A 55384-nucleotide genomic window follows, 5' to 3' on the forward strand; every position below is an offset into this window, starting at 1 on the left:
TAATCTATATACCAAAACCACAATGGTACTTCCAGAGTAAGCAAGTACCTTTCGTCATTTGTTTCCACCATTCTTCAATCTGTTTTCCTTTCTGAAGCTGATCACTGTTCAAATGTTCTCTAATCGAAGTGTTCAAAGACCAAATGCGCAGAGTCTGACTGCTGCTAATGAAATCAAGAAGAATACTTTGAGGGCCAATATTATTGGCGTCAAGGCTTTTGTCTTCTTTGTGGAATGAAATTATCTTTCTTGTGGTCTCAACCTGATAGCACAAGAAATGGCCAGAATGATGACGAGAAGGAAGCATGAAAGTACTGCAAAAAAAAAAAAAAAAAAAAAAAAAAAAAAAATCTCTATGCTTTTAGATTTTAATAGCTCTCGCCTCAGATGTGGGGTTAGCCTATCTGATTGAACGAGCATAGAGCTCAAGCTCCTTGAATGTTTCACAAGGAAATCGTCAATTGCATTGAATTACAAAAACACTAAAATTTAAAAAGAGCCATACAAATGTACATCACCTTCCTTGGGTCTGAACTAAGAGTGTTCATCACAATCTCAATGCGGATAATCTGTGCAAGCAACCAAGTGACATGATTACTCCGGAGAATCTGTTGATCACTATTTGTTACTCGAGAAGCAAGCTTGTCCACAAAATCAAGAAAGTCAATGCATCCACTTTTCATTAGGAAGAAAAAGATGTCAGCAAACAAAAGCCAATCTTGCCAGCATTGAGTTTCTGCAATAGTATGCAAAGATTTGTTGAGTAAAGACACACAGTAGGTAACAACTTTTTGTGAGGAAGCTAACAACATCGTTAATCCTTATCTCTAGCTCTTTATGTTTTGGGGAAAAAAGGTGCCTCACATAACTATTTGGAGAAAGGGGTGTACCCATGGAGAATTTTGTGGAAGGGGGTACCATGGATGAAACATATGATTCCTACCAGCTCCACATTGAATGGGCGAATGGTGAAGCTTCAGATACTAACCTGAGTTAGTGAGCCTCAGTAGTTCAATTGTCCTGTCAGCAACTGCCTCACCAATCATATCAGGTGAGAAAACAGCTCCAGGAGTTGATGATTGCTGAGACTGTGATCTGTAACAAGGGGCAACAAGAAGAACACGTCTCCACCAGTCTGGTGATGGGGTTGTGCGGAGAGCATGCCTCAAGCAACGAAGAGCACGTTCCCAGTCTAACCCACCCTTAGGAATGGAGTTTGCAAGATCCTAAACAATAAAATAATATCAGGTTTGATAGCTAACAGATGTGAATACTTCACATTTCACTTTTTCCATATAAACATTCATGCTGCTTGTATATTACCAGTAAGCATATACGTGTAACACACATGGAATCAACAATGTTGCAACAGGAGCCATAAATCCATATTCCATCGTGATGATGAATATTGTCTCCATAACATGAAATATGCCCTTTAACTAATAACTTTGTTATTATCTTAAGCAATTAAATAGTAACAACAGCACAGAATTTGCTGTATTTGTTTTTATATACATAAGTCCTTTTGTAGTTCTAGTTCATGCACATAAAGTGTTATAATTTTGACACCAATATAGGTCTCTAAAAGGAGCACATTACTTATCCTCCAAGATATCTCCATAAGATTGTATTATGAAAAACAAAGTATGGTCAAAGTTGCAGATGGCAGGCGATGAGAAGCAAATAAAGATTTTTAAATTTTAATCCATGCATGGCAAATAAAGTGCAAAAAAAATCAACATTCTTGAGAAATACAATATGCTCTAAATCCTAGTGGTGTGTGTTGGTGTGACTTTGTATGAGCTCTTTTCCCATTTTTTTCTTCTTAATATAATGATACGAAGCTCTCCTGTACGAGAAAAATATACAATAAGCTCAAAAAAATAACAATGCTATTCACAGTTTACCATAATCTATTTCCCTAACTAGACCTATACATTCCGACCACATAACTACTTCCTGGATTCTCCAAGGCATTTACACTGTCCTCATTCTTTTTCTTTTGTTTGATCTATGACCTTCAAAACATTATAGGGAACAGTGAATGATGATTACCACTGAAACTGTCCAGGAGTTTCCATGTTCATCAATGACAGACACATTGACACATGTACCAAAAAATACATGAGAAACATATTAGGGGAGAAGCCGCTAATTAAGATAAATGTAACATTACCTCTCCATGTAGTGGCTCCCCCAATACACTAGGGTAAGTAATGGGAGAATAACGCAGATTAGTAACAGATTCTCCAGCTATGCTTGGGTATGATTGTGATAAGAAACGATGAGTTCCAAATGTCGGACAATGAAGGTGTTGATCCAACATTTGCATGTGCATACACACCATGTCTCTCCTCCTATGAATCTCCATAATTATACTAACTAGTGCTTCATCATCAGGAATGTTTTCAAGAAACTGCAAGTTGCAGCGTACAAGCTCATAAAATGGAATGCGACATTTATCTTCATTAACTAAAATCCATATAACATCCAAGCATAGATGCATCCATTCATGCAAAGGTTTTTCTAGCCTGCAAGTTTGCATTGCATCAACTTCATCCATGCCATGGGGCCTCTGGTCCCAGTTAACTAGCCAATTTACCATATGCTGGAAAATCACAGCATGGGTAGCTGGCTTCAAATTGAACTCCAGCCCTGCTAGAATTATCCTGCAGGACAGATGATGCAGATAGCTAGCTTCTGCTCCCCTGCAAGACTGGTCACCTCTTGCTGCAGTACCAAGCTGCGCAGAGCTGGAGAATTCAGCTGCCTTAATTGGTGACACATTTGCACCTACAGGTTGGTCAATACCAGACTGAGTAGGAGATCCTATGGTGTTCATTACTGACAAAGGTGAGGCCGGATTTGACGGGTGAAAGTTTGGAGCATTTGGCATTGTAATAGCTGACGAAGAGGTTGCAGGACCACCACCAGCAACAGAAACTCCTTGAACCATAGGTGCCCCTATGGAGGAAACAGTATTAAGTAGAGATGGAAGGAGGCTATCCCATCTAAGGTGGCCTCGAGCACACAGGCACCGTGTAGCAAAGAGCAAGAACTCAGATTGCGGTGCGTGGCTACTGCACTGCAGCACAAAGGAGATGAGAACTGATTCTGTGACTGCCTGCAACTGCTCCACATCCTACAGAAAAAAATGAATTAAACTTCTGTAGATCTCCTAAGTAAGACAAATAAAATACTTATATAATTCTTCTGCTTACAGGGAATGGCATGCGCAACTGCTCATAATCTGAAATGAACTGCTCATCACGGGGAGGCAGGTCTGTGTTCAGAGCAGTCACTCTCTTCTGCAGCTTGTTCCTGAATAATTAAATTTTTACAGAGCATCAGAATTTTGAATAAACTTATTCAATTTGTGTGATTGAACAACAGGTCTACAGCATATGAATTTTAAATGACCAGGATGTGCAATCATCATTGCAGCCTTGTCCCTGAACTATATAGTAACCAAATTGCCAAAAAAAAATCTAACCAAATCTATTAACACCAACCTAAACTAGAGGATACTGCGTATTATAACCATGCAGTTCAGATATCAAGACAAATGTCACAATTTTTTTTTAAGTTAAAAAAAACAATTCGAAACTGAAGCAGCTTACGAGCTCTCTCTCAGTGGGTCTTCCGCACGCTGCTTCGAGTTCATCTGCAAGCCAACAACACCCAGGGTCAGTACTAGCAGAGACACGCCCACTCGACTGGAGATTAGGAATTTAGGGGCGAGGTATGCACGCACGCCGAGGTATAGAGTGAAGAGATCGGCGATTGCCGGCCGCGCCGGGTGGTGGTGGGGCTGCATCTGCCGCTGCTGCGGCAGCACAGCCGAGGCCGAGATCGCTGGAGACATCGGTTGCCTCGTCCCGTGTCCGCCGTTCATCGCCGCCGCCGCGCTGCGCTCGTCGCCGGCGAGCGATGTTGTCCGAATCCTATACCGGAGAGGGGAAAGGGTTTACAATACTAGTAAGAGCAGTGCCTTAGACTGGGCTGCCAGGTGGGCCAGCCAGAAGGAGGAGGGGGATACAGCGCGACAGCCGACAGGTCGCGAAAGAGGCGAGCGCGCGGCCCGTCCGCCCGACATCGCTGCGATCCACTCCCGTCGGCCGTCGGGCCGTTCCCCGCTCCTTGCTGCATGTGCCCGACAAACTGATGCAAAGCTGACGTAAGCAAATAAAATCAAAATATATTTTTAATTGCTATAAAAATATATTTTTAATTACTATAACTTTTAAATGATGTATCCATTTTTGATTTCGCACCTGTATATTTTATGTGACAAGTGAATAAAATTAGATCTCACTTGTATATATTTTGAAAAAATTTATTTTAGTAGTAATTTATACGTAAATATATGCTAAGAGATTTATCAAAAGAGTTAAAGTTGCTACTCCAGAAATATAAAGTTTTTGCCACATCCTTGTTATCATGGGAATACCGTGGCGGGATCTAGTTTTTACCGCGGCAGGCAGGATCAGCGCGGTCGCAACTGGAGTGACGAGTCCCTCGGCGTCGAGGGCCGACGCGATAATACTGCCGGCGCCTCTACCGGATTTCTCTCCCTCGCCGGCGAAGATCCACGGTAGTGGCCAGCCCTTCTCCGTCTCCTGCAGCATGGCGCGGGTGAGAGTGTGAGACTGAGGAGTCCGCCCGAGAAAGTCCTCTGCTCGGCTGTCTCGCGTGATGTGAGAAAAGCCCAAATCCCCAACGTGTTTCGCTTTGACTCAGTATAATTCATTGGATTTCGAAGGAACGGACACGATGAAGAGAAAGTTACGTCATGACTTGCCCAAGGCAGGTTACTGAATCCGGCGGGCCTAGGCCCAAAGCAGTGTCTCCCTTAAAAATATTTAAAATATGTTTATCTTTTTTGGGGAATAAATATGTTTATCTTAGTTATAGCCAAATATTATGATTAATTGATGCAAGATTATGTACAAGTAGGGGCACTTTGGATATTTAGTATTTTCATCAATTCTAGACAAACTGGAGGAACCTTTTGCCAAACCTTTTTCAAAATGGCTTCACCTCCTTAAGAGGAACCACTTCTTCAAAGGAGTCAAAGTCAGAGTTGTTTTTGAAAAAGCCGAGCCCTACCAAACAAGTCGTGTTGCGAAATCAAAGTCAAAAATTAATATAAATTTGACTTTGTATGGTGGCCAAATTAGAAATTAAATAGTAAAACTGGAGTATATTCTACTTCCCTCTATAAAAACGAATGTATGGTATAAATGGCTCGAAAAAAGGACACATCTGTATGCAAGTTTATATGCTAAAATCAATAGCTTTATTTCATACTTACATTTCTCAACCTTTGTTCTCTGTGTCTTTATACTTGTGTAGTGATAATAGGAAGAACTCGATTCCTAACACCAACCACACATCGTTGCTTTTTTTTAAAAAAAAAATGCATTCAAGTCTTATTGTGTTGTTTGATGTCGATGAAGGATTAGCTAAAAGCCTGAGGGCACATACAATGCGCGTTTAGCTGAGTCGTCTGTGTTACGAGGTATTTGCAAAAAGAGCTTCATAAATAGTAATTAGTGAGCTTTTTGTCACGCAAGACGACGACGGCTCATATCCCTAGTTCAACCGTCGTCCAAAGCTGCACTCTATGGCCTATGGGGTTGTCATCTCCAGCCAGCGAGACGTGGGATCTAGCAGCGCCACGCAGGAAAAGCCAAGCTACGCACCAAAATCCCTTCCCTCACCCACCATATATGCCTGCGACACGCGGGATTAGTCAAGAGCACACTCAAATGTCGCGTGTGGCGGCACTGATTTGGCCTGTTCGCTGGTCGATTTCTAGGTGGTTTAGATTGATTGGTGTTGATTTATTGTAAAAAGAAAACACTGTTGATTGGCTAGTTTGGGCTGACTAAAACTAACCAACGAACAGACTGATTGAGTCCAAGAGTGCGGTGGCGATTAGAAAGACCAAGACCACGGCTTAGCTAGGAAGACCACGGCCACGACTTTGACTAGGAAGCGCAAGGGCGCGTCGACTGCGATGGCAGCCATCATCTTTGGTCGTTGTGGCAACACCGAGATGGCAACCCCACACTGTTGAAAGCCCACCACCACCTGCAAAATCTTGCACTGTCGCCATCCCATTCAACAGCGTCGCAATAGCCATCACCACCCCCAATCCGGTGGGCCACCACACTAATCCAGTACGTGTCCGCCAGCGTACGGGAGGCACGTTAAACACTGTAGCATATTGTAGCGGAGAAAGTTGGTGAGAGAGAGAAAGAGGGGAATAAGATATAGAATAGTAGGTATAGAGTATGAGATAAAGATAATATGGGTATGGGAAAAATAGATATAGAGTAGAAAATTTCGATGAGTAAAATAGAATATTTCTTTTAAAAGATAGAAATAGAGATGAACAAGTGCGGATTGCCTAAAGACTGAAACCATTCCTCTATTCGTTTTTTTATTTATTTCCCGCAATGTTTACACACTTCTCCATGTCGTGTATGTCTCATACGATTCAATATATGATTATCTCCGTTTTCGTTTACTTATCATCGAATTTTTACTATAGCAATTTTAACTATATATTTTTTTCTACAAAAAATTTTTTTAGATACATCAAGTTTTCACATATATAATTCTTTATTAAATATACTTCATTAGTGTTATATACATTAAAGTATCTAAGATTTTTTAAAAAAAAACAGATGATCAAATTTACTATAGTAAAAAGTTACTGATAAATAAACACAAACAGAGAGAAGTATTTGAACAGATGACACGGCCATCGTAGGCGGCTGTTTAGTAAGCCTCTCCTAAAGTTTAATCAGCTAAATCTAGTCTCATTTAATCATTTTTTATCCAAACACTATGACTAAGACGGTGTTTGACTGTCCCTCCTAAATTTTAGTCGTTGTCCCATTGAATGTGTTAGACACATGCATAGAGTATTAAATATAGACTAATTACGAAACTAATTGCATAGTTTGCAACTAATTTGCGAGACGAATCTTTTAAGCCTGATTAATTCATGATTTGACAATATGGTTCTACAGTAAACATTTGTTAATGATGGATTAATTAGGCTTAAAAATTCATCTCGTGGAGTACTGACGGATTATGTAATTTATTTTTTTATGAGTATTCGAACACCCCATGCAACATCTTCTCGACACACCTCCTAAATTTTAGTCACTGGATTCAAACACCACCTAAATATGACTAAATGGACTTTAGCCAACTAGTCACCAAAATATACGCTTTTTTTTTATTTTTTAGCTCTTTTTTTAAAAGTTTCTCACAAATAGACCTCTGAAAAAAAGATTTCAGAATTTGAACCCTTAGTTCGACGTCATTAATACTGACGTCGAGCTAACACGTCTCGCCGCCAGTGTCTCTGGCACCGAGCTTTTGAGCTTGACGCTGACGTGGTACCAGCTCGACACCATACATACTAGCGCAAAGCTTGTCACCGGGGTGTATGGCGCCGAGCGTATGCGTGCACGCGTTGCACGGCTCGCCCAGCACGCTCAGCACGGCACCATGTGCTAGCAGAGACTTAGCAGTAGACGCAGCAAAGTCGTCGAACACATGGCCTGCTATATATATTAGTATAGTGTGGTGGCCGTATGCACGGCTGTGGTGCCCGGTGCCCCGTGCGTGGTGGCTGAGGGACATGTGGACACACCGGGTGCCAAGCGCGGAGTCGAGACGTGATGCCTGAGGTGACGTGTACCGTGTACGTGCGGCCGTGCTCTGCGCTCTGCCTGTCCCGTCTGCGCTCTGAACAGATAACGTTAAAAGAAGAGAAGGTTTGATAAGAACAAACAACAGTGAATGAGTTAAATATTTTTATGTGACACACCATAGAGTTTTCCATCTTTGACCAACAACAGATCCTACGCGCCAGAAACAATTAAAATGGTAAATTTGATTTGTAATCACATAAATGTTTTCAAACTATATGTTAGCAAATTAATCTGCCACACATTACTATTCTGTTTTAGTCCTATCTTGCTAATCACGGCTGCTGTCCGTGCTTGTTTATTCCTGTCTTGCTCCCGCCATGGAACAATCACATGTCTATTAATTATATTAAATTGTTACTATTTTTCTTTACTCCTTGCAAAAAAAAAACTTTACACATATATTTATTTATTAATTAAAATTTGATGTTGTAATGACAAATATTTTAATAATGAAATAGATATTCATCTCTTTTAATCGTACTTTTTTTTTTGTTCCGAACAGGCCCTCAGAAGAATCAAACATGATCTAAGAGTGAGGAGGAGACATATAGGGGGTGTTTGGATCCGGCTACTAAAATTTATGAGATATGTCGGGAGTATGTTGTATGGAGTGTTTAGATACTAATAAAAAAACAAATTACATAATCCGTCAGTACTCCACGAGACGAATTTTTTAAGCCTAATTAATCCATCATTAGCGCATGTTTACTGTAGCAAACATTGTCAAATCATGGACTAATTAGGCTCAAAAGATTCGTCTCACAAATTAGTCGCAAACTATGTAATTAATTTTGTAATTAATCTATATTTAATACTCCATACATAAATCCAAATATCCGATAAGACAATGACTAAAATTTAAGAAGGGCAACCAAACACCCTATTGACCCGATGGATGGAGGGACAGCAACGCCGAATTGAAGCAGCCACAGTGCCTTTACATAGAGGAGCAGGCCTAAGTTAGCCGGCCTAGGTGCATGCGTGGTAGCGGCGAGCGCGAGGGCGCAAGTGAATGCGCCAACAACCCAACAAAGAGGACGTTGGAGAATTGAAGTGCCACATTGAATTGAGGTCACGTTTAGTTCGCCCGAATCGGCGTAGCTAAAATAGCGTTTTGTTTTAATTTAGTAATAATTATTCAATCGTTGACTAACTATGCTCAAAATGTTTGTCTCACAAAGTACAACCAGACTGTGCAATTAGTTTTTGATTTCGTCAACATTTAGTACTCCATGCATGTACCACAAGTTTAATGTGATGAGGAATCTTCTTTTTACATAGTGTCAAAGTTAGAAATTTAGTGGAACTAAACATGGCCCGAACAGATTTGCGTGCTTATTGCAATGAACAAACGATTGCGTGATTACTGTGTTGCGTGATTATTGCGTCTCCTAGAAAATGTATACATTATTGCGTTGCGTGATTATTACTTCTACTACGTACATTCCAATGAACAAACGATTTGCGTGCTAGTAGTAGTGGCCACTCTTGTAGCTGACATTCTGACAACACATGGCAAAGTCAGGGCGTTAAGCTCGACGCCAGCGTCTACGGCGTCGAGCTAGCGCCACGTCAGCATCGAGCCCAAGAGCTCAGCACCAGGAACGCTGACGCCGAGACGTGTTAGCTCGGTGCCACAATCGATGGCGCCGAGCTAAGGGTTCATATTCTAAAATCTTTCCTTCAGGGGTTTATTTGTAAAAAACTTTTAAAAAAAAAGACTAAAAAGTAAAAAAAATCAGCCAAAATGTTGCTAAAATTGACTAAACCTCACATTTTAGTCACTTTAAAGTTCAACATCCTGACTAAAAGGGACTAAAAGGCATCTTTTAGTCACCCAAACCTAGCGTCCATTTAATCTCTTTTAGTTCCTGGTTTAGGTGACTAAATTTAGGATGAGAAATCAAACCAAGCCTAAATTGTTCATGTGATCACCCAACAAGGTGTGTGTTCTATTTTCTATTCTACTAAAACACTATCTTTTCTATGCTAAGTCTGAAAAACTCTCCCGCTGACATGGTCTCCCTCTATACACCCACAAAATATAAAAAAAAACCTAACAACATAAAAACCAAGCATCCACACTGTTTTTGAGTTTTCTCTTTACTCAGTCAAATCCAACAGGATGGTGTGTATGGTACTCCTCACTCCCATTTACCGCACCGACGCCTAGCCCCACGCTCGTGCCCCGCATCAGCCACTATTCGATGGGATATTTAACTTTTTACCATTATTACCAATGGCGACTCCTGAGATAACATCTTTAGGTTTGGCGCTACGTTTTTAGCATTAGAGAGAGAAAAATGATACATATTTGCCACTTTTGTTTACGTGGCACGCCAGGTCCGCTGTCCAGCTCGGATCCGAGTCAGCAGGCCGATGTAAAATGATCGCCCTGCCCCTATCGTCTGTATTACCCTGCGGCCCACTCTACTCTCTCCCATCCGCTCCTCTTTCTCATTTCTCTGGTCCACGCGTGACGCCCGCCAGCCACCGTCGCCGTCGCGCACAACGCCGCCCCCACCGCGAGACATGTCCCTGTCCCATTACGCCGAATCATCTGCAAGGGCGAGGAGTCGGGTCCAAGGTGCCCGAAGCTCCCGCATCGCCTCCGTCTGTGTGGATCCAGTAGGTGAGTTGAGCGGCTTCCCGTTGATCCCTTGCCCAGACTACGGGCTTGCTCGGGTGGTGGAGGGGTGAACCAAGAATGATGGTGATAACCACGGGCGTCTGTACTTCAAGTGTGTGAGGAACGGGGTGAGTTCTGTGTACTGCCCATCCCCCATTGTCACAGTTAGGGTTCTAACTTTGAGTTTTTTTGAAGTTTCCCAAGTTGTGTGGGTATTATAGATTTGAGATGCAGTACTTTAAGCAGCTGAAGGAGAAGGGCATCATCTAGGTTCGCCCCTCCAACTGGGCAGAGTTGGTAGATCATGAAGATGTTTCAGTTGACAGTCCAAATAGTCCCGACAACAATAGTAAAGACCTAGAGCACAAGATGGAGACATTGATTTGGAAGATGAACATGTTTATTGTGTGTGTTATATCTGTTGTTTTTGGATCTGTTGTGATGTATGTTGCAATGAAGTGACAATGTATGGAAAATGAAAGTTGTGTTTCAATGTGACAATGTATGGAAATGAAAATTGTGTTTCAATGTGACAATGTGTAAATTGTGTTTCAATGTGTCTTTTGGCAGTGCCTAACTCGGTAACAAACACAAGACAGATCAACTGAAACAGTTGTACATGCTAACAACAAACACAAGATAGATCAGGCACATGTTAACCATGACAGATTCAACATAACAGATCACACATAACAGATGGAACACATTAACCATAACCCAACCAGCAGTGCTACATTCAGGCCACATCAAACAGAGTTGTTGTTCAGAGGAGTTGCCACAAGTTTTGGCCACATATAATAGTTCTGGCCACTTACATAAGCATGTTTGGCTAAGGCAAGGCCTCAATTACACAAAAAAGTCATTTTGAGGGCCTTTTACAACCAAAATGAATGTCCTCCCTGCTGTTTTTTCCACTCCATTCACTCACTTCTTTCCCTTCTTGGTTGGACTCTTCTTGGTCTTGGTTGCTAGCTGCTTCTTCCTTAGAGTGAACTTCTTTAGAGGTGGGTCAACAGTTAGTGCTGCAGTTCATCTAGCCCAATCACAACTTGGAGTTCACAGCATAGGTTCCTATTTATGAAGAAATTACATCAGAATGGCCTCAATTACACAAGCTGTAATGTTTTCTAAGTATGGCATACCTCCTAGTGCTTGTAGAGGGTGGTGATGGCGATGGAGGCTCAACCTCAAGTGGTGGCACATCTAGGACATCCGTCTCAGCAGCAATTGTAGCTTTTGCTGCTATAGATGCCTTAGCTGCAACTTCTTGAGCCTCTTTTGCTGCCCTAGCTGCTGCTTCTCTAGCCACTGCTGCCCTTGTCCTAGGTGTGTTTGCTCCACTTGGTGTATGGTCTGTCTTGTTCTTCTTCCTCCCAGGTTTAGGTGCTGACTTCTTAGTTCTTTTCCTATAATGCTAGTGTTAGGTATCATGGTTTGAAGGCAACAATAATAGAAATCAGTTAGTGTGCAAATTACCTTTTCTTTATGCCAGTCAGATGATACCTCCAGCTTCCACTCCTGTGGCCATACTCACCACAGTTATGGCATTTCACTTGTCTTGTTGCTTTGCCACTTCTCTCACCTGGAGCAAGATGCCTTTTCTTCTTCTGCCTTCCTGGTGGTCTAGTCTTCTTCATAACTGGTGGGAACAACTTGAAACCCTTGTCCACCTCTGGCCATTGTCCTCTATCTATTATGCTCGGAATGATCCCACGATATGCAGCCTGTAACTTCTCAACTAAGTAGTACTTGTCCACATACTGATCCATACTAGGTTGCCTCATGGTTGTGATGATAGCCAATGCATGTGAGTAAGGCTTTCCAGTTAGCTGCCACTCTCTACATGTGCAGACATGTTGTGGCAGGTAGACAACATGCCTTCTAACCTTTTCATCCTTGTAAATCTCTGTCACTTCTGCTTTCTCTGGGTGCCCTTTAGTCATCTTGAGATGGCCTAAACCCCTAGAGCCTGCATTGAGCTAATGTATAACTACAGGCAGTATCCTAGGAGACAGTGCATTTGCTATCTTTCTCCTCTTAGCAAAAAGAGTGTGGGTATTCTCTCTAATAGCATCAGCCAAGTAGTGAACAGGCAGGTCCTTGTGCTCCTTGATCCAGGCATTTCAACTCTCAACTAGATTATTATTGATGTAGTCACACTTGATCTCTGTGGTAAACTTGCTCCTTGCCCACAGCAGGTTGTGATGTTCTTTGAGCCAATTAAGCACATCTAGACTAGCATCTACTACCTTGTCAAAAAAGTACTTAAATTTGTGGGGTGTATATGCCATTGCTGTAGGCCACATGTTCTTGGCATAAACATTTCTTGAGTAGTACTTCTTCATGTTGTCCATTAAATGCCTAAAGCACTCCCTCTATTCACTGTTAGGAAAAACCTTAGCCATTGCAGCTTTAAGGCCCTTACAAGCATCAGTGCAGACAACTAGGTTCTCGATAGGGCCTATGGACTTGCTAAGTTGCTCCATGAACCAGGTCCAGTTCTCCTTGGTCTCTGAGGAAAAAAATAAATGCCAAGGGGTACATCCAATTATGGCCATCCAAAGCTTGAGCTGTAGGCAGGTGGCTATTCCAAAGCCCATTCAGGGCTGTAGAGTCTATACTATGGCCTGCAGTCATTTCTAAAACCATCAATAGTAGCTTTGAAACAACAAAAAAATCTCTTTAAGTGAACATTATCATACACAGTCTCTATATCTATCTCTAATATACTACCTGGTGATCTCATCTCTACCTCTGCCTTGAATCTGTACAACCAATCAAATGAATCACCCTATTTTCTAAACTTGTTGGCTGCCCTTTGTCTGCCATAGACAATAGTCTGATATGGGATCTCTATTTTGTACTTTGTCATGAAGCTCTTCCTGCACTACCTTTGGACCCATACTTGGCTTCTTCTTTAGTAAGGGTATAGCCCTCTCTGCCACCCAAGCCTGTGATGCCATTTTCCCAAGAACTCTAGCTCTAGAAGCACAATTGTGTATTCCTTCATTTATTTGAACCTGCAAATTCACACCACACAACATCATAAGTAATCAATTGATAAAATAGTGAACAATTAGAGAATCAAACAGTGAATAACATAGCAAAAAATGTACCCTAACACTCCCATCATGTTGTGTCCTAGCTCTAATAATCCAAGGGTAGCCAAGAGACCCATAGTGACCCCTAAACCTCTGAGTGTCTGAATGAGTAGTAGCAAGTTCAAATTCCTTTACTATGGCATGCTGCCTCACTGCTAGCCTGAAATCATCCATACTAGGGTAACAAACACCAATAGACATGTTAGGATTGTCCCTGTTCCACTGAAACATTGGCTCCTCAAGCACATTGTCATCAACTAGAACAGAAGATTCACCCATATCATTTTGCATCTCAGCTATCATGGTAGGGATATGCACTACTTCCCTAGCTGCTTCTTCTATCCTCTCATCTGTAGTCTTAAATCCCATTGCCTCATACACTTTGTCCTTATCAGCAGCTGCATTGGCACAAACATCATCATTGTCATCTGGTAGTATGGTCAAATTGGCCCAATCAGTTGGCTCAGCTACATCAGCAGCCACAGAGGGAGGAGGAGGAGTACTACAGATATCACCAGTGCCCTCTACATTCTTAGGGGTAGCATTAGAAGCTCTGCCACCTCCATTACCATAAATTCCACTGCCCCCTTCACCAGTTGTCACACCAGAAACACACCTTCTACTAGAACTAGCATTAATAGACTCTCCATATTTGCTGACCACATCAACTACAAGAAAAGCAACCCTATCAGCCCATCTGTCCTTTATCAGTTGCTGAAAATGCTCATCCCTTCTAACTTTCCATTCAGAACCATTGTTAGTGTCAAGAACCCAGACTGCTAGAGTTTGTGATGGACCCCAAATGATCTTTGTGGCCATCTCCTCATAAAATTTCTCCAGACTATACTACAAGTTTCTATCCAGCTATAGTTCATGCTCTTAATCAGCCATTTCTACTAGCCCATACTCCCCATCGATGATAAACTTCGGAACATTAACAACTAATCTAAACATGTTGCCAGGATCAATCCTAACAGAATGCAGCCACAAAAAAATAAATCAACGAGTTAGACAACATCCTACATGCCATGATTTGTACACAACATCTATCATTTCGAATGCAGTGAGATGGAGTGATTGATCTTACCAAACAGGACAACCGGTCCTATCTATTTTTTGAGGAACTGGGGAATAGATCACCGACCTAAGCAGAGATGGATAAAAACCAAATCAAATCGATGAACCCTAACCCTAATCCCCAAATCAAGGCAATAATGCAGACCATGGATAGGGTTCCAAGCAGGCACGTGTCTCGTGGTGGGGGCAGCATTGTGCGCGGTGGCTGGCGGGCGTTGCGCGTGGACTAGAGAAAGGAGAAAGGGGAGCGGATGGGAGAGAGTGCAGTAGGTCGCGGGGTAATACAGATGCCAAGGTGAAAGGTCCTTGTGTGATTTTGGTAATTAAGTGACAACCTAGGTGGATTAATTGTGTTTATGTGAGATACATAAGTGATTAGTCCACAGGTACATGTGTGTGAGCAACATATACCATGAAGGTAAAAATGGCTTGAAGATGTTGCACAGCTCACACATGTGGTGATGAAGGAGCTTATTGCACATGAGACATGACATTGAGTCATGTGATCAAGGTGGAGAAGATCAAGATAAGACTTGGCTTGATGGACCGGTTGCAAACGTGAAGGGCAAGTCGAAGGCTTTGGAGTGATGGACCGCGTGGCGGTGAAGCTTGAACAAGACTTGGCGCCAATGGATGATGGCAACGGTGAAGAGCAAGTGAAGTCAAGATCGATGAACCAATATGATCACGTGATGATATGAAGTGGATCATATCATTGTTGATCATGTTGGTGCATGGGTTGCATCAACATTGGAGGAGATGGAATGGAATGCGCAAGGTAAAGGTATAACCTAGGGCATTTGTATTTCACCGATCATATGTATGTAGAGAAGTTTATGACCGGGTTTAGGATAGATGGCCGTACTATCAAGAGGGGCAAACTTATTTGCATATCGGTTATCTAGTGCCACTCGAGTGATCTAACTTTACATCATCGCTAGGATCGAGTGGCGTGACAAGTTGAGTGGCTAACCCTTTGGAAAATGATTATGAAAAGCTAACACACATACACATAGTGGTGTACACTTGTTGGTGTTGGTACATTTACAAAGAAGATAAAGTTGGAGTTGATGTGGACCAACTCGGTGAAGAAACAGAGATGAGAAAGGTCCCACAAAGTGGACCAGACTCAGGTCACACACTGACCGGACGCTGAGGCTCAACGTCCAGTTAGTAGTGGCAGTTAGCATGCAGCGTCGGTCTATCGACTGGATGCTGGCTCTAAAAGTGATCGGATGCTGGTGGTAGTGTCCGGTCCTGTTGTCGGACAGAGCAGTGTTGCTAGAGAGTGACCGGACGCTGGGGCTACGTCCGATCACGTTCGACCGGACGTGTCTGGTCGGGGTCGATACCTTACTGTAAACGACCAGACGCTGAGGGTCCAGCGTCCGATCAGTTGAAGCTGCTGCGTCCAATCAGAAGATGATCATTGAGATCGAAAGAATGCCGTTGAATGCAGGTGACACGTGGCTGTCATCGGGTGACCAGACGCTGAGGTCTAGCATTCGGTCAACACGACCGGAGCGTCCGGTCGACCCGATAGTTGCCCAGTGAAGAGGTAACGGCTAGTTTAGCCCTTGGGGCTATAAATAGAAGTGGCCTTTGGCCATGGCTGGTGCTGAGCACCTTGGAGGACTTTGTGTCCATGCTTGAGAGTGCTTAGGAGCCCTCCATCTCACACATACTTGATAGTGATCATCCGATTGTATGAGTGAGCGATTCTAGTGCGATTGCATTATGAGGTTGCATCGAGTGGCACTAGATGATCGAGTTACAAGCCGACGGTGCTTGTTACTCTTAGAGGTTGCCACCTCCTAGACGGCTTGGTGGTGGTCTCCGTTGAAGCCTGCAACAAGCTTGTGCGGCGCTCCGGAGAAGAGCTTGTGAGGGGCATTGTGCTCGCCCCGCGAGAGTCGCGAAGAGCAACTTTAGTAAAGTGTGTCATTGAGCTACCCTCACCTTTGTGGTAGGTTCTTGTGGCGCCCGACGTGCGGGCTTAGCGGGTGATGCTAATTAGCCGCCGAACCATCAAGTGAGCGGTCGACACAACGAGGACAAGCATGTTGGCAAACACATGAACCTCGGGAGAAAAATCATCGTGTCAACCTTGTTCTTCCCGTTGGTTTGCATCCCCATTACATAAGCTTGCAATTACTTTTATACATATTAAGCTTGTGTAGTTGCTCTTGTAATTAGTTAGCTTGCGTAGCTTACTAGTTACCTTCTTGCTTGTATAGCATAGAAGTAGCTCCCTTATATGGCTAATTTGGTTTGTGTAACCTTGTTAGTCACATTGCTTAGTTTATGTAGCTAAGTAATTACGCTCTCTAATTTAGCATTGGTTGCTTTGTTATTGAGCATTGCTAGTAAGTTTAATTGGCTTTGTGCTTTTGCTTACTAGCATGTGTAGGAGCTTCCTTGTCGCTTAAAGTACTAGTGGCATAGGTTTGTGTGACCTTGCTTCTATAATTGGTTAGGAGAGCTCTAGCTAGCCCGGCACCTTTGTTGCTAATTAGTATCTTTGAAATATGCTAGTGAATATAGATAGAAGGGCGTAGTCTTGGCTAGACCGATAGTTATAATTTCACACTTGTTTCGGTTAGCCGACGAGATTAAGTTTTAGAAAAGACTATTCACCCCCCTCTAGTCACCATCTCGACCCTTTCACAAGGGCAGGGCGGTCATTTTACATCGGCCCGCTGACTCGGATACGAGCTAGACAGCGGACCTGGCATGCCACATGAGTAAAAGTGGCAAATGTGTATCATTTTTCTCTCTCCAATACTTAAAAACGTAGCGTCAAACCTAAAGATGCTATCTCAGGCGTCGCCATAGGTAATGATGCTAAAAAGTTAAATATCCCCGGTTCGATCCCTCTCCCTCCTACAGGATGTTTTTTTTAAAAAAATTCACCTCGCCCGGACGCTCTCTCCACGCTGTGTCAACGGAGTGGATGAGGCCGGAGACACGGCGGCGGTGGAGTTGACCGCGTGGGAGTGCCATCAAGGGAGACGCGGCACCTGGTGATGTTGCCTTCCCTGTAGTTGCATCTCCTCCTCTTCTGCCATTGGTGTGTGCCCCTTCTCTCTCTGATCTAATCCAACGTGTGGATGAGGGTGGCGACGGCGGCGGCGGGGTTCGAGGAGCCGATGGTGGCGGCGATCGTCCTAGCGGATGTGGCCAAGGCGGACTTCCGCGTCATCACGTCAACATCGCCTTCGAGGCATCCCCCCTCCCCCCGCGGGTGACGCGCACCGACGCGGCGAAGCCCGACGGTGGCCGCCCCCGACGAGGCGACGCATCGGCCCATAGGCTGGCACCCACGGACACCACATGACCGAGGCAGACCTACGCTCGACATGTTTCGCATGGTCGCCGCCGTCGACGAGGCCACTGTCATCAAGGACAGGACCACCAATGTCTCCCGAGGTGCGGATCTACCTAGGCCCCGGATTTGGGCTCGCAACCCTGCCCCCCTGCGGCCACTCTCGCTCGATTTGCCACAATGCCTGCCACGTAGTTCCCTTGCTCGCGCCGTGAGCTCGACTTCTCGCTCCCGTGGACGGAGGCGCAGACGCAGTAGATGCGGCAACCTTGAGGCCATTGAATGCAGAGGATGCGTAGGCGCAACAAATGCGGCTACCTTGAGGCCGTTGAATGCAGAGGCGGAGGATGTCCATAGGAGCATCTGTGGAGGACTCTGAGTTGAGTTAAGTGTCGACTGACCCAGGCGGCGGCGGCGGCAGGTAGAGACCATCACTAGAAGCTACTGATTTTTAAATCATTTATTCTGTTTCAACTAATTTTCTTCCGTCCCAAATTGTACCATTGTTCTACTTGATTTTTGCATTGTTCTATAGGCTTTGTATTGCTCGTTCCACTATGGATATGATTTGTTCCCCTTTCTTGACTAAAATTGCCCCATCCAATCTTGGTGCTTCTCCAATTTGAAGTGTGGACATGCTATGCCCTGCCTAGGAGGAGACAACAGAGTGAGAACAAACACACACTTGATCCGTTCCGAGCGCCGGAGTACAAACTACACTGATGCTTATGTGTTCTATACATGGAGACATCCATGCTCCTAAGGTGTTTGATGGATTGCGGGCACCAGGAAGCCAGTAATTGAAGTATCACAACCACATAACTGTTGTTGTGAGTTGGAGAAGAATGCTCTCATCCATTCTCTGAACCTGGAACTTCTAATGCAGAGATGGGGTACTCCTAGAGGTACCTTCAATTCCCAGTGCTATTTTTTACTTATATATTATCCCTGTTAGCCCGTGTTTAATTGGTGGAAAGTTGCCTACTGTAGCACTTTCGTTTTTATTTGGCAATTAGTGTTCAATCATGGACTAATTAGGCTCAAAACGTTCGTCTCGCAATTTCCAACCAAACTGTGTAATTAGTTTTTTTTCGTCTACATTTAATGCTCCATACACGTATCGCAAGATTCTATGTGATAAGTACTATAGTACTTTTTGGGAAAACTTTTCATGAACTAAACAAGGACTTAGTTAGGCCATGAAGTGAACTCGTGGGATATCACATCTTGTAGTAGGACATGGTCCGCTAAATCTGTAAGCACTCATTGACTTATTTAATTTCTCTCTCATACTAATACAGAAGAAGAAGGACGAGCCTGGTGTAAGCGGTAGAGTCTTACCGCCTGTGACTGGAAGGTTCCAAGTTCGAGTCTCGGTCTCCTCGCATTGCACAGGCGAGAATAAGGCTTGCCACTGACACCATTCCCCAGATCCCGCACTGACCAGGGGTTCCCTGCACTGGGTACTAATATAGAACAAACCTTCAGCATTTATTAAATGGTTTTCTTTCTTTGTTTCATCTGAAGCTCCGAGCAAATAGACTGGTATATTCACTCGACCTTGGTTCACTGCTGGAACCTTCTTGTGCAAGGATGACCATCGTGAAATTGTGGGCTGCACAAATAATCTTCAGGTAATGTGAACTGATTCCTGTATCTCTTGCTATGGCAAGAAAAAACTCCCAACAGATTGAACATATTTTTTATCAAAAATAAATTATCATGTGCCTGAACTGCAAGGATGCTAATTTCTGCTTCTAAGATCACGTGTGTTGGTGAGAATGCACGGTATTTTTCAAATTGTGTATCTAATATGCCAGGCTAAGAACTTGACTTTTACTTTGTTACATTGCTGGTAGGTAAGGCCGCGTTTAGAAGCCAAAAAATTTTGGTTTTGGGTATTGTAGCCCGTTTGTTTGTATTTGTCAATTAGTGTCTAATTATGGACTAATTAGGTTCGAAAGTTTCGTCTCGCGATTTCTCACCCAACTGTGCAATTAGTTTTTTTTCGTCTATATTTAGTACTCCATGCATGTGCCGTAAGATTCGATGTGACGGGTACTGCGCAAAATTTTTTGGAACTAAACAGGGCCTAAGTATGATAACATATCACATCAAATGGAGTATGATTGCATGAGGTGGCAGTATTTGAAAATATCAAAGGATATGGAACTGTTAGAACGTGAGACAGATCTGTGCAGAGCCCTTGGGGTAGATATCTTCCGTGCAAAATATGATTGCATGATTGCTGGTAGAATGTGGTCAAGGGGTAGATATCTTCCGTGCAAAATCTATCCAACGTCATTTCATCATCCAGGTAGTTTTGCAAGCCCTTGGGATTAATTACAAGCCTTGGAATGTTCTTTTTGCTTATTTGTTCGTGAAGTGGAATTTTGATTGTCACGTGCAGAGTAAAATCTAAAGCACCATCGAGGTTACCGGTCAGTCAGGCTACACATGTAAATTCTCGATGTTTGCCAAACTATTTTTGTTGTTTGTAAAAAATGAAAGGTTGTGTATGGATCCTCAATATTATGATATCATTTTTGTCATGCAAGTAATCTTTATTTGGTATCAGGTTGTCATCGGAATCATATTTTTTAATTCTATCTAATATTATAATATGTGATCGATGATTTTTCAAAATCACTAAAGCATATACACCATTTTAGTTGTTTAACTGTGTTACCCTAAATGTTAATATACAAGTGCAACGCATAATAGACCTGTTCAACGACAGTTTAGCGTGGGTTGGTGTTCACCCAGTTGGTGCACGCCAGCGTGGACTCCATGGAGGCCGATGAGACGGCCACCGAGCCCTGGCAACGTGCGGGGTGCTCGGCAAGGAGGTGCCGATGAGGGAGTTCAAGAAGCTGTACAGGGATGATCAAGATCAGAAGCCTAGGAAGGGCATCGACGTTTCCTGGTTTTTAGCTGGTTTGGCGCCAAATCGTGAAAAGGCCCAACACACGAAGGTGTATACGAAATTACAAACACATAAATTTTCCATTCTTCCTCTAAAAAAGAATAACTTTTCCTTTCTCAAACTTATGTGTATGACACAACGCAAACACGCAACATGTATATATGCTCCTCTGTGAACACGTATAAGGTGAACTAAACATCTGCAGATCCGATTGCCAAAACGCTCTACGGGCGCTGGCAACACCGTGCATCGATCGGCACGGTCGGTTCCTCAGTAGTCCTCAGACGGGGACGGAGACGGCGCCGCGGCGGGGCTAGACGCGCCGACGCGCGGAGGAGCCGAAGCGCCCCCTTGCCCGGCGCTCATCATGTCGGCCCAGAGGCGGTCGGCGATCACCTTGTTGGCGGCGTCCGAGGTGTGGTAGGCGTCCCAGAACACGAACGCGCTGCGGTCGCTGCAGGGCCTCGTGTTGGGCAGGCACAGCCCTCCGACCTCCGTGTCCACGTTGCAGCACGACGTGTGCGCCGTCGTGAACCCTGCGTGCGTATATATATGCACCGTGAGAAAAGAAGAAGAAGAAGTGTACAGTGTACTATTCACGTACGCACGCCGCCGGCGGAGCGGGATCGCCGTGCACTCGGTCAGGACACGTTACCGTTCTTGTCGGGGTGTTGGATGAGCTCCATGACGACGGAGTAGCAGCCAGCGAGGCCCATCTGCGCGCCGGGCAGCTTGGCGTTCAAGCCGTCGAGCAGCTTCTTGGCGGCCGCGTTGAACTGCAGGGCGTAGTCGTTCACGTTTGACAGGCACTTGCCGTCCGTGGAGCGCACGCGCTGCGACGGGATGCAACCCAGCGGGGCCAGCCCGTTGAACGCGACCTTCCGTGCGCCGAGCCCGTACAGCCGCTGCAGAAGCAGAACAGATTAGACGAGCCCGCCTCTGCATGGGCAGTGCGTCAGTGCCGTGCGTGCGTGGACAGTGTCGGTTCGGGGTCTTGCCTTGAGCTGCCGGTCTAGGGTGGTGATGAGGAGGCGGATGAACTGGTCGTGCGTGTACGTGGTGCCGTCCGCCATGAATGGCTGCAGGAAGTTGTTGATGTAGTCGTTGCTCCCTGCCCAACGCCAAGACACATTTTATACGCCACGTCAGTGCTCTGCTGCTACTGGCTCAGTAGGAGTACAACCTCCACAAGGGTTAAGAATGGAGTATGTAAGATGAAGAAACCCTGGCCCTCACCGAGTCCAATTTGGAACAATGCCGCATTGACAGCGGCCTCCGCCGCCTCCTTGCCGATCTTGGCGATCATCGCCTTCTTGACGATTTCGAAGCTCGATATCTGCTCGTCGAATGAGAGGTACTGAACCTGCACCGCCGCATTCGTCGTACGTGTTACAGACACAGAAACAAATCACTAGTTCACTACTAGCATCAGAAGAGCAGCAACGCGTCTTACGAAGTAGATGCCCGTCTCGTTCAGAATGCCGGCGCCGCCGGAAGCGAAGTTGACGCCGCCGAGCACGTCCTTGCCTGTCATTCTCAGCGACAGAAACGGCGGCGGGGGTGGGACGCCGAACTTCTCGGCTGCACATCATAACACGTATATACGTCAGGTCATGCTTGCTGCTTGATCGATCGCGCCAGCGCCACATTGATTCAACTAGCAGTAACAGCTCGCAGAAACTTACCCATGTAGTCTCCGATGGTCTTTCCATTGGTGAACCTCCCGGTGGCCTCGCGGTTGGGGTAGTCGATGCCGTACCAGGGGTAGTTGGACTTGGCGAGGGACATGGGGAAGTAATTGTTGTTGCCCACGTCGGACATCGAGTCGCCGAACACGTATGTCACCGGACCAGTGGTCGTCGGAGAGGGAGGAGAAGCTATCGTGAAATTTCTAGCGGCCGTAGAAGTTTCATCGTCGGTCGCCGCCACCACGGCGCTGACGGCTGAATGCGCGAGAACGGCGGCAATGGCGAAGACAACGGCGAGGGCGGCTGCCATTGTTGCTTTGGTCTCTGAATACTGTGGACGTCTTTTCTGTATATGTTGGTATTCAATTGCTGCTGCTAGCTGATGGCTTTGGGTTGCTTGATGGGGGCTGGCGACTGGCGAGGTGTTGTTTTTATAGCTAGGCGTGGTTGCATCGAGTCGTGTCATTCTTTTGCAAGTTTGGGTTAATTCAGATTAACGGATTAAGTTTCCGGCTTGAGTGTAGTGACGATCTGTTGTTACAGCTATCCGTGTGAGGTGCGGTGTACGAAATGGAGAGACAAATTGTCAATTGGCATGTAAACATGCCTGGTAGCTGAGGGTAGTTGAAGAACTTGTGGCATTCTTGCTTGAACAGCTTTCATTGTTTAATTTGGTAGTAGAAATGATACCAGTGCTTCAGCGGTTGGTTATGGGTATATGGGAAATCTGCAATTTGGAGAACCAGCCCAAGAAACCATTTTCATTTCCAAGAAGCTACCACTTAGAATGACTACCATATGTGTGTCAGCTCTAGAAGAGAAAATTAGCAGGCGCGGCACGCTCCTAGCTGGTTGCTAATAAGGGGCTATTTCGTTCTAAGGCCCCCAACACCAATTGTTGGTTATGCCAATGAAAGTTGGCCTCTGTTTGTTTACAGGTCAAAATTTTAGTCACCAGGGACAGCCAGAGAAAACATCGACTATCTATAAGAGGTAACGGGATAGCGAATAAGCACCAAAAAAAAAAGTTTATCAAAATTCAAACAATTCCAAGCTATCCACCATAAGATAGAGCATGGTTTTAGAAAAGATAAAATTAGTTTTGTAATTTTCAAAGGTAAAACAAATTTTCTATGAACTTTCCAAGATTGAACCAGATTTTATAATTTTTAATTGCAATTATTTTTCCATGTAAAAATATTTGGATAAATTTTTTGAAAAATTATTTCTATGATTTTTAGGATATTTTTTAGAAAATACATCGGATCCGGGTGCTGCCCGCACAGCAGCGAACGAGCACCCAACACGTCGGGACCAGTAGTGGTCCCGCACCGCCCCGGTTGTCGGCCGCGCCACCCGGATATCGTCCGTGCTGCCGGCCGCTTCCCACGCGTATCCCATGTGCCACACCCAGTCTACTTTTAAAACATCTAGATACAGTAGTTACAACATACAAAAGAAGACACATGAAACAATTGAAACAAGCGTTTGAAACATTTGCGAAAACGCCTGAAAAATATTTAAAAACCATTGCAAACATATGCAATATCCAGATGAAACACTTGTAAACATATGTATAAAACACGTGAAAACACTCGAAACATATGCTTGCAACGTGCATGTATATGCAACATCTATATCTACTTTTGCATCATCCAAACAAAACACTTACAACATTCGTCTGGAGCAGATAAAAAAATTAGAACATACACTTGAAACATACGTGTATATCCATTACAACTATGCAACATCCCAATCTACTTTTACAACATCGATATATAACATTTGCAACATACCTCAGAAATATATGAAACACTCGAAATATACTATTGCAACATATGTTTTTAGCGTAGTATCTGCTTGCTGCTTGACGAATAGAGGCTCATCGACGTGGAGCTTGACACCAGCACGGAGCAAGAAGCTGCAGAGTGGTGTGAAAGTCGTCAGTGTGGAGATCGCTGGTGACACAGACCTCGACAGGGGCAGGCGGATGGAGCACGGCCGTGACTGGAGACGCGAGTCCGAGAGCGAGCTAGGCGCAGGCGAGAACGGGTCTGTCCCGCGGTCCGTCCAGACGGATGCGCTAGAAGGAGCGTTTTCGTATTTTTTTCCACCGGAAAACTATTTTTTTTATTAGTGGATTCCACAAGAAAACTGGACCGCGAACTATCCATAGTCACGGCAGGCCACCTTAAGTCGGCCCAACAATCGCCGGCTCATAAGAGAGCAGCGAAAAAAATCCCATGTCCCAACCGGAGTTTGGGTTCCCGACCTCCAGCCTCCAGGATAGGGAGTTAGGGACAGAGACGGAGGCACCGGGCACGGTCGCACGGAGCAGTCTTCGCTCCGGCCACGGCCACGGGAGAAGCTCTGGCCATGCGGACCTCAACGGCTCCCTCTGCTATCCTCCCTCCGCCTACCTGCTCCTCCCGTCTTTTTCCGCTACGCAGCTTCATCGGTCTCCGGTGGTCCGCCCCCCGTTTCCAGGTACCTCCCACTCTCAGCCCCGTGTTTCCAGAATTCGTGTGATTCATGCCAGTTGCTCAGCTGCAGTGCCTGTTTACCGCAGGTTAGGGAGCGAGCCGGTGCGTCCGTAGCTGTTGTCAATGGCAAGCGGGGATGCAGCTTCAGACTCGGGTTAGTCCTATTCTTGCTGGCTCTGAGTTCTTTTTGCTCGATAATCTTGCTAATCTCCGGAACTGCCATAAACAAATCGAAAGTGCTGCTATAATGAGGCCCTGAAAGATGCTTGAGCACTGAGCAAATCAAGGGAAGTTTTTTTAATACTTCTGCAGCTGTCGGAACTTTTTTTTTACGGAGGTAAACCCTGCTTTTATAAAGTAACAAGAAACAGATACAATGTGGCTGGGGATACCAGGTGGCTGTCAGAACTATTAGCGACTAGTGGGCGGCAAACTGTTTGTGGCTTCGTGCCATATAATTATGTCAGGTTTACATGACGGTTTCAGACAGCAAGTTGGCATGTATGTATTTTAATTTTGTTGTCTGAAACATCATGTAAAAGTAACTGGAGGGTGGAGCTGCCCAGTGTATTGATGAATAAGCTATCCTCATTACGCTGGGAATCATAGTACTTCAGTGGTTATCGAATATTCAATATATGTCGATGTATGCTCGTTCATCCTGGAAATTTATCAGTTACCCAACCCCTTTTTTCTGCTAATATGCAGGACAGTCACATGTCGTTTCATTAAGAAGAAAGAAATGAGTACAAATGAACCCCCAAAAAGGGCGTACCCAGTGCAGAGAGCTCCTGCTCTGTGCGGGGTCTGGGGAAGGGTGTTAGTGACAAGCCTTACCCTCGCCTGTGCAATGCGAGGAGACCGCGACTCGAACCCGGGACCTTCCGGTCACAGGTAGTAAGACTCTACCGCTTGCACCAGGCCCGCCCTTCAAAATGAACCCCAAAATGGAAAAAAAAGACACACTCAGCAGCCACAAAAACAAACCACATGAACAGTCGAATACACATGCTGTAACAGTAGTTGCCACCCCCCTTTGCATGTCTTTGTATGTTAATTAGAGCAAGCAGTGTAATCTGTATTGAAGATCCTAGTGATTTATTTGGGTGAAATTTGCCAAAATGTTTCTGAGGATTCTTCATTTCTTTACTAAAGTTGGTTGAATGCTAGTCTTGCTAGCTTCGTCCCGATTTACTGATGAATTTACTCACGCTCCTTTTTTTTTGGCAGTGTACCTACTTTAAATGTTTGTCAATCTCGTCAAAGGGCTGTTGTCATTAGAAATGAACATGCTCAAAATGCTGACTTTCCACGAAAATATTCAAAAAGAGAGAAGAAACCATTTCCCATTCCAGTGCTGGAGTTAAGGCGCCGAGCAAAGGAGAGGATGAAGGCAGCACAAGGGAAACCGAAACAACCAATGCCTCCACCAAAAAACGGAATGCTAGTGCGTAGACTTATACCAGTTGCATACAAAGTGTACAATGCAAGAATTTTGCTGATCAACAACTTGAAGAGGCTTATGAAAGTAGTACCAGTAAAAGGCTGCAAGTAATTCCTGTTTCCCATTCTTTATCGTTGATTATTCATTACAAACTATGCTATTGTTACGCTGGGATGTTTCTTTGTTTTTTGATCGGACGGATCGACAGCCTGTTCGTTTGGCTGTGGCTTGTCGTAAACGATCGTAAATTTCCAGCCGGAATAGTATTTTTCTCTCACACAAACCAGTCAGCAGTACTTCTTCACGAACCAGCAACGATACAAACCAGCCAACCGAATAGGCTGCTCATTTTCAATAAACCAAGGTAACATAATATGATGCATTTAATGCAGCGAACTGTGACATATGTTTGCTGCTGAATTGATTGAGTGTGCTAATAATTAATTTCACGACTTTTATGGTGCATAACATATTTATAAGCATGTGCCTATTATATTATGCGATACAAACTTCATAGCATCATGAATGACACCTCTGTTATTTGCAAGCATACTGTGCTTTTTTATCTTGGTGAGAAGCTTATAGACGATAGACTTGTTTATTCGTCCAGGCATTGTTTGTTCCAGTTAAGCCTGCATTTGGTTTGATGAAAGTCATGTTGTTTGTCTTTGGAGCTATGCATTCAGCCTGATCAGAGAACTAGAGTAACTGTCTGTTTCCCAGTGAGGTCTTCATACTGCACACGAAGAAAATCTCATCGTCACACTAGGTGAACTTTCAAAGTTCAAAAAGAATTGAGCTAGGCTCAGTTGATGGGAGGTGTGGATGCACACCCAACCACCTAGATTCAAGTCCTCTTCAACTCGAATATGGATGCCTATTTCTTCTTATTTACAAATTTACAAATGCCACCTAGTTCCTCCTGGGTTCGTCTTAGCACATTCATGTGTATTTTTCTGTTGCAGGTATTGCAGTGAGATACATGTTGGATCTGTTGGACATCCTTTCCGAACATGCCGAGGAATGTCAGCAGCTCAACGTAGAGGAGAACATGACTGGGGAAGTACTCTAGTGGAAGCTGTTTTCTTACCCGTCGAAGCCTATCATCTAGAGGACCGCCTAGGGCCGCGCATCCCTCATGATCAGAGGTTTTCTGTACCCCACATTCCCGCTCTTGTGGAGCTTTGCATCCAAGCTGGAGTTGACCTTCCTGAGTATCCCACAAAGCGTCGAAGAAAGCCTATCATTAAAATTGGAAGAAAAGAGTTTGTTGATGCAAATGAAGATGACCTACCAGAACCAGAGCCTGACAGATTTAAGCAGCCACTTCTTGAGGAATTACATTACGATAAGATTATTGCTCCATCTAGCCCTGAGGAGGCAGCAGCTCTTGCTGAGGAGACACTTGAAGCATGGGAGGCCGTTAGGGATGGTGCCTTGAAGCTTATGAAAGGTTATGCAGTGAGGGTTTGCGGATACTGCCCTGAGGTCCATGTTGGGCCAACTGGCCACAAAGCACGCAACTGTGGAGCTTTTAAGCACCAGCAGAGGAATGGACAACATGGATGGCAAGCAGCGGTGCTCGATGACCTAATACCTCCTAGATACGTCTGGCACATGCCAGAATCGGGGGAGGAACTGCAGAGGGAGCTAAAGACCTTCTATGGTCAGGCACCAGCTGTTGTTGAGATATGCATTCAGGGTGGTGCAAAAGTTCCGGAGAAGTACAAAGCCACTATGAGACTAGATATAGGAATTCCCTCTAGTTTGAAGGAGGCTGAAATGGTCGTCTGATCCTCCAATGATTTGAGCAGGTTTAATCTATCTATTATTGAGTTTTTTTGGGGGTTGAAAAGATAATGTCATTGTCAAGCTCCATCGTGGCTTGACATATGTTGAATCTGTTAGTCAATGTGTATATATCAGAACTTAGAGGAGATAATTAATTAGGTTTTCTTTGTTTCAGTCCACATCGATATTTCTACGTATTTCTTTAGAAACAAATGTGTTATACTGTGTTGCATCTACCTCTTGATCGCAGGCAGTAATTCCTGCCTTGCAAAACAACAGAAGGTAAGTTCAAGCTCATTTGATACTTTCTGTAGGATAAAATCGTCTAAACATAGCCCAACTTTTTTCCCTGTGCAACTTTTAATACTATCTGGCCATCTACAAAGGAGCCAGAAATCTATTGTACACTATCAGGCACGAAAACAAAACCATTAGAAGTATTGAACAGATTCAGTTGAAACATATGACAACAACAAATCGAAATTTTATCGGAAACATGAAGAGTTTCCATTTGCCTTCGAAGAAACAATGCAATTTACAAGTTACGAGGCCTCGGCCTAGCTGACTGAACAACTGAATTTGGTTGTGAGGCTTGTCACCTGTTTTATTGTTCGCCAGCTATCAACTAACTCAGTTGGATTTACAGGCTTTTGTAGCCGACATGGGAGGCGATCGATCGGTTTATGTGGACCATCCAAGCTGCATACACATAGAACTATTAGCTCTGGCCTTATGTAGCCTTGATCAGCATTTCTGGTCAAGTATAAATGATTGAGTTCAGTCAGTCCACACCTTGCACGGAACTTTTGCATGCTGGGCCCGGTTCTTTCTCTGCCCAATACAAACGATGGGCTGGGCTATCTCCGTCGCTTTATGGCTTGGCCATGAAGTGTGCTCTCAATGCACAAGGGGTGTGTGAGGGGTTAACCAACGTGGGATGAAAAACAGCATATATAGAGACTTATACAATTCATCTATTGCTGAGTTCTATAGCAATTCTTCCTCTTCAGCTCAGAGATTTCATCCAGCGGCACATCCAGCTAGCGACTCCTCTGACAAGCATGGCGCCGCCATTTCCTGTTCCGCCGGGTGCTCTTGTGATCAAAGTAGAAGATGAAAGGGAGACTGACCAAGAGCTGAGGGACATGTTCACCAAGGACGTCCAGCGCTGGCTCGAGCTCAAAAAGAGGAGGGGCCAGCAACCCTCTGGCAGTGCTCAGTCGCAGCCTCCCCCAGCCCCACCGGTGAGGCACAGTACTTCACTTCCTCCTTTATATTGAAAAACTGTTGAAGGATGTGGTTTTGAATACTGAAGTGATGTTTTTTTTTCCTGAAAAATGTTGTTCAGGTTTCATCATTTTCTCTTATGTTTGTGCTTATATATTTGGTCTGTGCAAAGTCTAAGCATAGCAGTAATTTCAGTAGAGAAAAAAGGCCGATTAGCATTTTTCAGTTAAGTTATAATTGCTAAGCAGAGAAAACGAAAACTCTGCAGGTTCTAGGACTGCATGTGTTTCATTCTAATCTTCAACTTCAAGTATTTGTTTTGATATAATGTCTCAGGTGACATAAGGACCTAATCGATTCACACTTGCAACAAAAACATACAGCAAGGCTTGTCAGTTCTAAATCCAAATATATTTTTGAAGATAGTGGTATCCTTGAAAGCCTACCATTCAAGATACAGAAATGTACTCTTCAGTTGCCTTGTGATGTGTGTTTCCTCAAATGATAGTTCATAATAAAGTGATAGAATTATCCTCTGTAGCTGCATTTTTCAGTTAAACAAATATGATGTAGAAAGATGGTACTGCAATTAATTTAAAGAACAATTTACTGGGGGTAACACAAAGTTTGTCTTAGAAATTTAGAATCAAACATTAAGTGTCCTTCGTTTGTTCATTAACCGGCACGCTTACTCGGTTACTCCTTCCGTCATTCTTTCTTTTTGAGGGGAAAAGGACCTCTAACTGTAGGATTGTAATTCATTGTCACATTTTACACTTCTGAAAAAACTAACAGGATCGAGCAAATAATCCCATATTACTAGTCACTGGACTACAAGATGTTCGGCAACCACATAGTCAGTTACATCCATTCCAAATTTGATGCCTGCCTTCACTTCATCTTTGTTACAAATTGCATTGTCATGTACGGTTGATTCTGACTATGACCTATATGGCTGTATATTGTGTGACTTGTGTATTTCCTCACTTCTCAGGTACAGCAAGCACCCCCACTGCCACCGCCACCGCCTCCACCTCCAGCAGCGCAGCACCCTTGCGCAAAGAGGCCAGCACTCGGACCGCCTCCGGGGTTCGCGGGTGTTCGCACGCCACCGCTGAAGCAGTACCCACCAGGGCCGAAGGCGCCAGCGCAACCACAACAACCGGCGCCGCCGAACGCCCACCGCGCCCCGGCCCCAGCAGCGCTGAACGCACAAAGGGCGGGGCATGCTCCGCAGCCGGCGCCAGGCGCATATGGCGGCGCCACGGCCGCGCCGCCAGTGCACGCCGGCCCCAGCGCCGTGCCCGGGCTCCAGCGAAGGACGACGCCCAAGCCACCGCACCCAGCGGCGAAGAAGAAGCCCACCGTGCCGTGCACCTTCTGCGGCGTGCTGTGCATGACGGCGTGGCACCTGAAGCAGCACGAGCAGGGGCGGAAGCACCGGAATAGGCTGGCCTACCTCGCCGGGGAGATGAACGTGCGGTGCTCGGTGTGCAACGTGCACCTCTCCAGCGGGCTCAACGTCGAGCAGCACAACGCCGGGAAGCAGCACCTCCAGCGGCTCAACAGGGGAGCCTGAAACGCACGGTTGCCCTTTACTTTAGTGGCGGTACACGCTTATGACTTGCACTACTATCTGCTACTACTACATATATGACTTGAAAGTTGAAACGATATGTGATGATGATATATGTTCAGTGATACTCAAACTTTGGACATTGTTTATTTTCGTTAGCATCTGCTACTAGAACTATCATTTGGATTGTGTACTCTGTAATGGATTTTCAGATTTGTTGATGTGTTTGACTCTGTTATATTTGTGTGGTCTCTTCGATGCTGCAGTGGTTATTATGATTGTTTTATGGGTCATGTTCCATTATCTATCCTTTGAAATCATGTATCGTGTCATCGTGAAGCATTTTTTGTGTCCTGAGGTCTCTGAAAGTTTTCGCTTGGCTGATAAGCCATGACTAAAAGTATTGTTAGCTGATTTATTGTGAGAGAAAAATACTGTTCGTTGGCTGAAAAAGTACGGCTTATAAGCCAATCGAACATGGCGTTAGTTGATGCGTATGCGTATCCATCTTTTCATTGCATTGCTCCAACGACAGTACGTAACATGTGGTTGGCAAAAGTAAGCATAGCACGTAGCAGTGAAAGATGACATCAACTTCTTCTAGTTCTAGAGCTCCAGTTTGCATCGCCCTAATCCAGATTCCTGACTCCTGAGATACAGCTAAGCCTAAGCCGCACACAAGTTTTTGCTATATGCCAAAGATAATGTCATTGTCAAGCTCCATCGTGGCTTGACACGTGTTGAATCTGTTAGTCGATGTGTATACATCAGAACTTAGACGAGATAATTAATTAGGTTTTCTTTGTTTCGATCCACATCGATATTTCTACGTATTTCTTTAGAAACAAATGTGTTATACTGTGTTGCATCAACCTCTTGATGATCGCAGGCTGTAATTCATGCCTTGGAAAACAACAGAAGGTAAGTTCAAGCTCATTTGATACTTTCTGTAGGATAAGATCATCTGGACATACCCCAAATTTGTTTCCTGTGCAACTTTTGATACAATCTGGCCATCTACAAAGGAGCCAGAAATCTATTGTACACTATCAGGCACAAAAACAAAACCATTAGAAGTCTTGAACAGATTCAGTTGAAACAGATGACAACAACAATCGAAATTTTATCAGAAGCATGAAGAGTTTCCATTTGCCTTCGAAGAAACAATGGAATTTACAAGTTACAAGGCCTTGGCCTAGCTGACTGAACAACTGAATTTGGTGTAAGTTGTCCCAAGAACTGCGCATTTTTATGAACCATTTGTCCATTGCTGGTAGGCTGGTGGCCGTCAATGAGGCGAGGGCTCCACGGCTGTCCTGAAGAGCAGGATGTAGACCTTATCGACGGAAAAATACAAGAATCCACCCCGGGCGTGCGTGACATATGAACCGAAACTCGTCCCCACGATGCAGTGCCAAGCTGGTCCATAAGCAGTATCGAACTCCTGTCAGCAAGGGATGAGACCTTATCAGTACGTAATGTGGTACAGGATTGCAATCTGAAACAGAAGGACGGACAAAATGAGGAAATTGTGGACAAATAATTGGAATACGTTATATGTGGTTGTATGATCACATATATGGGGATGAATTGTGCGATGTGGTCCTAGATTCGGCTGTTTGGTTGCTTGGAGGTTTTGTCAGATTCATGTAACTGAGAAAAGATCCATATGTCTTTACAAAATGTAAGCAAGAACCATGTTGGGTAGTACAAAATGAGACTTTCGAAATGATACATTAAATTTGGGAAATGGTACATTATTAAAAGTAATCAATACAAACACACAAATTCAAGATCAATAGTCTGTTCAAAGTTGCTGCATGATCAGTCAAACTTGCATAGGAGTACCATTTTGTGAAATGACAACCACCTGAGCATATGATGGCATGACCTTATGATTGTGCAGTGTATTAATTGCTAGTATTGGTGGTTAGCTACCATAGATTGCACAAGGATGGCTTAGAACAGTTACGATGATTCAACCTGACCCCATCGGCTGGTTGTTCAGAAACTGATACTTGAACTGCCAATGATGGGATCAGCAGCAACTCTCAGAACCTTCCAAATGAGCTGAAAGGCAAACGAACTACAGGACTATCTTGGATTCGGACGCATGAAGACAGTAGACAGTCCCAGATTACTCCAACGGCAATCAAATCAGAATGGATATGAATGCACTGCACAATCGTCGTCATGGACTCATGGTAAGGCACCACAAGGGACAGATCATATACCAGTTATGACTGCATTCCCGTGAGAAGACGCTAGTGCACGATGATGGTATAAAAACATGTGCAAAATCACGCTATAGCAGCAATGCCGCTCCAATATCCTTGATTCTTAGGGGCGATGAAGCAAAACATTTAGTAATAGTAAGAACAATAAAGAATCCAAGACAATGACCTCACTGAAGTCTAAGCAGCATCTCAGAGACTCTAATTCGCGACTTGTAAGTGAACTTGCCAATAGGAATATGCAAGTCCTAGCATTGGTTGCTACGGGGTATAGTCAATTCGGAGGAAAAAAAACACACATTTACCTTCTTGAGCGCGAGCGCGAGGCGCTTGGGCTCGAGCCGGCGCGGGAAGTGCGGCATGGCGGCGAGCTCGTTGCGGGCGCAGCGGAACGCGCGGCGCTGCAGCGCGGGCGGCATGTCGGCCGCCACCACCCTCACCACGGCCTTCCTCTCCTCGCCACCGCAACCGTCCGCGGCCGCCGGCTGCTTCCCCGAGGAGACTCCGACCGCCCCCTCGGCGTCCGCGTTGCCCTCCGCGAGCCGGCGCTCGACGCCCAGCAGCGACCTGATGACCCCGCCCCGGCGGCGCCCCGCCACGTCGCCGGAACCCTGCTGCTCCCTCATGCCACCTCCCGCCCGCAGCGCCCGACTCCCTTCGCAGCGCGCCGAAAGTTTTGAACTGGATGCAATCACAACCAGTGCGTTTTCCTCTAGCGCCATGCTGCGCAGCGGCTCGGGCGTTTTTTTTGTGTGTGTGTGTGTGTGTGTGTGTGTGTGTGAGGACGTGAGGAGGGAAGGAAGGAAGGGAGTGAGAGGGACGAGGAGGACGTTGGGGTTCGTTAAAGCGCGCGTCTACATTTTATTATGGGTTTTTCTCTGCACGGGAATCCTCAAGTCCCGTGGGTGGGATCACCGACGCGGGGCGGGGCTCGCGGCACCCGGCACGGCACCGCACGAGCGAGGCGCGAAAGCGCGCGAGGCCACTCGCGATGGTTTTTTCACCGCCCGGAGCCTCGGATGCGCCATGCGCGCGTGCTCGAGGCGATCCAGCGCCGTGCTGATGTGGGTCTGCCGGGGCCCCGGGGCGCATGGCACAATGGTGCACCGTCCACACCAGCAGCCGGCCGCAGCTGCTCCGTGTCAGTGTACCGCGCTTTCACTACTGGACTGGACTACTGGTAGTACTAGTGTTAGGGACTACAAGACCGCTGGAGCGCACGCCCTTTCTATTTTCGATTTTTGACCGACGATGCGATGCGAATGCAACGTCTCTCCATTCCATTATAGTCGTCAAACCGGGATTTGACTACAGTTGAGACTGAGAGTAATGTAATATGATTTGATGAATAGTTGACGATTATGTCGAGCGATTTCATGAAATTCATTGCCATAGTTTTAGCCTGATGGTACTCCGGCCGTTTGATGAAGACGATACGATTTGGCTCTCAGTTGGCTAATTATTAGGACCTGTTTGTTATCTGGCTACCTTTTAGCCTGACTAGAAAATACGCCAGGCTAGCTTAAGACTATCTCCAACAAGTTATGATGGACTTGTTTGGTTGTCTACGTAATCTAAGTCTGGCTAGCATCGTTTGTTTAGTTGGCTAGTCTGACTGGGATAGAGTCACCTCTTTTTTTCCAGGTAACTTCACCACTGCGAATCGGAGCTGGGGAGATGGCCGGCGTGGCAAATCCACCAAAGCAAAAGATGAACCATCATAACAACGACCGTAGAAAGGGAATAGTTTAATACAAGTACCAATCTTGCCGCTTATGATCCAGTACTACAGCTAGCCTCCTCCCAGGACTAGTAGAAGAGAAGGTGGCCTTCTTGCCCATGAGATGTGTCAGCGAGCAGGGAACGGGCAGAGGCCAGACACGCAAGGCACCGAGGCCTGGACAGCCCGCGCCGCGTCCGCATGTGGCGCGTCGTGCTCGCGTCCCACACGGCAACAGCGCAAGGCTTCTCCGTGGAGGCGCCCGAGAAGCTCGAGCTCGTCGGAGCTCACGTGGTGGCCGATGGGAACTCGAGATCCGCGGAGTATGGTCGCTGGAGATCAGCACGGGCGGGATCTTCGGCGGAGCAGTGGCCGGTGGGAACCGGAGAGCATGCACAGCAGTACAGCACCGGGGAGGTGAAGCGAATCAGCACCGAGCCCTAGCCAAGCATGCCTCCCTGGAAACGGACTCCCACCGCGTTCCCAGCTGGCCCGACAAAGGGGTGGTCGGTGGCATGTTGGGGCTGACCAAACAAGTCCAAGGTAGCTTTTGTGGAGCCTGGTTGGGAGTTGGCCACCCAACCAAACGTGTCCTTAACTATCATATAGTATCTCTTCTTTTATTTTTCTTTTGCAAATTAACAAGATAGACGAGAGAGGTATTCGTGTGTAGCAATGTAGTAGGGGTTCGGTCCTAGAACACACCACCGAGAAGGAGCAGCCGCCGCCATCGTCACTCTGCCATTAGCACCTCCTCTTCTTCGTCTCCGGTGAGTCTATCGGTGATAAAGAGAAGTGACCCATCTTTCTTTTACAATAGTTTTTAAATTTAATTTGTTTAGGGTTTAGTTTAAATAAGTCTATCGACGAAATGAGATGATTTTCGATTAGGATCTTGTTACCTGCAATGACTTCGATGATTGTCACGATAAAATAAGTGTTGTAGGCATCGATTTCATCAATAAAAGATCAATTTGCGATTATTATCTGAAAGGAGAGGGGTGATCCTAAACATTCCCCACAGGGATATGAACTCAGGTTTATCAATATCATTTATCAATATCATTGTCGTTGGTCGGTCGTGGAGAGCAAATCAGACACGAGGGTTGAAGGCAACGAATCTGCAGCCTATGTTGTACTCAACGATGCAATTGACGATGTTTCTTTCATCATTTCAAATGTGTTTCGAACCGGTTCTGAACCATTGAATCTTATGCCATGTCCAATGTTTTGAGTTGATCGTTAGATTCAGTATAAAGCTTTGTTATGCATCGAGGAAAGCTGCTGAAGAAGATAGAAGAATCTGAATAGAACATTGTATCTCTTTTTATTTTAGATTTTTCCAGGTGTAACTAAGAGATGTGTTTCAATTAGCCTGTTCGCTTGTTGGTTTCAGCCAGCCCAAACCAGCCAGCCAACAGTGTTTTTCTCTCACAATAAACCAGCACCAGCCAGCCCAAACCAACCCAGAAACCAACCAGCGAATAGGCCGAATATATGTCTTCTTTCCTTCGCAACAAAAGTACCGGAAGTAAAAGTAAAAGCAATAGCACACGGACAAATGGGAGAATAGTGTCCTTCCTCTTTTTTTGAAAGGAAAAAATTGAAAGGAACTTTTTTTAGGCCAAACACTACATACGAGCTACTGGTTCGGTGACTCGTAGTTCGCAGTTTCCCCTTCCGATCAAACTTAGGCCAAACACGGTCACACGAACGACGCGATCGTTCCCGAGCCCAGCATCCTCCTCTCGGGGCCGAGGCACGCTCTCCACGAGGCAAAACTTGCTGTCGCCCATGTACGCGAGCGCGGCCTCCGAGCGCGTGCTCTCGCCCGTCGCGCAGAACAGCTTCTCCTCCATCTTGTCCGACTCCGGCGGCAGTGCGGCACGATGCTGATCGTGCTGCGGGACGCGACCTGGCAGGCGCACACGCAGCCTTGCTCCTCGTCGAGGCCGACCCACGCGTCCAGCTCGCGGTCGAAGAAGCCCTGGCCATGGAACGGCAGCACCCAGTCCCCGTGGCACCGCCACTCGCGACGCGTGGTGTCGAAGGAGTAGGTGCCGCGGCGCGCGTGGCCGTGGACACGAAGACGGTGCGCCTGTCCGGGGGCACCGTGTAGGACACGATGGCCTCCGGAGCGAAAGGCAGAGGCGGCGCGGCGACTCTCTTCCACGACCACCGGTGCGTCGGACGCCCCGGCTCCGCCACGTCGTCGGTGCGGGGCGCCCACGAGAATGCCTCGAAGGCGAGTGGCAGGCCCGCGCCCAGCGTTGTCAGCGCGAACACCGCGTCGCCGCCTGCTGTAGCGACGGGCAAGTCGGAGAGGAGGCCCGGCAGGGGAGGGCTGATGGCCAGCGCTGCTGCCCTCGTGTCGTACACCAGGGTTGGAGCTGTTAGATTGATCTTTAATCCTAACGGGACCCAACGGCCTAGTTAGATTTTTGATTCACGCCCTGATCGGGGGCGTCCAGCCCACCATGGCTGGAGGGCTCCTGTCACACTGCGTTATAAAAAGAGGTGGGGGCCACAGCTCTTATCACGGGATTGATCTGAGCCGAGCTCCCCACCGACACATAAACCCTAACCCGATCTAGAGAGGGGCGCAGCCAGTAACGGGAAGCCACCAGCCACGCCCCCCGCTCCACCGACATCGATGACTTCATCAACCTCTTCCCCGAACATCGCTGCCCCGGCACAGACTTCACCAACAAACTCGATGGTGGCCTCTGGATCATCCCCATCTACGGTGTTAGGTTCGTCAACCCTCATCTATCCTCTCTGTGTCTCTGTCTCTCAGTCTAGAACGTGTTCTAGGATTCATGATTCTATTCAATAGCGAGTACCCAGCTAGATCTATGATCCTAGTGGTCCTATAAGCACAACAATGGTACCAGAGCCCCGTTTAGGTATAGATCTAGCTTAATAGTTTAGATCCGTTTGGATCTGAGAAAAGAACAGAGGTTCATCCGAATCCTAACCCGTCGGGGAACAAGAACAGTACCCTAACCCATCGGGGAAGATGAATAGTGACTCTAGTGAGTCAAACCCTAACCCTAACTTGCAACGGGAAAGGGGAACAGCTAGCCAGATTCTATTGAGTAGATCTCGGTATGGGTACAAATAGAAAAGAAAAGAAATCAAATCAAATCAAAAAGATGAACCGAATCGAACGAATAGAATCGGGAAAAGAAACTCTAACCCTAATTTTTATCCCATCCCAAAATCGGGTTAATCCAAGAAGAAAGAAGGGGAAAGGGAGAAAAGGAAGAGCCGTTTTGGCTTACCTCGCCACTACGCAGTGCTACTGCCTCACCGACGCGCGGGGAAAAGAAGGCCGATGAAAGGTCCTAATATGGCTAGAGGGGGTGAATAACCTATTTAACAAATCTACAAATCTACAAATCAACTAGAGCAATTTGATTAGTATAACAAATAGCAAAATACAAACTTGCTCTAGCTCTACAAGGGTTGCAAGCCACCTATCCAATAATTCTAGTTGCTATGATCTCTAGACACATAATTTGCTTTGTTATTACTCACTAAGAGCTCTTACACTCGCTACACTGAAGAGCTCCACTAGATGAACTTAAAACAACAAAGCAAGCTCTCAATTCTAATTACACTAAAGAGCTTGCTACAACTAGTTTGCAAAAATATAAATAAGTGAGTAGGGTGATTATACCGTCGTGTAGAGGAGTCAACCAATCACAAGATGAATACTAAATCAATCACCGGGAGAATACCAAAGGGTAAGAGACAACCAATTTTTCTCCTGAGGTTCGCGTGCTTGCCGGCACGCTAGTCCCCGTTGTGTCGACCAACACTTGGTGGTTCGGTGGCTAAGAGGTGTTGCACGAACCTCGTCCACACAATTGGACACCGCAAGAACCTACCCACAAGTGAGGTAACTCAATGACACGAGCAATCCACTAGAGTTACCTTTCAGTGCTCCGCCGGGGAAGGCATAAGACCCCTCATAATCACCACGATCGGAGCCAGAGACAATCACCAACCTCCGCTCAACGATCCTCGCTGCTCCAAGCCATCAAGGTGGCGGCAACTACCAAGAGTAACAAGTGAATCCTGCAGTGAAACACGAATGCCAAGTGCCTCTATATGCAACCACTCAAGCAATGCACTTGGATTCTCTCCCAATCTCACAATGATGATGAAACAATGATGGAGATGAGTGGGAGGGCTTTTGCTAAGCTCACAAGGTTGCTATATCAATGCAAATGACCAAAAGAATGAGCATGAGTCGGCCATAGGGCTTAAATAGAAGCCCCCACGAAATAGAGCCGTTGTACCCATTCACTGGGCACAACACGAGGTGACCAGACGCTCCGGTCAGATCGACCGAACGTAGGACCCTAGCGTCCGATTGCCCGATGCTTGCCACGTGTCATCGGCTTCAAACGCCGATCGCCCGATCTCAACAGTCAAGCGATGACCGGACGCGTCAGTTAGAAAGTGACCGAATGCAGGATCCCAGCATACGGTCGTTTCTAGTAAGGTTCCAAACGTGAAATTTCACGACCGGACGCGTCCAGTCATGCTCGACCGGACTCACCCGACGTCCGGTCACTCAAAGTTTCCTCTATGCACCTTACATCAGCGTACGTCAGCACTGACCGGACTCAGACCATGAGCGTCTGATCAGTTTACATGCCAGCGTCCGGTCGCAAGACCGAGACTGTGTGCTTACTGCTGTCACTGACCGGACTCTAAACCCAGCGTCCAGTCACTGCACCACCAATGTCCGGTCACTTTATGAACCTTTGTCTTTTCTGTATAGGACGCCGGTGGCACCGTCGAACTGTCCGCACTCTATGGGCGGACACTCCATCGATGAAGTTTCTAACCCTTGCTCAAATGTGCCAACCACTAAGTGTGTCACCTTGCGCACATGTGTTAGCATATTTTCACAAACATTTTCAAGGCTATTAGCACTCCACTAGATCCTAAATGCATATGCAATGAGTTAGAGCATCTAGTGGCACTTTGATAACCGTATTTTAATATGAGTTTCACCCCTCTTAATAGTACGGCTATCTAACCTAAATGTGATCATACTCACTAAGTGTCTTGTTCACGAAAACAAAAATGGCTCCTACTATTTATACATTTGCCTTGAGCCTTTTGTTTTTCTCTTTCTTCTTTTCTAAGTTCAAGCATTTGATCATCACCATGCCATCGCCATCGTCATGATCTTCGCCATTGCTTCATCACTTGGAGTAGTGCTACCTATCTCATAATTACTTTGATAAACTAGTGTCGGTGTTTTGGACTGGCGAGTCCTCAACCAACTAGTAAATTTGTACTGCGTGTCCCTAATCCTGGATGGTGATACAAAGAGACACAAGGTTTATACTGGTTCGGGCAATGGGTGCCCTACGTCCAGTCTGAGAGATCAATCTTGTATTCCTTGCACCAAAGTGCTTGTAGTAGGGGATTACAAGCGGAGCGAGAGAGGGAGCTAGTCCCAGGTCTCTGCATGGAACGGGATGAATTGCTTGAGATGTTGATCTCAAGCAGCAGGAAAGCGTGCGTGTTACAGATCATCGAGCGTGTGTTGCTCATGCGTGTATGGGAGTTTGTGAACTTGTGAGCTTGTGTCCGCTCGTCTCTCCGCTCGTCCCTTCACTCTTTCCTTCGCCCTTCGCTCTTCGCTCCCCTAGAAATGGTCCCGGTCCCTCCCTTTTATAGTTGAAGGGGGGACAAGGGTGGTACAGGTGTTAGCTATGTGGCGTCATGCGAACAGAGGCGGCATGTCTGAGCCCTGTAGCCTGTTACTGTGGCGGCATGGTGGATGGAGTGGTCCTGCCCTTAAAGTGCTGGAGCAACACGCCGGTCACATCCAATCCTGTGTGATGTGGGAGCTCCAGTGATTGCTTGACGCAGGTCCTAGCGGGGGACGTGCCGGTCGCTATGTGCTGACCGCATGAAGGGCCGAGGCCTGGTTGGTGCTGAGGCCGAGCCATCGTGGGGGGGGCTCAGTGGGCATGAATCCTGAGGTTGCTAAGACCCCGAAGTAGATTGCCGAGGTGTGGAGGGAGCAGCTGGTCCTGCATGCTGATTCTGAGGCTATAGTGACCCGGGCTTAACCCCCCATGCCGCGCTGTCCTCAGAGCAGTTAGGGTCAAGCGGCATAGTGCGGTATGGGTGGCAGTCGTGGGTATAGTGCCGAGCACAGCGGCCGGTAACCCCTGCCTCGTCTTGTCCAGACGGTGTGGCGTCGATGTGACCTACGTCGCGTCGGCCACTCCACCGTGTCGAGCCGTCGTCCGGCTTATATCGCGGGAGTGGTTGGTCACATTTAATTGGATGTGACGCTCTGTCGGGGAGATCGGTCGAGGCAAAGGCGGCGGGTCTGTTGTCAAGCCGGCCTCGAGCGAGATGGAGAATCAGCAACTCGTCTGAGGCCTTACGTGCGAGGCCTCGAGCAAGACAGAGAATCGGCAACTCGTCCGAGGCCTTACATGCGAGGCCTCGAGCGAGACGGAGAATTGGTTGCTCATCCGAAGCCTTACGTGTGAGGCCCTGAGCGAGATGGAAATTTGGTAGGTCATCCGAGGCCCTTCGTGCGAGGCCTCGATCGAGGCGGAGAGTTGGCTGCTCGTCCGAGGCCTTATGTGCGAGGCCCCGAGCGAGACGGAAATTCGGTAGGCCGTCCGAGGCCCTTCGTGCGAGGCCTCGATCGAGTCGGAGAGTCGGTGGCCTCGGACAAGGCCGGGGTTTAGCCAATAGTTTGTCTCTTGGCTTTGATTCTGATAGGGTCTAAGCGATTTTTTCAATTTTCGCTTAGGGGACCCTGTTTTATGGTACCCGACAGTAGCCCCCAAGCCTCAGGGAGAGCGTGAGCACTCTCCTTGAGGTTTTGACAGGACTCGGCTCGTGGCAGCTCCTAGCGGGATGGTGTTTCATACTCGAGGAGTGGATTTATCCCCCCGGGGGCTTTTCTTATGTCGTGCGAGGGGTTACATTGCGTTTGCCGAGCCCATGAGTGCGAGTTTGGGTCGCTGAGCCTCGGTTTGTTCGTAGGGAGAGCCCCCGAGCCCCTGCATGGAGCAAGAGGTCGATCAGGAGTTTCCCTATCTTTTTTGTGCGGCCCTCACGCATCCTTTTTGTTTGGAAGGAGGGGTGGAGGATGCCATGCTACCCTTGGTGGGCGCGAGCAGTGACACCTCCGGTGAGCTGTTATCGGGTAAGTCCGAGTGGAGGCCCGTGCCCCATTCGATTGGGGTCGGCTAGCAGTCCAGAGACGCACTCTAAAAGTACCAGTGGGTGCCGGGGCCATTCGATGGGCCCCAGTGGCTCGATGCCTCCCTTGTCGCAGAACCGACCAATTTATAAGAATACAAGTATAATGGCAATCCGCAAGCGGTCGCACTGTCATACTTGAATCCATATAAACCCGGTAGTCCGTCGAGTACCACGACGGGTCTCGATAAACAATTTACAACAACCAAGATCGTACAGGATTCAACATACATGCCACATATTACATACGGTTCGCAGATACTTCTCATCATCAGAGTACGAATAAAAAGTTATTACAAACTGAGTTTGGTAAACAAAGCGGAAGCAAATAAGTTCGAAGATAAAGTTTCCAACATAGTTTGATACAGTGCCAAGCCAGATCACGGTCCACAAAAGCAAAGATGGGAATTACTAAAGAAGCCTGCCCAAGGCTTACTCCTCATCCACAGCAGGATAGAAGCAACTCTTGCAATAACCATGATACACAGTGCCATCTGCAACAATGGGAAAATAAACCCTGAGTACGAGAAGGTACTCAGCTAGACTTACCCGTCATGAACTAGAAATAAAATGACTCCAAGGATTATGCAAGGCTGTATAAGTGGACGTAACTTGACAACATTTTGCGAAAAAGGCAATTAACCATTGTACAATTGTAATTCTTTTATCAAGTTAATTATAACTATCCATTTCTAGATTAGCAACTATGCTATGCCAAACATGTGGTATATCATTTAGAAGCATACAATAGTAACCATAGCAGGTATTGTAATTCTATATTAATCTGAACCATCATGTTTCATAATATAGTTACTACGATGTTGGGACTAGCCAAGTTTCTCACTATCCGGGAGAGACGGCGATTCGAATCGATTTCAACCAGCTGGGAATTTATTCCTAACATAAACCTAGATCTATCAGCCACGATAGTCTTAGGTCACCTTTGGTACAACTCAGGTACACATTTCGCGGGTCCGTACCACGCCGCACAATCTGGAACACCAGATGCCAGGATGCTCAGGCCAAGCCTTCCCTTGGGCTCAGTCTGATCGTTCCCCAGAAGGAGCGCACAACAGAACGGTTCCCGGCCTGAGTTGAATTACTCGGCTTCGCGGTCGGAACGAGTTATCCGGCCAGCTAAGTGAGAGGCATGCGTTCAATCTTGTCAGAAGCGCCAACAATGGTACGGTCCTTAATCGACACAGACGGGGATAAATCCACACCCAAGACCTCCATGTCTTGTTGCTTCTCTATCGACTTCCCGTCCGGTCTCAATTTATTTTTACCACATGGTTCTGTTCCACGATAGCAGATATAGCAAACCGTGCTCCGGTATCCACCTATCTCTCGCAGGTGACAGGACATCACCTGACTTCTACCAGTCTAAGCATGGCTAAGCATATATTCGATCCTGGACCTATACCGGTTAAAGGGTTAATATCTGGACAAGGAATCTACATGCATCAAGTGGTTTCATTCAACTCTTATACCTAATGCATCAATCATAAATACGTAAGTAAACATTTGTAAATTACTGGGAGTCTTATAATGCTCCGGGGCTTACCTCGCAGAAAGGAAGTAGGGCGGTGGTCAGGGCACTCCGGAAGCTCTTCAGGGTTCTGCTCCACGCCTTCGGGAGTTGGGGCTTGCGGATTCTCCTGCGGGTTCCCTTCCTCTGCTTCTTCGAATTCCAGCAACATGATCTCTTCCTCCGATCCTAGATGCATGAGTATGGTATAAGTATTACGAATGCATATATGTTAACAAGTGCATCACGTTGTTTGAGTAGGTGCATATCTCTTCTTGATTATTACTTAACTACTTCTACAATGCATCGATTATGCCACAAACAGTAGCTACTCGTTTCAATCATAACTGGAGTTCTACAAATCCAAAAACAGTGATCCTGGACTTTATGGAAAGCTTATCAAATTCTCTACAACTTTGTTATTAACCATTTTTATAGTCTACACTAGTTTCAACATGTAACTCATCACAATCTAGAATCAGTCCGGAAATGATTTAACATGCAATATAAAGTAAGAATACTTCTACTTTATGTAATCATTCCAAATTTGACAAACTAGAACCTACCAACAGTGTAAGCATACCAATTACAGTTAAGATGATATAATGGTGAAGCCCAAACTATTTATTAAATTGCCTTTATTATTTTATTTAGATATCTAGGTTAAATAATAAATATACATCAGATGTGCTTAATAAATTCTCAAAAATTTACAGAGCCTTACTAATGCTATCAAAGGACTACTATAAAAATTTCATGTTATTTTACTAAGTAGAACATTCTATACAAAAATGATAAGGAAGCAAGGCTTGAAATAGCATAAATGGAAAATCCTATTGAAAAGTGTCAAGCAATAGATTTCTTATTTTTCTTAACATCCATATGGTACTAGTATCACCTCCAATAAATTTCATGAATTTTGGACTTATAATTAATTTATAAAAATTCATGCAAGGATTAACTATTTATAAAAGAAAAATCTATAACTATAGATCTACACATGCACTGGTCCTCAAATTTTTACCCAAGCTCATGTATGACAAGAATAGCCTACCACAAAAATTTCATAATTTTTGGAGCACAGGAACTCTAGATATAAAATAAACAAATTCGAATGCATTCAAAAGCACATTTCAAATCCTTATTTAAATCTCTAGAAATTTCTACTGTTGAAGCCAAGAACATATTTTTACTAAATACTACACTTCCTAAGCAACACAATCATATTTATTTCACAATTTTTGGAGCTACCAAACTGAAGATACAAATTTCACAAAACAAATCAAAAACTGGATTCAAAATGAGTTAGCCTTCACTACTGCTGTCGCTGACAGGTGGGACCCGCTGGTCAGGGGACCCCACGCGTCAGTGACACGGAGCAGAGCAGCGGCGCTGCTGAGCACTGCGTGGCTGCGGCTCATCGACGGTGAGCTTCGCCGGCGGTGAGGTCATCATGGTATGACCTACATGACCTAGCGAACCTACTGAGCCACATGACCAGACCAATTGCCGACTCTAGAGACGACGGCGGCGACCATGGTGGAACGGCGGGGCTGGACCACGGCGGTACGCCGCGCGTGGGCTACGGTGGCTCGAACGGACGCTGCGCCGAGCATCACCGAGCTACGGTGGAGCTATCTAGTGCCCTAACGCGGCCTGAGATGGACGGTGGCGACGTGGCCATGGAGACGGAGTCCGTGGCGGGGCTCCGGTGAGGGCATACGCGATGCGGCGGCTTACCAAGCTCGGTCAGCGAGCACGGGAGGAGGCAGTGGGTTGCTGGGGCACTAGTGGAGGCGTTGCCGGGGTGGAGAAGCAGCGAGGGCGAGTTGACGTTGGCTATGGCGACTGCGGAGGCGCGGCCGAGCTCGGCTGTCGCTGCGGCGAGGAAGGCAGAGTAGAGATTGGGAAATGAGGCGCGGGGTGGCTCGGGCGGGCGCTGGCGACGTTAAGGCCGCGCTCGGGCGCGTCGTGGCCTGCGCGATTAGAGCGCTGGCGACGCACGGCCGTCGCCGAGGACACGCGGTGCGCGGGTTCTGCCGGTGTCGGCCACTGAATGGTGCCCGGTTCAGTTCGTCAGAGCACCGTTGGCCGCTTGACAGCGAGTTTTCTCGTTGATTTAACTGCTAATCCGTGGTTCCAACTCGTAAATGATCTAAATGACTTTTGTAGTCCTAAGTACCAGCTACAAATGTTGTTCAATCATCTCGTGCTAATTCGCAACCGAAACTGAGAAAAATCATGCTCAAAGTTGGCCTGTCAGGCTGTCAGGGTTCCTGACTTAGAAAAAAATCGTGAAGTGTTGAAAGCTGGGTTTGCTGGTTTTTGTGGGACCCAATCAAGCATGTTAGAAGCTAAATCAGTCCATGACCCAAAAATAAAAGTTGTTCCTTATGCCAAACACTACAACTTTGCTTTAGTGAACTCCTCCATGCAAGGTCTCCAACATCTAGTTCAACTTTAGTCAAACATGTCACTTTGAAATCATGATACACATTCAAACCATGGCTAAATGACCAAACTAGCCCTAGCACTAAATACCAAAGTTGTTCCTAATGATATCCTAAGCATGTTAAAACAATTTGCAAGGTCATTTAAGCATTTCATGTAGTAGTCACTCATATAGCTATTCAGGTCAACACATGAAATATCACTTAAGTGCTTGATCATGAAATGTGGCCTTCATGAACAAGGTTCCTTTTGTTAACCTAAGTGTAGCTAAGGTGTTTTAGTGACTAGCACTACCCACTTGCATTCATTTGTACATGATCATATGCATATGTTCTAAGAAACACGAGATAACAAGTAATGTTTCATATGTTTCGATCAAATGTTTTAATTGTAAATGATGATTTATGAATGCTTGATGCTCATGCTCATGTTATGCAAGTCAAGTTATGCAAGGCTAACACCCGAGGTGTTACATCCCTACGGTGAGATCCCATTCGGAGACCTCTCTGTCGGTCTCGGACACGACTTAGGGCGTCCCGAGCAGTCGTTTGCTTGGGTCTCGGCCATGTGCGGGCTCGCCCATAGTCGTCCCTGACTCTGTTGCCCTAGGGTGGCTGTCGAAACCCTCGGGGGCCCAGCCTTTGAACCCCTGGACCGTAATGGGCTTGGTGCCCTTTATCATGTTTTTTCCCTACGAGTTTGGGTTGCTTGTCTTTGACATGGTTGTAGGAAGAGCCCTTGAGCCTCTGCACGGAGCGAGAGGGCGATCAGGGGTTCCCCTGGCTTTTCGTGCGACCCTCGCCCGTCCTTTTTGTTCAGATGGAGGGGTTGTTTGCTGAGCCCTCGCGTGCGAGCCTGGGTCGCTGGGTCTCGACAAGTTTATAGGAAGAGCCCCCTAGCCTCTGCACGGAGCGAGAATGCCATCAGGGGTGCCCCTAGCTTTTGTGCGACCCTCGCGCTTCCTTTTCGTTTGGAAGGAGGGGTTGTTTGCCAAGCCCATGCGTGCGAGCCTGGGTCGCTAGGTCTCGGCAAGTTTGCAGGAAGAGCCCCTTAGCCTCTGCATGGAGCGAGAGTGCCGTCAGGGGTTCCCCTGGCTTTTGTGCAACCCTCGCGTATCCTTTTTGTTCGGAAGGAGGGGTTGTTTGCCGAGCCCACGCGTGCGAGCCTAGGTCGCAGGGTCTCAGTAAGTTTGCAGGAAGAGCCCCCTAGCCTCTGCACGGAGCGAGAGTGCTGTCAGGGGTTCCCCTGCCTTTTGTGCGACCCTCTTGCATCCTTTTCGTTTGAAAGGAAGGGTTGTTTGTCGAGCCCACGCGTGCAAGCCTGGGTTGCTGGGTCTCAACAAGTTTGCAGGAAGAGCCCCCTATCCTCTGCGAGAGTGCCGTCATGGGTTCCCCTGGCTTTTGTGTGACCCTCGCGCATCCTTTTCGTTTAGAAGGAGGGGTGGAATATGCCAGGCTACCCTCGGTGAGCGTGAGCGGTGACACTTTCGGTGAGCTATTATCGGGTAAGTCTGAGTGGAGGCCTATGCCCCATTCGATAGGGGTCGGCTAGCGGTCTAGAGACGCACTCCATGAGTACCAGAGAGCTTCTCTAGTGGGTGCCAGGGCCATTCAGAGACCTCTCTGTCGGTCTCGAACACGACTTAGGGCATCCCAAGCGTTTCACTTGCTTGGGCCTCGGTCCCGTATGGGCTCGCCCATAGTCGTCCCTAACTCTGTTGCCCTGGGGCCACTAGGGAGCGAGCTCGCCAGCGAGGGGGCCAGCGACGGGGCTGAGTTGTCTGCTCACTCACTGCTTCGCTCGCTCTGTGCACTCGCTGCGGCTGAGAGAGTGAGAGAGAAGGAGAAGGCCGAATGGCCGCTAGGGTTCGGGGGGCCACTGCCATCGCCGTTTTGTTTGTCCGACGCACGTGCGTAGCCGTCCGATGCAGACAAGCGGACGAGATCAATCGGGCCGACTCGTGGCCTAGGCGGGCACGCGCATGTCGGATACCGTGAGAAGGGGTACCCTAAGCAAGAACCAAAAAAACAACTGCTTAGACTTCGTAAAAGTCGAAACCAGCTAAACACCGCTGGCCTCGGCCGATTCTCCGACTCGCCCGAGGCCCCCTCACCGCTGACCTTGGGCGATCCCCCACCAAAGGCCTCGGCCGACCCCCTCTCGTCGCAGGCCTCGGCCGGGCCGCCGACCCTCCGTCTCGCGCGAGGCGGGCTCGGCAGCACTCCGCTGCCTCTTCCTTCACCCGTCCCTCTGACAAAACGTCGTGTCGCATTAACTCAGCCAACTGCTGCCCCTAACATCGGCCGCATGCTCGGCACAGTATAGCAGAATGGCCGACGGGACAGGAGGTAGGACTGGGCAGGGGTTACCCGCCACTGTGCTAACCACTATGCATATGGTTGACGCCCATGCCTCACTATGCTGCCAACTCCTGCTCCGAGAACAACGCAGCGTGGGGAGCCACGTCTGGGATACTGTGGCCTCGGAATCAGTACCCAGGGCCAATAATTCCCTCCAAGGCCTCGGCAGTTTGCTTCAGGGGCTCGGCAGCCTGAGGATCCATGTCCGCCGAGCCCCCCACGATGGCTTGGCCTCGGCATCTGCAGAGCCACAGCTCCCTATGACGTCATCGCACGATGACCAGCACGTCGCCCGCCATGTCCTGCATCAAGCTATACTGGAGCCCCATGACGCACAAGACCAAGTATGACCGGCGCGTCACTTCTGCACGACAAGGACGGGGCCACTCCATCGACCATACCACAACAGTGGCCGGCTACAGGGCTCGGACACGCCACCCCCATTTATAGAGCGCTATGTATGGACGTCCCTGGTTCTCCCTTAGAGTATAAAAGGGAGGGACCGGGGCCATTTCTAGGGGGGGGAGAGGGAAGACGAACACACCGATAGAACTACACACTTCTACGCTGCTTGAGAACAACGCCTCAAGCAGCCCGCACCACCCTCACCGAGACCTGGGGCTAGCTCCCTCTCTCACCTAGCTTGTAACCCCCTACTACGAGCACTCCGGTGCAAGGAACAGAAGATCGATCTCTCAGACTGGACGTAGGGCCTCTTTGCCTGAACCAGTATAAACCTTGTGTCTCTTTGCATCACCATCCGGGATTAGGGGCACGCAGCACAAATTCACTCGTTGGTTGAGGGACCCCCGGTTCCAAAACACCGACAGCGCGGTCGCGTGGCTTTACCGGCCTAGGCCCAGGTTGTGGCCTGGGAGCGAGCAGCGCGCGTGGAAGAGAGACAGGCCGGGCCGAATTCCCGGCTAGGCCGAATGAACAGTGATAAATTGAATCAGTTTTTTGTTTTTCTTTTTCCAATAAATGTTTATTTCTTGGAAAATTGATAAATGGCTTAAAGAAAATAGAAAAGAGAATTTTCCTGTGGGTAAAATTCACAAAATTGAGATTATTTTTCCGCTGCGTATTTCAAGTTGTTATTTTCATTATTAAATTCGAACCAACGGGAGAATTTAATTTTGAAAAATGGATATGTTTTAATTGATTATAATATTGTTATTATTCTAACCAATGTTGATTAATGGCAATATTATAATGTTATTTATGATGAGTTTTGTCATGCATTAATTTTATTTCTGTCCAACGGTGATGTAGAATTAGTGTAGAGGATAATTGTATGTTTTAATTTTGACCAACGTTGGAACTAAGACATGCAATTGTTATTGTTATTATTTATGTTCTCACTCTATGTCGGGTTTATAAACCTAGGGTCCCTCGGGGACCGGCTTCTGTGCCAGGGCTCGGCCCAAGAGTCTAAATACAACAGTCCGAAAGGACGGCCTAGTCGTCGACCAGAAGGTCTAGACCAAAAGGAGTGGTGCCCGCTCGTCGACCTCTTCGGCCCACCACTCCGATCGGAGCACTCGCTTCGGCCTCCAGACGCCTCTGGACGCCCTCTCCGATCAAAAGGCCTGGCCCAAAGGGATACTTCTGACTCTGACCCCATGTCCCTCCGACTAGGGCTCATGGGAACCTTGCTCACCGCTCTTCTCCGACTGGCACACTCTGAGCCGACTAGAGCCATCCGACCGGGGACACACGCTCGGTAGGAACCAGGAGACGTGTGGGGAAAAGCAAGGCAAGGCTCACAAGTCAAAACCACTGTACTAGGGATCATACCCTGCACGGAATATTACTCTGCAGCCACCCTAACACAAACAGTATTGTAGGCGCCGACATCTCCCTCTACAGTATTGTAGGGGCCGCTAAAACTCCCATACGGTAAGGCCCTCCATGTGCCTCTAGGCATCGATAGCGGTATGAAAGCCAGGATTTACCATACCGAGTGAACATAGCGAGACTCCTCACATGCCTCTAGGCATCAAACAGTATTTGTAGGTACCGCATCCACCGTCCCTGAAGAAGGCAGCACGACCTCCCACATACATCTAACATTCTATAGTAACATCAATAATGTTATAGGCGCCTACCATTATCTTGTACCCACCGATGTGGGCAACAAGCCTTGGTAGGCTTGGGCAACAAGGATCGGTAACATACGCACCCTTTCTCTCTCACTTGTAAAGCCATCCCCTTCATCTATAAAAGGGGGTGCGCTTCCTCCAACAAAGGGGACCGATTCCAGTTGATCAGAGTTCCTTAGATCGATAGCTCACAACCACAGAACCATCAGGTTCGGACCTCAAGCATCCGCTTGAACACTTAGCTCATAGCGAAGTTCCGGTCACTCTTAGTCCTTCTGACCTGAGTCGACTGGACCTCTTGTACACCCCATCTTTCTCCTTCTCGTTTGTAACCCCACTGCAAACTTCGAGCACCTGGGCTCAGGAATAAAGTCATCGACCGACTCCGACTGGATGTAGGGCACGTTGCCTGAACCAGTATAAATTCTGTGTCATTGAGTGCTAGGCCATCTCTAATCATAATGTACAACAAAACTATAAATATTCACTAGTTGGTCACTTTCTGCACCGACAGTTGGCGCTGTCCGTGGGGAAGACGCTGTACGTTCAACACTTTTTGGTCATCGGATGACCCACTTTTCCGCCACCCTCGCTGTGGCAGGCTCGGGCGATACGATTCGCTTTGGCTCGCTAGAGTTTCCCACGCTCTCACCCGCTGGGATACGGGTTCCACTCATCTTTGAGCCATCCTAGGCCTTCCTCTTCGGAAGCCTGAACTTTGTCGCCGACCGGCCCAGCGTGCTACATCTCCGCGAGGAGGCTCACGTCCCGACACCCGTCGGAGGAGCGCTCTCCATCAACTCTAGGACACATGGCTTCGACGACACAACATCTGCGCTTCTTTCTAAGCAAACTCATTGCTCAAACCCCGCTATGAGTAATATACACGCTGTTATTTACTTACTATTCTTTATCTTCCGCCGATTACCCGGCGGAACCCCGTTGTCCCTAACGCAACCGCCATACGACTAGTTCCCCTATGGCCTCGTGTCTTCCGCAGACGCATACACCTGGGGGCTCCAAAGGATGCCTACGCCGCCCTCTCTCGCATCCGAATTTGTGGGAATGGCGAGCTATGCTCCCACCTATTTCATTGACCTCATGGATGACGATGGTGAGAGTGACGGCTCTAGCATCGGTGACATGGCACCTAGCCACCGTCTGTCCCGGGAGTGCGCCATGGTGGACCCTTCAGGACACCCACTAGCGGAAGCAAAGTCCTCATGGACTCACACCTCTTTGGACCCTCACGCGAAGACCCTCGAGCTCACACTCGAGCACGAGGAGGAACTACGACAACGGTGGCTGCATCAGCCACCAACTACGCCCGCACTCCCGGCGCACCACACTGTGCCCCACGCGCATAGACCGGCGAGCGGTGCCTCGGGACGCACCCGCCAGGTCCAGCACAACACCATGGACTGGGGGAACGATCCCCCGCACTTCGCTCGGTGAACCAGAACATCGCCACTGTGGCAATGCTTCTACGCGGCCTGTCCGAGCTGAATGACCCTCATGAATAGGCAATCCACTGGAACCTCTAGGCACTAGTGGAGACCGCCGCCATTCAACAAGCATAGTGCTCCATATCATGATGCCGACACGCGTCCTCGTTCTCCACCAGCGGAACGAGAACGCGGCAGATGGGTCGCTGCAACCCGATTGCCGCTACAATCGCCGAGTGCAGAACAGGAGGCTGCATTAGCACCTCGTCTTGACCCAGCGACCGCTCTGCACCGACCGCCTGTATTCCCGTGACTCGGACCGAACCAAGACACACACTACAGCGACTGGAGTCGCAGCCCTGATGGCCTGGGACCATGGACCTTTGTCCAAAATCCCCAACAAACGCCGCTCCCACCGCGCTCCGACAAAGGCCAGGGCAAGGGCAAGGTCAAGCGCTGGGATTAGGACGAAGGCCCCTCCATGTAGAGGGGCAAAAAGAATAGAAAGAATCATCGCTGACCAGCCAACTCCACGTTGGTCGCCACTGCTGATCATGCGGGCAGGTAGCCCTGGCAGGACCCTCCGGGCCACATCCACGAGCTCATGGAGAGCCCATGCACCAACCACGACTACCCTGTAAAACACCTCTACAAGGACTGCTAGCTCCTCAAGCGCCTTCTACGATAGACCAACAGGCCAAAGAAAGAGAAAGGCAAAGAAGCAGCAACCTTGAAAGGGGGCATGGTGGGCAAGGATACGGATGACTGAAGAACGAAGTGATCCGACCAGACGCGTACTGACCGAAGGATGACAACGATGCCCATCTCTCCGAACTACTGGAACAGCTATGTCGTTTTTCCTAAAGCTTCAGTCTTACCATTATTTACTTAGTATATGCTCCTACAAAAGCACCCCGACCCGAACACTTTTCGGCCCGGGGCGCTCGGGGGCTCCACTAGGGTACACTACTATCATTATGCTTAATGACTACCCCCCTGTTTTGTTTACATATGGTGGAATTCCTTCCTACCCAACCAACAAGATAGTTTGTTCCTTAGTTTTGCTTTTACGTAGCTTTGCTTTAAAAACATTTCAACCGATCGCACCCTGCCTTTCCCTATGGTTACGAGCAGCCGAGCCTCGCGGGCCACACCCTAGGCTCCCAAGGTCACAGTCTATGGGACAAATGGGCAGGTACAAGAAAGAAAGAATAAAAACAAAATTATGCTAAGGAAAAACTAAGGAATGAAAGGGAACAGGCTCCCCCGAACGGAGCAATTCCATCACAGAAAACAAAACCGACGGTAGTCATTAAGCACACTGTAATATTTACACGAGGGCTCCCCCACAAACTTAACTTTTATATTTTCTACTACTACAAATACTACTACGACCGCAAGGGATCCGCTCCCTTGGCTTTGGCAAGCGCAACGGGTACCTCAAGGGCGTCGCACCCGTAGATGCTCAGTAGAAGAACATGGAGCTCCTGACCTTCTCATGCAGTCAAGGCAACTCCTGGGTTGGGGCGCAACCACCAAGGTATGGCCACCATGGCTAAAAGAAATATCATCAAACTTTATTAACTGGCCAACCTGAGACACAGGTAGGAAGCAAAGGGACGCCCCGTGTAGGCCATGCTGACTCCGTCACGAACGACGAGCATGGGTCCTAGTCGGACATTTCTGACTGAAGCTCTCTAAACCCCGTCACTCAGGTCATCAAGGTCCCGGTCGGACATTTTCGACTGAAGCTCTTCGAACCCCGTCACTCTGGTCATCAAGGTGAGCATGTGTTCATTAATATAAAAACTATTCACACAAGGGCTTATCCATGATTGATGAGCGCAGGTCCCGGTCGGACATTTCTGACTAAAACTCTCCAAACCCCGTCACTCAAAACCATCAAGGTGAGCACTACCAACCCCCTCTATTTCCTTACAATCATTTCATACATCCATACGTGCATTCATTCCATATGTCCGAACCTCCTAGACGATTCGAGCCCTGAACCACCCGAGGGCTCAGGAACTAAGCATCGCACGTGCAGCGAAATGCATCACAATGTTCCATGTTGCATCACGAAGCGGTGGTTGACTCATTTGACACGAGCCACCAACAGAGCCAGGGGAGAAAAACGTAGATGAGCACCGTGTGCCCTTGCCTGGTCAGGCAGACTGGGTCATCTCAACCTTCTCATTTGATCTTGAACCTCTCGCCAAGCCCACAGAATCTCCATCGAGGGGAGGCCGTTAGGCCACCTGGGTCGGTCTCCGGAACGACCTAGGCATCTATCGGGTTACAGGTAAAAGAGTAGTGGAATGTCACAAGAGGGCTATGCTGACCCCGTCATGAACGACGGACCGGATTCCACTCGATTATACCCGTTAGCGAACTCACCAAGTGACATCATTCGAGCCCAAACGATCGGGATAGGCCACAAGACTCAGCCCCTCTGGTTGTGAGGAACCAAGGATGGGGTAATGCACACAACTCACATCGACCCCTACGAAGGCCCAACAGGGCTCGAGGGCTCAAGACAAACGCCAGGGACTGTGACCCCGAACTCGCTAGGATCCACGACTCTGACTCGCCCAGTTCCACGGTGTGCATCGACGCCAGGATCCGCGAGCACCGCCTCATCCGATATGTAAACTAACCAACTAACTATGCTTCCGACTGCGCTCCAAAAAACCAGGGACCGCGACTCTAAACTCACATCGACTCCGAACTCACGTCATCCGGCTACACTTTTGATTGCGCTCCAAACATCCAGGTGTGTGACCCCGATCTTGCCCCATGACTCTAACTCGCTCGATCCCACGGTGCACATCAACGCCAGCATCAGCGAGCTCTGGCTCGTCCAAAACATGACTCTGACTCACTCGATCCCACGGTGCGCATCGACGCCAGCATTAGTGAGCTCTGTCTCGTCTAAGACTGACTCCCTCACTCGATCCCATGGCATGCATCAACACTAGGATCAGTGAGCTCTGTCTCATCCAAAACATGACTCCAAGTCACTCGATCCCACGGCGTGCATCGACGCCAGCATCAGTGAGCTCTGGCTAGTCCAAAATATGACTCCGACTCACTTGATCCCACAGCATGCATCAATGCCAGCATCAGTGAGCTCTGTCTCATCCAAGACGGACTCCCTCACTCGATCCCACGACACACATCGATGCCAGGATTAGTGAGCTCTGTCTCATCCAAGACTAACTCCCTCGCTCGATCCCACGGCGCGCATCGACGCTAGCATCAATGAGCTCTATCTTGTCCAA

General features: G+C 47.3%; 5 protein-coding genes and 1 pseudogene across 8 annotated transcripts in view; 2 read left to right on the forward strand and 4 right to left on the reverse strand.

Moving 5' to 3' along the window:
* LOC136467675 (mediator of RNA polymerase II transcription subunit 23) overlaps positions 1–4013 on the reverse strand; it is an 18171-nt gene extending 14158 nt beyond the window's left edge. The window contains exons 1-7 of the mRNA XM_066466438.1: positions 3755–4013; positions 3621–3664; positions 3222–3321; positions 2177–3142; positions 989–1226; positions 519–736; positions 49–262 (exon numbers count right to left, since the gene is read on the reverse strand). Of these exons, the coding sequence (XP_066322535.1) occupies positions 49–262; positions 519–736; positions 989–1226; positions 2177–3142; positions 3222–3321; positions 3621–3664; positions 3755–3895 (1921 nt within the window). The 5' untranslated portion in view covers positions 3896–4013. The remainder of the gene's footprint in view (positions 1–48; positions 263–518; positions 737–988; positions 1227–2176; positions 3143–3221; positions 3322–3620; positions 3665–3754) is intronic.
* A 7276-nt stretch (positions 4014–11289) lies between these two features.
* On the reverse strand, positions 11290–12045 carry LOC136464957 (uncharacterized; annotated as a pseudogene).
* Positions 12046–20908: 8863 nt separating this feature from the next.
* Positions 20909–22867, reverse strand: LOC136464386 (GDSL esterase/lipase At5g37690-like). The gene is made up of 6 exons (XM_066463341.1): positions 22480–22867; positions 22248–22375; positions 22031–22157; positions 21793–21905; positions 21450–21699; positions 20909–21330 (listed from the first exon to the last, which is right to left on the reverse strand). The coding sequence occupies exons 1-6, from the start codon at positions 22790–22792 to the stop codon at positions 21065–21067; spliced, it is 1197 nt and encodes a 398-aa protein (XP_066319438.1). The 5' UTR covers positions 22793–22867; the 3' UTR covers positions 20909–21064.
* A 1852-nt stretch (positions 22868–24719) lies between these two features.
* Positions 24720–28377, forward strand: LOC136467676 (APO protein 2, chloroplastic). Of its 2 annotated transcripts, XM_066466439.1 has the most exons (5): positions 24720–24969; positions 25052–25119; positions 25674–25859; positions 26196–26516; positions 27375–28377. In XM_066466439.1, the coding sequence occupies exons 1-5, from the start codon at positions 24859–24861 to the stop codon at positions 28201–28203; spliced, it is 1515 nt and encodes a 504-aa protein (XP_066322536.1). In that variant the 5' UTR covers positions 24720–24858; the 3' UTR covers positions 28204–28377. The 2 variants fall into 2 exon arrangements, with proteins under 2 accessions (XP_066322536.1, XP_066322537.1); XM_066466440.1 differs by lacking the exon at positions 25674–25859 and having other exon boundaries at positions 27375–28370.
* Positions 28378–28683: 306 nt separating this feature from the next.
* On the forward strand, positions 28684–31089 carry LOC136467677 (uncharacterized). 3 transcript variants are annotated; one of them, XM_066466444.1, is made up of 3 exons: positions 28684–29444; positions 30422–30674; positions 30708–31089. In XM_066466444.1, exons 1-3 carry the CDS (start codon positions 29262–29264, stop codon positions 31004–31006), a joined length of 735 nt encoding a protein of 244 aa, XP_066322541.1. In that variant the 5' UTR covers positions 28684–29261; the 3' UTR covers positions 31007–31089. The 3 variants fall into 3 exon arrangements, with proteins under 3 accessions (XP_066322541.1, XP_066322538.1, XP_066322540.1); XM_066466441.1 differs by having other exon boundaries at positions 30422–31089; XM_066466443.1 differs by having other exon boundaries at positions 30428–31089.
* Positions 31090–32006: 917 nt separating this feature from the next.
* Positions 32007–33992, reverse strand: LOC136464387 (uncharacterized). The gene is made up of 2 exons (XM_066463342.1): positions 33543–33992; positions 32007–32447 (listed from the first exon to the last, which is right to left on the reverse strand). The coding sequence occupies exons 1-2, from the start codon at positions 33957–33959 to the stop codon at positions 32292–32294; spliced, it is 573 nt and encodes a 190-aa protein (XP_066319439.1). The 5' UTR covers positions 33960–33992; the 3' UTR covers positions 32007–32291.
* Between the last annotated feature and the right edge of the window lie 21392 nt (positions 33993–55384).

Source organism: Miscanthus floridulus, chromosome 7 (genome assembly GCF_019320115.1).
Source record: "Miscanthus floridulus cultivar M001 chromosome 7, ASM1932011v1, whole genome shotgun sequence".
NCBI lineage: Eukaryota > Viridiplantae > Streptophyta > Magnoliopsida > Poales > Poaceae > Miscanthus > Miscanthus floridulus.

Excerpts from the sequence above, each read along its gene's own strand:
- LOC136464386 (XM_066463341.1), bottom strand. The coding sequence starts at position 22,792 with ATGGCAGCCGCCCTCGCCGTTGTCTTCGCCATTGCCGCCGTTCTCGCG. Across the intron at positions 22,376-22,479 it reads GACCATCGGAGACTACATGG|CCGAGAAGTTCGGCGTCCCA; the intron begins GTAAGTTTCTGC and ends TATGATGTGCAG. Across the intron at positions 21,700-21,792 it reads CCCTAGACCGGCAGCTCAAG|CGGCTGTACGGGCTCGGCGC; the intron begins GCAAGACCCCGA and ends CTGCTTCTGCAG.
- LOC136467676 (XM_066466439.1), top strand. The coding sequence starts at position 24,859 with ATGCGGACCTCAACGGCTCCCTCTGCTATCCTCCCTCCGCCTACCTGC. Across the intron at positions 24,970-25,051 it reads GGTCCGCCCCCCGTTTCCAG|GTTAGGGAGCGAGCCGGTGC; the intron begins GTACCTCCCACT and ends TGTTTACCGCAG. Across the intron at positions 25,120-25,673 it reads GGATGCAGCTTCAGACTCGG|GACAGTCACATGTCGTTTCA; the intron begins GTTAGTCCTATT and ends GCTAATATGCAG.
- LOC136467677 (XM_066466441.1), top strand. The coding sequence starts at position 29,262 with ATGGCGCCGCCATTTCCTGTTCCGCCGGGTGCTCTTGTGATCAAAGTA. Across the intron at positions 29,445-30,421 it reads AGCCTCCCCCAGCCCCACCG|GTACAGCAAGCACCCCCACT; the intron begins GTGAGGCACAGT and ends CTCACTTCTCAG.
- LOC136464387 (XM_066463342.1), bottom strand. The coding sequence starts at position 33,959 with ATGGCGCTAGAGGAAAACGCACTGGTTGTGATTGCATCCAGTTCAAAA. Across the intron at positions 32,448-33,542 it reads TCGCGCTCGCGCTCAAGAAG|GAGTTCGATACTGCTTATGG; the intron begins GTAAATGTGTGT and ends CCTTGCTGACAG.